This window comes from Chanodichthys erythropterus, chromosome 6, assembly GCF_024489055.1.
Source record: "Chanodichthys erythropterus isolate Z2021 chromosome 6, ASM2448905v1, whole genome shotgun sequence".
Lineage (NCBI taxonomy): Eukaryota > Metazoa > Chordata > Actinopteri > Cypriniformes > Xenocyprididae > Chanodichthys > Chanodichthys erythropterus.
This window is the reverse complement of record NC_090226.1, coordinates 10,132,412-10,204,500: the sequence shown is the minus strand read 5'-3', so window position 1 is coordinate 10,204,500 and position 72,089 is coordinate 10,132,412. Positions and strand designations below refer to the sequence as shown.

General features: G+C 36.3%; 3 protein-coding genes and 1 long non-coding RNA gene across 9 annotated transcripts in view; 2 read left to right on the top strand and 2 right to left on the bottom strand.

Moving 5' to 3' along the window:
- Positions 1-4,424, bottom strand: part of cybb (cytochrome b-245, beta polypeptide (chronic granulomatous disease)) — a 13,538-nt gene extending 9,114 nt beyond the window's left edge. The window contains exons 1-5 of one of the 3 annotated variants that reach the window (XM_067388016.1): positions 4,274-4,424; positions 3,984-4,076; positions 3,153-3,263; positions 2,938-3,022; positions 537-685 (exon numbers count right to left, since the gene is read on the bottom strand). In XM_067388016.1, the coding sequence (XP_067244117.1) occupies positions 537-685; positions 2,938-3,022; positions 3,153-3,263; positions 3,984-4,076; positions 4,274-4,318 (483 nt within the window). In that variant the 5' untranslated portion in view covers positions 4,319-4,424. Of the gene's footprint in view, positions 1-536; positions 686-2,937; positions 3,023-3,125; positions 3,264-3,983; positions 4,077-4,273 lie in introns of those variants that run through there. The other 2 variants (XM_067388014.1, XM_067388015.1) reach the window with 2 other exon arrangements.
- Positions 4,425-7,099: 2,675 nt separating this feature from the next.
- xk (X-linked Kx blood group (McLeod syndrome)) lies at positions 7,100-17,048 on the bottom strand. The gene is made up of 3 exons (XM_067387226.1): positions 16,711-17,048; positions 13,161-13,423; positions 7,100-9,029 (listed from the first exon to the last, which is right to left on the bottom strand). The coding sequence occupies exons 1-3, from the start codon at positions 16,953-16,955 to the stop codon at positions 8,224-8,226; spliced, it is 1,314 nt and encodes a 437-aa protein (XP_067243327.1). The 5' UTR covers positions 16,956-17,048; the 3' UTR covers positions 7,100-8,223.
- A 19,004-nt stretch (positions 17,049-36,052) lies between these two features.
- On the top strand, positions 36,053-43,266 carry grpr (gastrin-releasing peptide receptor). The gene is made up of 3 exons (XM_067387225.1): positions 36,053-36,548; positions 39,904-40,255; positions 41,727-43,266. The coding sequence occupies exons 1-3, from the start codon at positions 36,148-36,150 to the stop codon at positions 42,108-42,110; spliced, it is 1,137 nt and encodes a 378-aa protein (XP_067243326.1). The 5' UTR covers positions 36,053-36,147; the 3' UTR covers positions 42,111-43,266.
- Positions 43,267-61,820: 18,554 nt separating this feature from the next.
- On the top strand, positions 61,821-68,949 carry LOC137021039 (uncharacterized). Of its 4 annotated transcripts, none has more exons than XR_010895272.1 (8): positions 61,821-62,870; positions 63,245-63,317; positions 63,452-63,603; positions 67,458-67,511; positions 67,602-67,952; positions 68,050-68,128; positions 68,339-68,391; positions 68,518-68,949. It is a non-coding gene; the product is annotated as an uncharacterized lncRNA (long non-coding RNA). The 4 variants fall into 4 exon arrangements; XR_010895271.1 differs by having other exon boundaries at positions 67,458-67,766; positions 67,895-67,952; XR_010895270.1 differs by having other exon boundaries at positions 67,458-67,952.
- Positions 68,950-72,089: the final 3,140 nt, after the last annotated feature.

Below are 72,089 nucleotides of genomic sequence, written 5' to 3'. Positions count from 1 at the left end.
TTTCACAATAAATTGATCAAAAGTGGCAGTAAAGAGTTACAAATGTTACAAAATGTTTCAATTTCAAATAAATGCTGTTTTAAAATTGTTCAAATCTGTTGTAGTTGCTCTCAGTTACAGCTATAAATACAGTAGATTTTTATAGCAGTCATAGGATGTGTGTGTTCATGGTGTTTCAACATACTATAAATGTTTTTGTTATGATAAGCCTTTCATCCTCTCATTGTTCTATTTCTGGCTATTGTCCACTGGGTCATTACAGAAACACTATGGCAACAGAATTTTAAAAAACCATGTGATCACAACATCAGCAGCAGCAGCATGATGGTTATGTGATGTAACCGTGGGTGGAAGTGGGAGGTATCCTACGGGGCTGAAGAGATATCAGTTGGAGGTTCCTTACGTAATGAAAGGGATGCTGCTTCAGAATCAGTGTTTTAATGGGACTTCTGCTAACACTGAGAATGTGTAACTCTTACACAAATGTGCGTGACTGAAATGAGTAAAACCTTGTGAAACTTGCTGGAAAGACTCACCGTCTCATTGCTTCTGATGGGGTTCAGATAAGATCTGTTGTCATTGTTGCCAATCTGAGAGAGCACATAGGGCAGGTAACTGCTGTTGATCATAAGCTGGGAATCCATGAATCTCTCAAAGTTAAACAGGTGAGCTATGATGTGGATAGCTGGGAGAATATACAAGAAATCATCAGCAAGTTAATATATCCATGAAATATCATACATGCAAGATGTACAGGCTACACTGTAATGACTTTTTTAAGTTATACATAAAACATTGGAGTATGTTTGGAGGTCAAAAGTTTGGAATAATTAAGATTTTTTGAGAATACAGTAAAAAAACAGTAATATTGTGAAATAGTATTACAATTTAAAATAACTCTTTTCTACATGACTATTTATTTGTATGTCTTTTTTATTAATATCAATGTTGAAAACATTGCTTAATATTTTTCTGGAATTCTTTCAGGGTTCTTTGATGACTAAAAAAAAAGTTCAAAAGAACAGAATTTATTTGAAATAGAAATCTGTTGTAATATTATAAATGTCGTTGCTGTCACTTGAATCAATTTAATGTGTCAATTGCTGAATATAAGTATTCATTTCTATTTTTTTTTTTTTTTAAGATCATACCCCAAACTTTTAAATGGTAGTGTATCATGGTACAAAAATATGAAGCAGCACAACTGTTTTCAACATTGATATTAATAAGAAATGTTTCTTGACAACCAAATCAGCATAATATTAGAACGATTTCTATGGGATCATGTGACACTGAAGACTGGAGTAACGATGCTGAAAATTCAGCTTTGCAATCATAGACTGTAAAAAAAAGAGTAAAGGTCATTGCACACTGAGTCCGAAATTCGCATGCGAAACTTTCGCACGTTAAAAAATAAATTCGACCTCACGTTATGTCAATCGCGTTTGCACACTGCCTCCGAAACTTTCGTCCGTCAAAAAAATATTCGGATCAGGTTCGATTTTCTGCGTTTTTCGCATCCGTGGCACGCATTTTGAGAGACGTTTTGACAATTCAGAGCCACCGTACGCGAACGCAAAAATCCAGAATGCCATCTGACAAGTTGATCCACGTTGCCTACAGCACAAAAAAAAAACAGCACTGAATGACTAACAACGTGAGGAACACAAAGAGACCGAATATAAAGACAGATTGTGCCAGTAGTAAAGCATCAAACAGAGCCACTGACATCCTGAAGTAAACTTTGAAACGCTCGGATAATCCCGCAGCTCCTTGATGAGGTGAATTCTTCTTTCTCTCTATGCAATCTCGGGATTGAACAGACTCAATATTTTCTTTCTTTTTCTAGAGGAGACAACTAATCGTGCTCACTGCTTGAAGACTTCATTTTGTATTGTTTTGCGATTTTTTTCGCAACGCATTCATTAATACGCATCGGACTCAGTGTGCAAGGTCTCGGTGCGTGACGAATTTTTAGGATTGCGAATACGAAAAAACGCATGCGAAAATTTCGAACTCAGTGTGCAAAGGCCTTAAGTTTGCAATTGACCTTTCGCCGGGAGTTTGATTGACAAGCGATCTAACCAATCAGAACGCCGCATCCGCCATTTTGTCCGACAAAGCAGCCAGTAGTTAAAAGATTAACCTCGGTGGAGTTAAACTTGAAAAATGGTGTGTATTGACGTCTTTCCGCGTTTGAAACAACATTCATTATCATGTTCATGGACTAATAGGAAGAGATGATCGTATTTTACGAGCGGTTGAGCTGACGATCTATTCTACAGCAATCTGTCACGACCATGGTCACGACAACGAAGAGCAACAAAACGGTTTTTATTGTTTGAATTTCTTAAATTACTACACGGTTTGAAAGCTGGGACATTGTTTAATATCATGAGTAACCTGCTCTGTCTTGTCTGTCGATGTGTGGTCAGTATCCTCTTTGTTCCGCGATGTATTTTTCACTGCGTGTGGAGTGACAGCGCCACGTTTGTCGGACAAAGCAACAGTAACTAAGGGGGGCGGGGCTCGGCGAAAGGCTAATTACAGGTATAAATTACATTTTAAAATATGTTGAAATAGAAAACAGTTATTTCATATTATTTCACACTATTACAGATTTTACTGTATTTTTGATAAAAAAATGCAGCATTGGTAGGCATAAGATACTTTCAAAAACATAAAATATATATATATATATATATATATATATATATATATATATATATATATATATATATATATATATATATTCCAAACTTGTGACCCCCAGTAAATTGTGAAATTTACTAGCAATTTCTGAGTGAAACTTGTTTCTACACCAAATTGTCAGTGTAGTTCAGATTTGAGGTTTATTGGCACTTTAGAAAGATTTGAAAATAGAAAAAAGATTTGAAAAAGGATTTAAACGTAGTAAAAGTGTCTTTCTTACAGTACCTGTGTGCAAGGCAATCATGTAGGCAACCAGTTTGTGGAAAGTGAGGTTTCTGTCTAGCTGACGGGCTGCAGTGCGGCTACAGCACTGTGAACACACACACACACACACACACACACACACACACATTGTTAATGAGGAGATTCAAACTTTTTCACATTTCATTATCTGAAGTGCGTAAGCCTTTCACTTTTCACTCTGTTGCTCCTCTTCTGACCTGTATGGATCCGCGTAGGAATGAGAGCAGGTTTCTGCAGACTGGCAGCAGGATCAACATGCAGTTAAAATTCAGACATGCAGCTGGAGCTCTGGCCCAGGAGAGAGCTTGCTGAGGACACAGAGAGAGAGACAGGAGAAGTTTCATTTCCTATTTTAAGCTCTGAACAACATATTCACTGATGCATTAAAATACAGTCCTTAGAGATCAAATGTAACAGCATTGTACATACAGTCAAACCAAAATTTATTCAGACACCTTCAACATTTCACACATTATCACATTTTATTCTCTATAGATAATATAATATGAGTTAGTAATAATAACTCAGAGTTAAACTGTGTCAGAAAAAATAATCTTAATTATGTCTGATAACACCAAAACATGGTCAGGTCAAAGTGTCTCAATAATTTTTGGTCCCATATTTTTATCAGTTTTACTGGTAGTCCACTGTATGAAGAGTTTTGGGGTATAATATGTCACAGTTTACTTTATTTTGCTATCCTCACTTACATAAATGAACTATAGTGTCCTGCACCCACTAGTAAAATATATATCTGGTGTTTGAATAATTTCTGGTTAGACTGTATAAACATTACAGAAGTTCTGAGTAGAATCTAACAATAAATTAGCATAGAAATTAAAGTACAATATACAAACAAGAAATTAGATTAACTGTATAATAATTTTACGGGATTATTTTAAAATTACATTCAACTACACAAATTATTATATTACAAATTATACAACATACATTTAAAAAACACTGGCTCATTAATATATTAATGAACAAAATAAATATTTAAGATGTATAAATGATTTGATACTTACCCCAAGAATGACTCTAGTATAGTAGTATCTGTCAACCAAAAATGCCATGTAAAAATGCACAAATAGAAACACATTTATGCCGAGCCACACAAGCTGAAAAACAGAACGGAGGGAGTTTAAGAAGTTTTGTAGAGTATACAACATTAACAGTAAAAGAACACAAAAAGCAAGTAATTTAAAAAAAAAAAAAATAGGAACTTTAGAATCAAAAGATAATAAAATGTAAAAAGATTTAAAAAAAAAAGTTAAATAAGAAACCAATCCTAAAAATCATAATCCCAATAGCTTACAATAACAAAAATGGATAGCCCTTCATTTGCAGCATAGTTCCCCATGATGTTGAGCTGTGTAGTAAGAGAAGATCAAGAGAAAATTTGAAGAAAGCCACAAGACGATTGGGGATTTGGTATATAAAGTACTAAACCAAGTCAGGAAATATCGTCACAATTGTGAGCCCATCAGAAACCATCAAGCAAAGTTCCTCAACCTAAAGGGGAAGGGTCAGGTGAACTCTCACTTCTCTTTCTGTTTTAATGTTCAGCCTGCAGCTTAGTCAGAACTGTTACGGTTATATGATTTAAATCATTTTCCTGCATTTGTTACAGTCTTTCAGTAAATGTTATCACATAAAATAAAAAAGTGACACCAGGCCCCCCACACAGATAGATAGATAGATAGATAGATAGATAGATAGATAGATAGATAGATAGATAGATAGATAGATAGATAGATAGATAGATAGATAGATAGATAGATAGATAGATAGATAGATAGATAGATGCAAAGAGAAGATCAATAAACTGTGTCCATTCATGGACAAAATATCATTCTCCTTTATTTTTTTTTTTTATATATATAATGGGTTTATCTGACAGCTGCACAAATCGAAAGCAGTGATGTGCTCTATACAGTGCTTATGGATGTGCTTTAAGGAAGCTTCCAGATGCAACCCTGACCACAGTCTTGTGAAATGAATTAATCCATTCAACTCCCCACAGGGGGGCAGTACAGTTAGAATACAATCATCAACTGCCCTCTATAAAAAAAAGAATGACATTTTATACTTTTTGTAGGAAAAATAAGAACAATGTGCAAAAGAGGTCCACAGAGTGCAAAATAGGAGTGTAAACAAATGAAAGGAACAATCAATTAAATTATTCTCTGCAGGATTATGAAGGTCCTGGCAACCCAAATGTCATCTTTACTATTCATGAATCCTTATATTTTGAAATCATTTTCAGCCAATTACTTGAATTTAGGCCATATGTTGTCATAAGACAGGACACTGTCATATGACCAATCAGAACTAATTCCACAGTCTTACTATTTTTGCTTTTTAAGTATGAGCATAAAATTAGGGTTAGTTCACCCAAAACTGAAAATTCTGTCATTTATTACTCACCCTCGTCTTTCCACACCCGTAAGACATTCGTTCATCTTCAGAACACAAATTAAAATATTTTTGATAAAATCCGATGGCTCAGTAAGGCTTGCATTGACAGCAAGATAATTTACACTTTCAAATACCCAAAAAGGTACTGAAGACATATTTAAAACAGTTCATGTGACTACAGTGGTTCAACCTTAATATTATAAAGAAGAAAGACAAAACGACTTTATTCAACAATATCTGATGGGTGATTTCAAAACACTGCTTCATGAAGCCTCCAAGCTTTACGAATCTTTTGTTGCGAATCAGTGGTTCGGAGTATCAAACTGCCAAGTCATGTGAACGATTGAAATTTCGAAATGTTTCAAAACACTTTTGATGTAACGAAGCCTCGTTTACTAAAATCATGTGACTTTGGCAGTTTGATACACGCTCTAATTTGTGTTCTGAAGATGATCAAAGGTCTTATGGGACATGAGGGTGAGTAATTAATGACAAAATTTTGGGGTGAGCTAACCCTTTAAGGCCCAGTTTCACAGACAGGGCTTAGATTAAGCCAGGATTAGACCTTAGTTGATTTGGGGCATTTAAGTAACTTTTATAAACGTGCCTTAAAAAAAATATTACTCATTTGCATCTTGAGAGAAAACAATGGCACTGACATATTTTAAAATATGTCAATGTAAGTTGCTTTCAGTTAAAACAGCTCTAACATGCATTTTTGTCTAGACTTAAACCTTGTCTGTGAAACCGGGGGTAGAAGTACTAATAATGAACCTGAGAGGTTGTCAAGAAAGCAATGCCCATAAAGGGTTAGTTCACCCAAAAATGAAAATTATGTCATTAATGACTCACCCTCATGTCGTTCCAAACCCGTAAGACCTCTGTTCATCTTCGGAACACAGTTTAAGATATTTTAGATTTAGTCCGAGAGCTTTCTGTCCCTCCATTGAAAATGTATGTACGGTAGACTGTCCATGTCCAGAAAGGTAATAAAAACATCATCAAAGTAGTCCATGTGACATCAGTGGGTTAGTTAGAAGTTTTTGAAGCATCGAAAATACATTTTGGTCCAAAGATAACAACAACTACGACTTTATTCAGCATTGTATTCTCTTCCGGGTCTGTTGTCAATCCGGGTTCACGACTCCGCAGTGACGCTGCTGACGTGTGATCCAGTGCACCTGAGTTTCGTTTACAGTCTGAGGGAGACTCACGCTGTATTCAAGCTATTCTACATTGTTTGTATTTTGGTATTGCTATATTTTAAAAAAAGGTGCGTAAGTGTGCATGTCACGGATGTCCTAATCGCCAAAAACAACAACGTAAAAGTGCATTACCAACGCCGACAGATGAAACGATTCAATGCAATCAATTCAATGGAATCAGTTCAATGGAATCAGTTCAATGGAATCAATTCAATGGAATCAGTTCAAAAGAAAGGATTCCGGAAGAGAATACAATGCTGAATAAAGTCGTAGCTTTTGTTATTTTTGGACCAAAATGTATTTTTGATGCTTCAACAAATTCTAACTAACCCACTGATGTCACATGGACTACTTTGATGATGTTTTTATTACCTTTCTGGACATGGACAGTACACCATACAAACATTTTCAATGGAGGGACAGAAAGCTCTCGGACTAAATCTAAAATATCTTAAACTGTGTTCCGAAGATGAACGGAGGTCTTACGGGTTTGGAACGACATGAGGGTGAGTAATTAATGACATCATTTTCATTTTTGGGTGAACTTACCCTTTAAGGTGATGGAAAAAAATCAACGAAAGTTTATAACTATAAATACAATCTTTTAAATAAATCTGCTTTAAATATTGCAGACATTGACAGAGCATAGAAGCTATAACATTAATCAAACCAACACCGAACAGGGGACAGAGTGCTCCCACATCACATGACAAAAGCAGCAGTTTCATCTTATTAAGGAATTTCACATGCACTTCAGTGGACCATGCTGGCTCATAAGCTTTGTAAACCAAACAAGAAAAAGTATCTGAAAGTTCAAAAAACATTGCCTCTTACATTCCACCATAACGGGTAAAAGGCAGAAATCCAACATATTAATTTCATTTCTCCCTTTTGCTCCTTAAAGGGCACTTCATGACAGTGTTTTAAATGGATAGCTCATGAACAAACACAAATTCTGTCATGATTTATTCACCCTCATGTTCCAAACCTGCATGTTTTTTCTGTCATCATTTACTCACCCTTATGTCATTCCAATCCCATAAAACTGGTTAATCACCGAAAGGTTTCTGTCCCTCCATTGAGTCCAGATAACCAAAACTTAAAACATCCAAAAAGGTCATAAATGCACCGTAAAAAGAATCCATATAAATCAAAAAGTTTAATCGAAGTCTTGTGAAGAGATACGATCGCTTTATATGACGACCACATTTAAATTTGGGCTTTTATTTACATCTACACAGTAAAACATATGATAAATACAGAAGCTAGTGCATGCATCACATGATTCAAACGCTCATGAGAACCAATGAGATTTGTTCTAGCTTCTTACCATATGTGATACGCTCTATGTATGCGTTTATCTGTGAGCAAAAGCCTAAATCATATAAAGCGATCATATCTCTTCACAAGACTTAAACCGATCGATTCAAATAGATTAGCTTTACGACCTTTTTGGATCTTCTATGTTTTGGTTACTTGGACTTTCAATGGAGGGACAGAAACCTCTCAGATTTCTTTATAAATATCTTACTTTATGTTTCGGAGATTAACCAATATCTTATGGGTTTGGAACACCATAATGGAGTAAATGATGTCAGAATTTTCATTTTTGGATGAACTATCCCTTTAAGTTGTGCTTTGCTCATACAATGCCACATAAACTCTGCCCGATGTCCCCTTTGGTAACACAAGGTGGATCATCTCCAATGTCTTTCCCTGCTGGTTTGGTCCTTATGGAGCCTGGCTGGGGAAGAGTCCCACGTAGCAGGCAGAGAGATCCACAGCACTCCCCAAAACCCTGGGCTGGACTGGATGAGAACAGTTGCCTGCAAGGGTGGCAGAACTGGTAAAAGAGCAACATAAAAAACACAGCGGTGGCGTAACCCAACAACAGCAGTATTTCTAACACGGGAGCATCCACCCATTGGTAAAATTCAGTCCGGTAGACGTACCACATCAAAGTCAGCCCAGTGTTCTCGACAAAACGGAGGGAATAATACACTGCCACCCGCCTCCACGCCTGACCCTTATCGATCAGGTCGGGGTCGTCCAGTCTGAGCTGAACAGCGGACCAGCAGAACACGTTGATTCCAGCATACAGGAATGTCAGCATACAAAGGACGATGGTGGTCCCCACACGCGTCAACGTCTTCTCGATGTTCTCCGGGAACGGGGAACGGCTGCTCCAGAAGAGAACCCACGGGCGAAGAAAGAACAGGACGAAGTTGACTGACACCACCGGAAGCACCCACACCTTCAACACTGAGCTGAAGAGGACCAGCACGGTCACACGAGTGGCGATCTCGAACCCTCGCCACAGGAACACGCACATGTACGCCAACGGACGCACGGACACTTCGTAATCATCGTAGCGTATCTTTATGGCGAGAATATTGCAGCGCAGGGCTCCGTATACAATTGAGAGAAGGGAAATGACCATCAGTGTGCCTGGTGGGGAGAGAGAAGAGTGAAACATAATCATGTTACATCCAGTACAAACATACTTTGTGGTTAAAGCAATCGAATAAGCTCTTGTGTCAGATGTGTCAGATGGATATGGAATAAACCACTCTACTATGTATGGAAGTCTAAACCTGCATTATATATAATATAAATATTTTACCTGAAATAAAATAAAACAAAATAAAATAAAATAAAATAAAAAAATAAATAAAAATAAAATAAATCCTCAATGCCATGTTGCTCAAAGAAAAATAAAAATAATAAAAGACTATAAATAAATAAATATATAAATATTAAACTAAACACATATGGGAATAAATAAATATAAAAGAATTAATGCATAAATAAATATTTAAAAAAAGAAATTAAAAACACATTCAAAAATAATAAATAAAAGAAGAAAAAAAAAAGAAAAAATGTATTGTATTTGTTTTAATTGTATTTCTCATATTGTTATATTTATTCATTTTTAATTTTGGCATGTTGGGGCCCCATACGGCAACTGCAGAGCACAATATGTTGCCATTCAGTGACATAATTTACTATGTTGTTTACTATTATTGTTAAGTAATAAAAGGAGAGCAGAATCAGAGACCCTGAAGGCCTAAATCTACCAACGGTGCAAACATATGGCCTCTTTCAGCCCTCCATCTGATCTAAAGTCAGTCACTGTTTCATTACTCTATGCCTCAGGGGTAATGGGGTCAGACTGATTCACTGTCCATTATGATCTTCCATCTGCAATACTGCATTCAAGGACAGACTGCAAGGCTGCCAACACATTCCTCATGCAGAGCGGATGACAACATATCTGGAGGGCAGAGTCGGGTCTATAAATCTTAACATTTAGTGTACAGTGACAGCTGCCAACAGTATAAAGTCGGGGCCAACAATCCAGAAGAGACTATTTTCTTGCTTTCTAATAAAACACACATTTTACATTTTCATTAATTATATTACCAGCATAATATTATAAGCATTTTATACCAAAACTTTGTTTTAAAATGTTAAAATCCTATAACTTTTAAATTAAAAAATTTTAAATTAATTCATCTGTTGTACATTTTATAAATTATTTCTGTCTGTCCAGGCCTGCACGTACTGTTTGAAAACACGCTATCTATTTTAGCTGATATTCTCAGAAACAAAGTGTGCATCCTTGTGATAACAAGAGGAAATAGATAAGTACACCCGCCCAAGTCATTTCAGAGACATTTGTTGAAACTCAAGCATGTGTGCTGAATGTATCACTGAGGGGAGCTTGTTAAATTTAGACGGGTGACGTGGGGAACAGTTCAACCTTCAGCAGAGAGGACTTATAGAGATATTATTCTATGGAGGAAACTGTGTACAGACCGTACTTGTTGGGCGGAAACATGACATAAAAACCAATTGCTCTCTCTGACATTTAACACTTTACAGATGTGGTGGAAATGACAAAACTCATTAACAGTGAAACTCATAAGATCATAAACTTGTAATGCTCCTCTTTGGGAGCTGTACTTCACAAGCCCAGATAACAGGACAAACACAAAGCAGAAATAAGTCTTAGTCATGCTCTAGAAACCCCCTAAGATGATTTAAGAAGTCATTCTCATTCTGGAAATGTATTAGTCAAACATTTTGTTTTTAAAAAGTCAGCATGAAACGGTAGTTGTCATCGTCTTCTTTTTCCTATCGTGACATATAGCCTATTTGAGTGAAACGGCTTCTCGAGTGAGAAAGAATGTAGGGCGGGAATTGATTTTGTCCATTGGGAATTGATTGGATGGTTGTGATTTGCTATTGCTGTGATCTCATGTGATTGTCCTGCCCTTGTGCCAGTAAACAGTAAACTTGGCAACCTCTCCACTCGGTACAGCTGCTCCCTTTACACAAGAGTATTTGTGATCATGAATACGAAAGTGAAACTGAGCATGCATTCATAAGCGCCCCCAACCACCCCCACTGATTTCACGGTGACTTCAAGAGTCATTGGCATTGGTATGTAGTACAGTAAGTGATAATGTCAGCTGCTCATTATTGCAAAATAACCCTAAGAGAGCTTTCATGATCTTGTATCACCCTGAAGGAAAAATGATTGTATGACTGTGCATTATCCCACTTATTACATAGCTACTTACCAAATAAATAATTAAATAAGCATCAAATATTGATTTGAATGGAAATAGTTTCATTAGCTTACTTAGAAAGCGCAGAGAGGGTGAACATGAGCACAGCTTTGAAGGACATGGGCTCAGGGCCGGTGTCACAAGGGGGCAAAAGGGCGCATTGCCCCCTCAGATCTGATTTTGTTCCCCCTTAGTTTTAATTTGACCCCCTTAATTTAACCCTTTGATGAGTACGATCACGCCGGTGTGATTAGTACGTTCAGTGCGACACTGCTAAATTCAAACATGCTTTCAAGCTTTGTCTTTTTTCATATATCACAACTATTCAGTGTTTTCAAGCGCATAATGTTTATTTAAGGTTTCAGACACATTTAAATAGCCATTTAAATGAATTTTATTATATACAGTACAGACCAAAAGTTTGGAACCACTAAGATTTTTAATGTTTTTAAAAGAAGTTTTGTCTGCTCACCAAGGCTACATTTATTTAATTAAAAATACAGTAAAAACAGTTATATTGTGAAATATTATTACAATTTAAAATAACTCTTTTCTATTTGAATATATTTCACAAAGTAATTTATTCCTGTGATGGCAAAGCTGAATTTTCAGCGTCATTACTCCAGTCTTCAGTGTCACATGATCCTTCAGAAATCATTCTAATATGCTGATCTATGCTGAATTGTACATTTAATGTGTACAATTGTACAAAATATTTGTGTACAATATTTTTTTTCAGGATTATTTGATGAATAGAAAGTTCAAAAGAACAGTGTTTATCTGAAATCTAATCTTTTGTAACATTATAAATGTCTTTACTGCCACTTTTGATTGATTTAATGCATCCTTGCTGAATAAAAGTATTAATTTCTTTCATTTCTTTTAAAAAAAATAAAAATAAAAATTCTTACTGACCCCAAACTTTTGAACGGTAGTGTATAATGCTACAGAAGCTTTGTATTTCAGATAAATGCTGTTCTTTTGAACTTTCTATTCATCAAGGAATCCTGAAAAAAAAGTACACAACTGTTTTCAACATTGAAAATAATCATAAATGTTTCTTGAGCAGCAGATCAGCATATTAGAATGATTTCTGAAGGATCATGTGACACTGAAGACTGGAGTAACGATGCTGAAAATTCAGCTTTGCATCACAGGAATAAATTACTTTGTCAAATATATATAAATAGTACACAGTTATTTTAAATTGTAATAATATTTCACAATATTACTGTTTTTTACTGTATTTTTAATTAAATAAATGTAGCCTTGGTGAGCAGACGAAACTTATTTTAAAAACATTAAAAATCTTAGTGGTTCCAAACTTTTGGACTGTACTGTATATATAAAAAAATTAAATTCAAATTCCATACACCAATGTCTATGGAAGCTGCAATAATAAGCCTTTCTATTGTAATTTGACTAATTAATTGTATTCATATCAGAGACACGTGTATGAAATAATAAAGTTGATTCTATTCTTCTCCCAGTTCACTGGCTACTTACTTTTATGTATTTTGGGAAAAATGGATGAATTTACGTGATGTAAATCCAACAGATCCTCTGAATTGCAAAATCATTGCACATTATATAACTAACAGGACTAACATAATCATTACAAAGATGTTTAAATGACAAAACATATTCACTTTCACATATTTGACAATCAGAATTTATATAATTCATCATATAGTTAACATATGATGTTAACCCCTCAAGAAATATGAACATGCATGGGCTTCTCGCATAAGCAGTCAGTCACCATGGGCAAGTAATTATTCAGAAATATCTGACCGCTGAATCCCACGATAGGCCAGTCAGAATCAAGTATTGCGTATTTTAAAACCAATTACACTATTGCAATAAGCTTTCAGTTTCTCTAAAAGCCTATATTAACCCAGTCTGTCTCCAGCAGCACTCTATTTTAGGTGTGTTGGAATGTACTTGATACACTGTTTAGTGTGTGTGTGTGTGTGTGTGTGTGTGTGTGTGTGTGTGTTCTCACCTCTACCGATGGACACCCCTCTCTGCAGCACACAGATGTAGAGCTGCAGTGTGAGCTGGGGTGCAGAGCCCAGGAAGGCCTGTATGACCGAGGTCCTGGCGAAAGCGGCTCTGTGTGTGACTAACTTTCCCTCCGCCTGTCCCACTTCTTGCTCCACCTCCTCAGTCTGCCCTTCCCGAGGAATTTGCTTCTTACGGGTGATGGTGACATACGGCTCCTCCACCTTTCCAGCGCTGCCATAGATACAGAAGGCATCCAGGCACCTAATGGAATAAAATTTTGTTTTACTGTTTAGAAAATAACATATTGCCTTTGGTTATATTTTATTAAAAAAATAAAATGTAATAGTTCTATAGCTTTTCAAATTATAAGTTATAGAAAATAAATAATAAAATAAAACCAAATAAAATCAAAAGTGATATACCTTTTTAAATTACAGTTGAAATAAACAACATACACTGCCTTTGGTTAATAAAATAGTTCTAGAACTTTTTAAATTATAGTTGAAAAGAAACAACATATATTGCCTTTGGTTATTTTTATTTTTAAAATAAAATAAACAAAAACAAAAATGACCAAAAACCTGATCAGCACTAGTTTACCTTAATAATTGGAAGTGTTATTCAATTAAACATTGCAACCAAGAAAAGATACCATTTTTATATCAAGGGGTCACTGGGTTGGAATTGGATCCAATTCCAAATTATATCCATCCGCATGTCACAATAGACCATGCCACTGCTCAGAGAATTGCACCCAATGAAAGCTCACCAGCTTAGTTGTATCTTACCCGAGGACAGCTTTTATAAGGCCTCAGTGAGCGATCTGTCCATCTCATTCATTTAAAATGCAGAGGCTAGGTCTCACAGGACAGGTAGTAGGTGCCAAACCTTGGGTGAGCATTTCCTATCCCAAACCTTGAAAACAGCCTTGCCATTTTACAGTAATAGGGTGTAGGAAACCTTGATGATAATGTGATGGATGAGAGAGTGTTAAGAGAAGGCCAAGAGAGCTTTCACAGGCCATTCACACAAATTCATTGAAATAAATAACTGAATTATACATGAATCACACAGGGCTAAAAACAGTGCTGAGCTTTATCTGAATGAGCTGGCCCAGGTTGAGTTTCCTAAACTGTACTATTAGAGAAGGCAATATCAATTCTTCAATTATGCACATGGTCAATGCAACAACACGGACTGATAGAGATGGAACAGTTTACTGTGAGGCCTGGACTGGAATGGAAGCTGTCAATAACACCAATAACTATACTAACAGATAATCTGAGGACACAAATTGTTTATAACTGCGCCTTTTAAAAAGGACTGTAATTATGTGGCAGGAGCAGCTCCTAATTATCATTTACAGAGGGGCCCTTTCACAAAAAGGGTGCCTTTTGTGTGCCCCATTATATGTGTAAACAATGACTTTAACAATGAAAATCAGACACCAACTTATATAATGTGCTATTGTAGGCATTTTAGCACATCAACAAAACCTATTAAATATATTTATGTATTTTTTTATTTATTAAACTTGTTGCATTAGCAAACATGTACATTTTGATTAATTTTTTAATGGTTTAAAAATGTTTTTTAATGGTTTTAAAAGAAGTCTCTAATGCTCATTTTAAAATGTAATTTATTACTGTGACGGCAAAGCTGAATTTTCAGCAGCCATTACTTCAGCCTTCAGTTATCATTCTAATATGCTGATTTGATGCTCAAAAACATTTGTTATTATTATCAGTGTTGAAAACAGTTGTGTACAATTTCTTTTCAGGATCTTTGATGAATAGAAAGTTCGAACAGCATTTATCTGTAATAGAAAGCCTTTGTAACATTACCACCGTTCAAAAGTTTGGGCTCAGTAAGTTTTTTTTTTTGTTTTTTGTTTTTTTTTTTGTAAGAAATTAAAGAAAGTAATACTTTTATTCAGCAAGCATGCATTAAATTGATCAATAGTGACAGTAAAGACATGTATAATGTTACAAAGATTATATAAATGCTGTTCTTTTGAATTTTCTATTTATCAAAGAATCCTAGTAAAAAATTGTACACAAAACTGTTTTTAACATTGATAATATGAAAATTCAGCTTTGCCAACACAGGAATAAATTACATATGCACACACACACTATATATACATATATATATATATATATATATATATATATATATATATACACACACTGTTAAATCGCTGTAGATTTAGCAGCACATTACTGTAGAAACCTACAGTACACGTATACCGTATTATTAATTACAGCAGAAGCAAAGTAGAAAGTAGAAAAGTAGAAAATGCAGTAAACATACAGCACAGTACTGTTTTGTAGAATTACAGTACTGTTCTTGTGTACTGTAAATTAAATTACAGTACAATTACTGTAAATCAAAATAAAGTAACTTGCTGGCAACCGTCCTGCCAGTACTGTAGTGTAAAAATACAAGAAAATCGTTAACAGTGTATGTATTCTGTATGTGTGTGTACCTGTTATTCACTACGTTATATGGACCCTTGTTTCCCCCACAAGGATAGTAAAAATGTTGACCTTATGGGGACGTTTTTTTCGGTTCACATGAGGAAAACAGCTCATAAATCATACTAAATGAATTTTTTTGAAAATCTAAAAATACAGAAAGCTGTCTGTGATGGGTACGTTTAGGGGTAGATTCATGTAGGGGGATGGAATATACAGTTTATACAGTATAAAAATCATTACGTCTGAAGTCCCTACAAAACATGGAAACCAGTGTGTCTGTGTTATATCCCAGCTAACAATTTTTGGTTCGCAGAATGTTACAAGAATAAGAACCTAAAGAGAACATCAACAGAATGTTAGGAATTGGTTCACAAAACAACAACAACAAAAACTAAAATTAAATTACAGGAATCTTATGCTATGTTATGTTTCATGAATCCCCAAAAGATACTATGACATCATCCATTTATGATGTGAAGTACCTCTTATTTTACAGTACTGTTACCTTTGTATAGTAATTAATTAATAATTAATTAAACTGGATATTTGTAGAAATATCAGCATTAAATTCTGCTTGTAATAAATATTTTCCCATAGAGACTTGAGGAAAAAAAGCTGATAATGAAATGTAAACTAATAACCCTGCAGTCCTGACAAAAAAAAAAAAAAAAAGGCTATTGGCCAAATATACATTGCTTTTTTAATTTTTTTTCTATAATGTTAACACCTTTGAAAAATAATTTAAAAATGAAAAGGTACTCATTTTATGGAAAGACCCGGGGACATGAATCCTTGCACCATGAAACCTTTGACATGACTGCGCACTGTGGACTATAAATCAAACGACAAATATTCATAATATTTATGAATAGGTAAAGCACATGTTCATCTTGCGCGTGAGGAAAAAAACACCTTTGTTAGGCCTATGTGTATTCGCACAATGGACATTGTTTGTATCTTATTCTTAATCCATTATGTTGATGGGTAATTCCCTTCCACAGAGCCAAGGCTTGTAAAAAGAAACGCAGCCAAATACTGTACATTAGCTAAAGGAGAGTCGCTGCTTACCTTATTATTGGTCCTAGTTGTAATATATGAAGCAGCAGTACTAGAGGTCTGTCTCTGCTCAGGTCTCTGTGAATAAAGATCAGTGTGAGCTGCACCAGCACGGATGGCACAAGCGTGAAGAGAAGCGTGAAACACTGCCAAATCTGATCACCAGCGGAGCGATAAGTGCTGCTCAGATACAGAGCAGCCGTCGTCTCGGCCGTAAACAAAGAGACCGACACAAGGACAGAGCTGGGTAGTCTCATCCTCACTCAGCCATGTTGCTTTTCTGCTCTCTGTTCTCTTGAGCCTGCATTGTAAAGTTCCAGTGGACGCATCAACCACCAGCCGCAGATTCACAGCTGATCACCGCGGCGAATAGTTCTATTACAATTCTAACCGGTAGAGGGCGCAGTGAGCTCAATATTTACGGCTGTCAGCAAGTCTTCATGCGGTCACGTTCTACCTGATCACCAGCGGCATCATCGACGAACTGGGTTGAGCCCATTTAGTGTCATTTTATAACGCTAAGATAGCTACAAGTGTAAATAATTCAAACCAGAGTTATATTTCCATATGATGATGGATTAATGCCACTTTATGGCACATAAGAAAAAAGTCATGCTTTTGTAAATAATATTTTACATAATATTGTGTACTGATATTTTTATAATTTTGTAAATAATAGGCCTAATTATGAAATGAAAGTCAAAATTATGATAAAAAGTCCAAATTATAACATAGTAAAGCAACTTAAAATGACTTAAAAGTCAGACATTAACAAGCTCAAGTTCTGACTTTAAAAGTCATCATTTCAACATTAATCTCATCATTTTAATTTTCTTACTCTTATAAAAAGTCATTAAAGGTGGTACAGAGGATGTTTTCGTCGACTGAGTTTTTGAAATGAGCACATGCGGAAGAACAATCGCCCTCCTTCACAGCCAGTGCCCAAGGAAGTCGACCGGAAGTTGAAGTCGGCCGCGTGCCGCCATCTTGTAGCAGAACTTCACTTGCGTTAGCATCCAATTGACTCCTATTCATTTTGGCGTCACTTTGACAGCGAATAACTTTACATCTGAGGCGTTTAAAGACTCCATTTGTCCATAATTTATTTCTAAACATACACGACAATGTATAAAGGGTTTCATTACCTTCTATGTTACATTATGGCCCCGTAGAAACAGTTTTTGTAAAAATAGGCTAACAATTGCGTCATAACCACTCGACTCTCTGTCGCACAGTAGAGAAATTACCGTACAGACAGGAGGAGAAGCTCGCAGGCAATAGTATGCATTAACTTAATATGGCGTACTGGCGTTACATTTTAAAATACTATACAAAATAATTAATCAGAATACTTACTCCTGCTCACTCACACCAAAGAACTCCCCGCTCAAGCTCTCCGTCTCTGCAAGATTAACGATGACAGTTTGCACGCACAGCTACTAGAAGATTTACATCTGTCAGACAGGTTGCGGACGTCATCAAGCTTAGTGTGAGTCTGCGCGTCAGAAACGGAAGTGCTAAAAAATGCTAAAAATGGGCTTCACTTGTCTCAATTGAGTTCCAATGGGGTCGCTGTGTCCATTTCTTTTACTGTCTATGTTCACAGCTCATTTCAAGTGAACGCCTCCCAAAACTCGTGCACGAGTGTGGCGACCAGGGCGGGCGAGAGCCGTGAGGGAACGGCGCGAGGCCGGTGTGCCTCCCAGGTGATGCTTGTTATCACTTGCGTCACCGGCCTCGCGCCGTTCCCTCACGGCTCTCGCCCGCCCTGGTCGCCACAACGAGTGTTTGTTTACCACCGGCATTCGCTGTGTTATTAAGCCGGGCACACATTTTACGACTAGCTAAAACATTCTGGCTGTGCTCAACATACAGCGATAGTTTCCTGCTCCTGAAGCAGATTTATATACTTTCACATGGAATTTGAACACCGACTGTTATCGCCGACTGAACGCAACTGGCTCTGACTGGACGCGTTTGAGCGCGATCAGTCATAAGTATCAATTTAAATTACATTCATAATCTGCAGTTGTTACTCCTGTCTCCTGACAAAAACATTGCATGCGGTGCATGTAGAGTGTGGAAAGTTACTAGAGCGCGAAGCTGCGCGTCTCTCAGAAGGAACGTCATGGCAGTGATTGACAAGCCAGAGGGCCAATCGTTTACGCGATGATCGCGAAAACGATTGGCTGATGTTTTTAAGGCCCTACCTCGAGCACAGATGATGTATATTAATAATATTCCTTTCAGTGCACCTAATAAATAGTCTTTTAGTACTTAGTAAAGACAGTTTCAAGTAATATTGCAAAAATGTATAAAACAAAACATCCTCTTTACCACCTTTAAAATGTGATAGTTAAAATATTTGTCACAAAGGACAAATTTACTAAGTATTTAAAGTCCCCCTGAAATCGAAACGTAAGTATTTTAGCTTTTTGTATGAATATGTTAGCCTTAATGATATGAATAAGCTGGTGTGTTCCAAAACAATGACAAAATTTGCATTTAGGAGATAAAAGCAAAGCCACTGGAAGGCAAGCCTGCAACCTTTAGCCAAAAAAGCGCAACTCTATAATACTAACTCTCCGCCTCTGGCGGTACGCAGGGAAGAAGACCAGAGGCTGTTTTTTGAATGGATGTCAATGGATGAAAGGCTTCACTATACTGATTAAACAGCTTTTGTGTGGAAATAGCTAATCATTTAATTAATCGACAGCCTGTTCGCTAAACTTCAGCATGTTTTACACTAAACAATACTTTCATCGGGAAATGAAAGCTCTAGCGTAAGTTCTGCCAGGAAGACTCAATGTTACGTCACCAATTAGTTTAGAGCTAACCAATCATTATTTTGCACTTAGTATATAAGATTGCTGACACATGTATGAGTCCGCAGATGCTGATGCTAACCTTCACCTCCATCCTCCCCACCACCACCAGGATGGTCCCTGTCCATACCTCCCAGGGGGTCGGCTACGCCCCTGCCTTCATCTTCAGGCAGGAAATGCAGAGTCCGCAACCCTTTAGGATCTGAGCTATAGATGGGGCCTACGCCAAAGAACTTTTACAACATTTTGCTTGCTGATTGTTCATAAATATGCTTGTTACGTTATCTTACCTCTCCGAGTCTTTCTGGTAGAAGTATATGTAGACTTTAGCTTGATAAAAAAAAACTAGGGAATGTTGCGACTGATGTCACTGCCATTGCCCGATGAATCACGGATTTTCATGATGTCACATCGCACTTCAGCTTCTAGTCAAATCTTTTGTCCAATCAAATGCTCTCTAAAATCTGAAGTCGCGCCCTCTCCTGCACTATCAACAGACGTTGAGGCTGCGACTGAAATCGGCCATTTGCTCACACATTTACTAGTTTCTACATGGTGAATAGCACATAGTGCACTATAGAGAATAGGGAATGATTCAGACAGTGTAAATATGCTTTCCAATGACGTGAATTAAGTCTGTTTCCGCGTTAGTATAACGTGAACCGCTGCAGCGCGATCACAGTCTGCTCTGGCCCAGAGACACGAGAGCACAGAGCATCCGCGAGTCGGCTCAGACCACAAAAGATATTGGATCCATTTATATTCTGCACAGAGTGCTGTATTTTAAAGTGATATAGAGGAGATTAGGAGGATAAACGGTTAGATATTAAAAGGAAACAGAGGTTTTACTGAATTTAACGGCTCTGGCCGAGCTGTGATATAAACGAAACACTATTGGCTATTGTAAAAAAGGGGCGGGGTTGTTCGATATATCGCCCTGTCTTCCTGTTTCAGTTGAAATTCCAAACGGGATATATTGCCCTCCTAAGGGCACTGGCCACTTCAAAGCTTCGGAATGAAGAATTTCAAAGGGTACAACTGATGGAGGCTCGGAGTTCGATTTTACCTATAAATGTATGTATAGTATTTTTCTATACTACTGCAATATTTATAGTAAGATTTGGTACATTATTATGGTCAAAATGACATTGTACTTCAACAAAAATACTGTATCAAATTTGCACCCAGATGTGACCAAACAAATGTTGCATACAATATTCCACCCATTCTGACTCATCCTTTCTGTGCAGGTGTGCAGAAACACAAGAACCAACTGTTCTCGTGGACATGGTTATGTGAGCTTTGAACACAGGTATGATTTAGAAACTGCCCGACTAGGACCAAGACATTATTAAGGCCCTAGCAATGGGTGGAAAAAAAGCATCTCTCATGGGGAAGAAGACTCAGAAATTCTGTGAAAACTGTTTTCACAACAGTTTTGAGCTGCCCAGAAGCCTTGTTTGGCATCGGCCTGCTAGCTCTAGCATGCAGCATGTGTAGGATATGAGAAGGCCGAGACCTGTGGGAATGGAGTGAGGTGAGCCATAAGCCTCACAAGTCTTAAAGCCACGCCCACGCCAAGCCGTGTTCATTAAAGAAGGGCGCTCTCACTGCGAGAGCGCGAGTCTCACCTCGCTGCATTCTCGGCCGCGCCCATGCCAAGCCACGTTCATCAAAGACAGACGCCAGCCTAGTGGTGCTGGAGCACCACTTGTGCCATAATCTCACTAAGATTAAGCTTTGCAGAGTGCTACATCGCAGCTATGCCAGCTTCTCCAGTTGCTCCAAGACGGCTCAGTCAACTCATAACCCAAGCCAGCCTCAGCGTCCCATCCTGCCTTAGCCGAAAGCGGAGACTGAAGTCAAACGGGACCCCGTGCAGACGAAGCAGTCCTGATGCCTCAGGATGGAGGAGGAAAGGGTCCCATGTGACCACTCCAGCTCTGGTTGAAAGCCCTTGTCCCACCCGAAACACTCTCAAGGTGACCCATATCTGCGTCAAAGCCTTGGTCCCCTGGAAATCACTCCGCTTTTACCAGGACGGGGCAATGCTGGCCGTGGTTTTCAGGAGTAAAGTGGTTATACAGACACCTCCAAGATGGGCTGGGACGCCCTGCCTTTGGCTCATTGGTATGATTAAATTCATGAAATGAATTTAAATGATTGCTTTTGTTGTTTGACCCAGGTATACATTTATTCAAATAAATAAGCTACCTAAGATAGGACTAGCAGTGAAATTTTTAATACCACAGCAAAAATACTATATATAATGACTATTTTTAACCATACGTTATATAAAGATGATTCTCAACTATATTATTAAAAAAAGATAACAGAATGATTGGATATAGGCCTTCTATTTTACTTGCAATACTACTTGTATGCAATATGTGTGTAAAATGGGAAGTCCCATTCTGTAAATTGTATCTATACATTATATCTAATTTGCAGATTAAAGGTACAATTTGTGATATATTTTTCCGCTAGAGGTCGCTAGAAGCCTATTCAAAACAAAAAAGCGTAGTTTGATGACGCCAAGTTTTAGAGCGGAAACTTGGGACATGTGGTCTCCATCTCAATGGATGGTGCAAAAGAATAGGGATTGGAGTCTGGAAGAACTCATGTTCGTGGATGCGATTATTAACGTTACTGTAGTATGAAGCAGAGCAGGACCGAGTGTTGCGGGAGCTGAATGAGGAGCTGGAGCGATCGATCAACACACGCCTCACGAGCAGCGGGACTTTTATTATGACACAGTCGCCGGCGCCGCTTTCGCTTTTCCGGTCATGAGTTTACGGGAGCTGTCCTTGTCGACAGAACCAGCGGCAGATGGTAAACAGTAATTATGTTACATAAATAAGTAACACAATCCACCATAAAACGTGCAAGAAGTAAATAAGGAACTGCTTGAAGCAAGCTAGTGGTTTGCTGGACGCTAGACACTACTTCCGCATTTGTCCACGGCACTGTTGTCATGTGGTTTCTACGTCAGTAAAGGCGGTAACAAAGGTAACTGACGTCATTGACAGGCGACTGCACTGCCCTGTGTCACTGTTTAGAACAGTGCCCAAGGAAGTCGACCGGAAGTTGAAGTCGGCCGGGTGCCGCCATCTTGTAGCAGAACTTCACTTGCGTTAGCATCCCCATTGACTCCCATTCATTTTGGCGTCACTTTGACAGTGAATAACTTTACATCGGAGGCGTTTAAAGACTCCATTTGCCCATTATTTATTTCCAAAGATACACGACAATGTATAAAGGGCTCCATTACCTTCTATGTTACATTATGGCCCCGTAGAAACAGTTTTTGTAAAAATAAGCTAACGATTGCGTCATAACCACCTGACTCTCTGTCGCACAGTAGAGAAATAACCGCACAGACAGGAAGAGAAGCTCGCAGGCAATCGGGGATATTATCTTAATATGGCGTACTGGCGTTACATTTTAAAATACTATACAAAATAATTAATCAGAATACTTACTCCTGCTCACTCACGCCAAAGAACTCGCCGCTCAAGCTCGCCGTCTCTGCAAGATTAACGATGGCAGTTTGCACGCACAGCTACTAGAAGATTTACATCTGTCAGACAGGTTGCGGACGTCATCAAGCTTAGTGTGAGTCTGTGCGTCAGAAAGGGAAGTGCTAAAAATCGCTAAAAATGGGCTTCACTTGACTCAATTGAGTTCCAATGGGGTCGCTGTGTCCATTTCTTTTACTGTCTATGGTTTAGAATGGGAATTTTCTCATGATTAACAAGTAGTTGAAAACATTAGAGATATTGTTTGTAATCAGCTGGACAAAATATATAACACTAGCCTAGTTGTTTTTGGATATTTTACTGCAAAAATTCTACATATTGTACCTTTAATGTGTTCTTGGGGCAACATGTAATGAAAAAGAAGTGTAATGACATATTACATGAGTAATGACATACTTGACAACATTTCCATAAGAATATCTAATTTTTCATAGGAATATTGATATGTACCTGTAAATTAAATCCCTATTCACCTGTTGTGTATTCTCAAAATGTCTTATAAATTTGCTTCTGCAGATGACATGTATGAAATCAATGCCCTTTTTTGTAACAGAAAGTCATATTCTTATTTGAAACCCCATAACCTTGAACCTTTTCTTAAGATGTTTTTTTACAACAAACAATATGAAAATTAGTCAGATTAAAATGGTAATTACAAATTATTATATTTAGTATAAATTACAATATATCATATTTCCATAAGATTGGTAAATTTGATCATTCAGTCAAGTCAAGACCAAGAAGAGGGAGTTGTCATGTTTGTAATACTGGAAAAACTGGAAGATGCCGTTAGAGAAAGGCTACTCTCTGAGAAAATTGAACATTTGAACTTTCTCTTGCAAAATTAGCATCCCCATCTGAGACTCAATCACACTGAGATCACACCTTCCATGCTGATGGCTGTGCAACAGAGTTGGAGCGGACCTCCTGTCGGACAGCAACTCTATGAACCATGTGACTAGTAAGTAAAACCTCAAACACATACACTACTGTTCAAAAGTTTGAGGTTGGTACAATTTTTTTATGTTTTTGAAAGAAGTCTCTTAAGACAAAAAATGTTTCGAAAAATGTGCAAAGCAAAGCAACAGAAAAACTGTAATAGCACTCCTGCACATTGCAACTTTAGTCATGCATAAGCTGTTATGAATAACAATCACCAATAGAGGGCGCTTTAGACACTGATTAAAGCACTGCCGGATAAAACGGTGGTAATTGTGTGCTCTCAGATTAATCATAAAAAAATATGCTTTGGACTTGTGCTTTGGACTGCACTTGTAGCATAAATGGCAGTCAACGGACACCCTGCTATAGTACATACAATACATGCTTATCCCTAGAACAATGACTTGCCCAGTTGAGCTGACCCCTCCAGCAGGGCTGAGTGCTTTGTGTTCTTAGAGCCCAGGGATGGAATCAACCTCCTCCCCATCTTCAGGTGCAGACTCATGACTCAACCCTTCCAAAAAATACTTTCATTATTCCATGTTAATGCATTTGTACCAATTTGATTGTAAAAAAAAAAAAAAAAAAAAAACCCTAATTGTGTGTATCCGGTTTTGTACAGAAAGCACTTCTTTTCCTAGAAAATAACCTTTTTGAATAATATGCTTAACTTCTGTTGAAGCACCTTTTTGCAAGTCACCCTGAATAAGAGTTCATTAGACCAAATTAAAGTTAAAATTAAATTAAAGCCAAAAGTAATGAAAGTGTATAACAAATGAACCATTACACTTTTTAGTACTATCAAGTTTTTAACATGTGTTTATGGAAGCCTTAAAGTAAAGGGGGAAAAAACATTATTTTTTAAGTGCATTAAAACAGGCACCAATTACATGCTGGTGAAAGTGTTTATTATTATAGGCCCTACATGTTTCATTCATTATTTTATACAGTAAGTGCCCTTTTCTGCCTGAGCCACTAGGCTGGGAAAATTAATTTCTGAAAATCCTGAAACCATTCAGTGATAAGAATAAGAGCGATGTTAACGGTTCCCAGTGTTTGCCCACTTAATGCTTTAGATATAGATTCCCATAGTCTTATCGATTTACCAGGCTCTGTTTGTGTGTGTTTTGTGGGCCAATCTATAAAATGCGATGTAACAGAATCCCATTTCTGTGTAATTTGACAGTTTTTTCAGGAACTGATTTCGGCAATGATTACGGACCCCCATTTCACTCTGCTCCATTATTCCTCCGGGCTCTCCGAACGGGATTAGTATTGGCGCTGGCTCAAGAGAATGTAAGATAAGTTGGATATGATCTCATAGACCATCAAACATACACACACAGCTTCATAAGTGAGAGAGGAAGCAAGCGAAAGGTTAGAGAGGTGGGAGAATGACAGATAGATAGATTTTCATTCAAAAGCCAGACACAAACAATGCCATTTTTAATCTGTCAATGATGCATCAGTTGTCAGGCAGAAATTCTGCATTTAAATGGTCTCAATTGAGAAAATGATTTCCGAATGTGTTAAAAATGCACAGAAACTAGTGGAAATTGGGTATTTATCTACTGTCTTGATTTTAAGGAAGTGAATAACAAATGTATCAAACTTGAATAACCCTAATAAAAATCTCAACGTGAATTTCCTTCTGGTGGGCTCAGGCGATGCATTATCTTGACCAGCGTATAATAAAACCCAGTGGTATTCCTGAATTGTCTACAGAAGGACTAAAGAGAACAAAATGCTGTCAGACTTAATCAGTGTGTGATTTTCCACTGAGATCAGGCCCTGTCAACGGAACAGGATGGAAAGGAAGTCCTCTTTCATAGCTGTTAGATGTGACAGTGAACAGAGTGGTCTGCATCATTACATTTATGTGATTGGAAACCCCATAGAGTTCAGCTGTGCCACTCGGTCTCGTATGGGTTCATTGTCATTTGTGTCTCAATTCCTTTTCATTTCATTATTTACTTCTTTGGAGTCAGATAAAGGTATGTTGTATGCAAAGGGAGTGTTTAGGAATGAAAATGACGTTTTATTAACAAAGTTCGGGAGGAGCACATTAAGATAATTTACCTAATTAACACAAGAGGAGCGCATTCAGTTAATCAACCCAATTAATGATAAGAGGTATATATACAGCAGACTTACATCTGTCTGTTGACAGTTGATCAGCATGCCTTCACCGCCCCATCTCCTCACTTCTAGTCCTAACTATTCTTATCACATCCGGGGGGAGTACTCTGGGACCCCCAGACAGCATGCCAAATACGCAAAACCTTTACTCTATCTAATTATATGTAAGTGTGAACTCATGAATATAGGTTCATCAAAGAAAAGAGGAAATGACGCTGTGTGAATGTGTTTCAAGGATGTCTTTAATGGCCTACCTGGAGAAAGCTTTCAAGAGCCTTCCAGAAAAGAATCAGGTAGTACAAGTTTACAGTAATGAAATGTTTGCAGTTGATTTGTTGCTTGGAGGGAAAAACATTTAGTTTGAATATACAGTTAACATTAGTCAATGGATGGTCAATGGAGGCTTTTTAGAACTGCACACACATTTTTCAAGGTTTCCAGGCAATATCTGACCATGAATTACTCTCATTTGGCACTGATAAAGAGGACAGATGGAAAATAAATATTAAGGCAAATGCTTATCAGTACCATTTCAAGAACAACCTGCAAAATGAAGCTTATTTGCCACATTACAGGCAAATCAGTCTTTTATCCAAATACTGTCTGTCTGTCTGTCTATCTATCTATCTCTATACTCTTAAGTATATAAAATGCATATAAAGTAGTTCATTTAAACAATGAGCTAAGTACTAGTAGTCGCTGTGCAAGTAAACCTCACTCCTCTTATCTCAAGAGATGCTCTAGCGACTGATGCCAGAGGTTGCAGCCTTTAGCCTCCTTGTCAGAACATCCGAATCCCACGCCGGAAACCCAAGTTTGAGGACCGTGCAGAGCGGGGCAAGTAGGACCTGGGTGAGGGGTTACATTGGTGCCGTGACCCGGATGGGAGTGAGGTTTGGGGGGTTAGTGTGACGGAGGCCAGCTAGTAGTCGCTGTGTGAGTAAACCTCACTCCTCTGATCTCAAGAGATGCTCTAACGATTGATGCTAGAGGTTGCAGTCTTTAGCCTCCTCGTTAGCACATCCAACTCCCACGCCAGACACCCAGGTTTGAGGCCCGCGCAGAGCGGGGTGAGTAGGACCTAGGTGAGGGGTTACACTAACATAATGAAAAGAATGAATCTTTGAAAAAATATGGTTATCCTTTGAATTTGGATAGTTAAAAAGTTTTCTTTGAAATTTACTTTTAATTTTTGCTCATAAGCTTTTGTTCACTGATTTGTTCACCCACCTCACACTGAGCCATCAATCAAAGGAAAGAATGTTAACTTTCCTAGAATATTAGTGCCATTCTTGATCTTGCCCTCCTGGTTGCATAATTCACAAATTCATTCTCTCCTTAATCTTTGAACGTGAGTCAGACCAAAATGAGGTACTCTGAGTACTTGTGCGATCTGTTCGGCAGCTTCCATGGGAAAATGGTTGTGAGGTTTCTATGGTTTCCTTCCCATGTAAGTGTTCATGTGTGTGTATGAGAGCGATTAATTTATGAGGACATGTTTGATCTGTGCTCTACCATCAATGCAAAGATGGCATTTACTAACAAACATAATGAAAATCTCATAGAGAAACATGCAGCCTAACCCCATAGTAGGACCCCCTCAGAGCCACTAATGATTTCACACAGACCAGTGTGATCACACAGACCTTGACACATGACTAAAACTACATGTTCTAAATTTACCTGCAGTTCATTATTGATCAGGTTCTTCTTTTTGTTCTTAAAAAAAACATCTTAAATTAGGATTTTCAACAGAGGAGGTTTTTAACCTTCAGAAATGTTGATTGTCATCTTTAGCATGAAAAACTGAAAATGTTATCAGCTTTTTTATTCTTTACTCATTATTATGAGGTTTGTAAAATTGCAACTCCACCAATCTTTGGGTGTCTACAATTTGAAACCCTGATTTTTATGATTTTGTAGCAACAAACAAAGAATAAAAATCGAAATTAAATAGACCTATACAATTAGTAATATTTCATAAAACTAAAAAAAAGAATTTTTAAATGTAATTTATTCCTGTGATGGCAAAGCTAAATTTTCAGCATCATTACTCCATTCTTCATTGTCACATGATCCTTCAGAAATCATGCTGATTTGGTGCTCAAGAAACATTTCTTATTATCAATGTTAAAATTGCTTGTGTTCATATGTTTGTGGAAAGTTTTCAGGATTCTTTGATGAATAGAAGAGTTTGATAATGCAATACAGAATAATAAAAAATAAAAAAAACTTGCACACAGCTGAATGGTTGCAGGTGGTAGGAACAGGAAATATTAGAAATATTGTAAAGGGAGATTAAAAAATTCTGCTCAAGGTCATAGCTTAGAAGACGTTTATTGAAGCAGAAACCTTTCGATCATGCAGCCATCATCAGGAATGTGCTCAGTTTATTGATAAAACACGGCAGTAGGATTCTGATAAGAAGCAAAGGTCTCAACTGAACCTTTTCATCGCCATTCTTACTGAAAAGGTTACAGCAGTTTGCTGCAAGTCTGATGACCTTTGACATGAGTTTTCTTTGCTTGTTTTTCATGATTAGTCTTTTCTTCCTTCCAGAATTCATTACTACTTGGTAACAAGTTGTTGATTAATTCTTAACACGTGAAAAAAAATATCTTATTTATCCATTGTTCGTGACGAAGAAAAGAAAGCAATTTTCTTGTCATTCTTTGAGATATGTATTCTTAAGGAATGCCTGAAATGCTATTATGGATTCATAGACAGGTAATCACAGTTGGGCTCTTTGTCTGTTTGCTTATGGAATATAATAAAGAATGACATTTAATCAACATATCCGGGGTTTGGCTGGGACTCAATAAGCAGCATTTTTTTTTTCAAATCCTGTCTGCGGATTGGAAGGAGTGGTGTGTCCAAGATAATGTCCTAGAGATGAGACATTCAGCTGATGTGACATTTAGGAAAATCAATAAAATTGCCACAGTGAAGTGGAATTGTATTATCGAAGAGAAACAAAGACATTATTTTAAAGAACAGCCAATTGAGAAGCGATTCAGAGCAGACTGTAAAAAAGAATCAATATTGTATCAAAAGTCTAATCATAGCTTTTCTTTTCATTGTAGAAAATGTTATATTTTACACACAAAACTAGCACTTTATAACTTTAGAAGTCTTACTAATTTAACATTCATTTTGATTCCACTGTAAGTTATTTAAGATTTACTTTTATAATTAGAAATAAAAAATCCATGTCCCAAAAAGTTATAAACAGAATGTGCATAAATATCTTTCATAGTCATTTTTCACACAGTGGGTCAAATCAAATATTATAATTAATTTTTCTGCCATGTCCTATTCCTCCATTCATGTCTTTATTTTATTTTAATAATGGATTTCTGATTCAAACCTAGTAGTATCTCATATGACTTAAATGTAATATTTTATTATAATAAAATCCTGGGAAAAAAAAATTTGGGACCTCCATCCTCTCATTCATTACGGATCATTTGGAAAGTTAAATATGGCAGTGGTCAGTATTAATCAGTGTTAATCAATAAGGCTGTGTTCCAATACACATGATCCCTATGAAGTGTTCATTGCTCCCTAAACACTGAGCAGGGGACATCTGTTTGGGTATGACATATACTTATTCTTTAAATAATTTTGTTTATGCTTTTTGAGGATAAGGTCATGCCACATAATTTGTTCTAAAAAATAGACATATGAGTTTGCATGAAAATATCATATGGAGTTTGATTTGGTGCACTGCTTTTGACGTAAACAATAAAAGATATATGCCTGTTTATTTTATCCTAACTACAAATGAACGTGGTTAGTGGCATATTATTTGCATCGTTTCCTGCTGTCCACTATACCAGAACAGATCTACAACCCTTTTTTTGCCCTCAGTTGTCACTTCCTTTTGCATATCAAGGCTGAAGGTATATTAAACATTTTTGCAAGTCCCAAAATTCATTAAAGGTGCCCTAGAATGAAAAATTGAATTTATCTTGGCATAGTTAAATAACAAGAGTTCAGTACATGGAAAACATATTTGCATATGCCAGCTCATGTTCAAGGCATTACACAAGGGCAGCCAGTATTAATGTCTGGATCTGTGCACAGCTGAATCATCAGACAAGGTAAGCAAGCAAGAACAATACAGATGGAGCAATAATAACTGACATGATCCATGATATCATGATATTTTTAGTGATATTTGTAAACTGTCTTTCTAAATGTTTCGTTAGCATGTTGCTAATGTACTTTTAAATGTGGTTAAAGTTACCATTGTTTATTACTGTATTCACGGAGACAAGAGCCGTCGCTATTTTCATTATTAAACACTTGCAGTCTGTATAATTCATAAACACAACTTCATTCTTTATAAATCTCTCCAACAGTGTAGCATTAGCCGTTAGCCACGGAGCACAGCCTCAAACTCATTCAGAATCAAATGTAAACATTCAAATAAATACAATACTCACATAATCCGACGCATGCATGACGAACACTTTGTAAAGATCCATTTTGAGGGTTATATTAGCTGTGTGAACTTTGTTTATGCTGGTTAAGGCAGTCAAGAGCTCGGGGGCGGGGGAGCGTGAGCATTTAAAGGGGCCGCATTTCTAATTATGCCCCAAAATAGGCAGTTAAAAAAATTAATTTAAAAAATCTATGGGGTATTTTGAGCTGAAACTTCACAGACACATTCAGGGGACACCTTAGAATTATATTACATCTTGTAAAAAAACGTTCGATGGCACCTTTAATTGATTTTTGTGGTTGTCACAAAATAGTACACACACTTGACATAATAGGATATTGAGAGTGGTCAGCAGGACTGTGATAAACAGTGACAAATAGGCACTTCTGATTTCATTGGCAGTTATAGAGCTGTTGCTATATAAGTCTTGCCATCAATACCACAGATTTCTGTACTTATGTTACCAGTGAACCTCAACATAAGAAGAGCAAATTGTCAGCATCACATCACCCAACCTTATCAGAACCTTCGAAAACAAAACAAACACACACTCAAGAACCTCTTTTTTTTATTGAAGTGCTCATGGAGTGGGTTTTGCTATCTTATCAGAGGAGGAGAGCAGACGTAGTGGGGAACAGCATATGGCATTCTGATTGTATGTTTCAGACTGAAACTGAGGACCATTTCACTGGCGAATTAAAAGGAAGGTGTGGGAGGTCTGGGAAGTGGGGAGCCTGGTAGATGGATTTTAGCAATACCTTTTGTGTGCTATCCCCTTGTCACACAAAAAGCCTTGTGTGTCATCCCCTTTCTTAATATAATGAAAGATTATCTCGCCAACACAATGAGGGCTCAGTCTGTGCCCTATGTTCATTCACACTTGGTGAAGATAAGCTAGGACATATCTGTTATCACTAGACATACTTCATCCTTTATCCTAGACACACACATTCGCTATAGTTACCTCATAATGTTGATGAAAGTTGTGCATAAGGCATTGATTATGGCATTAGTTCATGGAAGTGGTTGCCAACTTTTTTAGAGTAGAGTACCCTGAGGCATTAACATCCTTCTGTGTACCCTGTCTCATTTAAAATATAAAAATATGAAATATAAAAAATGAAATCATTCAGTCACTGAGGCATTCAAATTGTCTGATTCATTCATGAACGAAACACCACTCTTTTGAGTTGTTCAAAACTATTTCGTTTGTGAAATGGAGCAAAAACAGTCAAAATTGACATTATCATTTAAAATTTTGAATTTATATCAACTTATTGTTTATTGAACTGTTGTATTAAAATGATCTGTTGAATTAAAATTAAAATGTTAAAATTACATTTGCAATGGTGCTGATATTTGGGAAAACAGCACTTTTGCTTGTGTGATATTGCTTAATTTTATCATGATATCAGACAAAATCTCAGGGAAAATTCATATCTTGAATTTTGCATGCATTTTATTAATTTGGTGACATTTTCTACCCCGTATGACGATATTTTAAGAAAGAAAAAAAAGTCAGACTCGCTTTTAGGTGATTGGCTGGCTTTATATAGATATTGTAATAGTGGTTTAATTTGGCAGCAGTGGCAAACAATGCGAAGCAAAGGGTAAAAACTAACCTTATCTGGCTGTCACCAATATATATATATCTATATATCTATATATATATATATATATATATATATATATACATATATATATATATATATATATATATATTAGCTTCTAGGGGCCACAAGACTTAAGTCATCCACCATAATAGAACTGTCAAAGCCGGTCCGTGAACATTTGAGAATGAGTTGACTGTGCGTCTACAACGTTAGTTAGACACAAATATGATTATCTATATCTCAATAAACTTCATCAGATGATGCTGACACAACCAATGTTGGGAGTAACTTGAGTTACGTAATCAGATTACTTTTTCAAGTTACTAGTAAATTAACACATGACTAGTTCAATTTACAACAAAATTTAATTTTAACAAAAGTTAATTTTTCAAATAAGTAACGCAAGTTACTTTTTAACATGTATTGACTGACAGCTCTCTTGACCCAGAGGTGTTGTGTGCGCTGTGTGAACATGATGGTTATTGTAGTTCTAGACTAAATGTGAACATGCATTTACTCATCTCACTGGCACTAAAAAAAATTAAGTATTCCTCAAAATGAATAAAAACAGTGACATTACACAAATATACTTTACATAAAATTATGTATTTAATCTCACTTTATTAACCAGTGTCTTTGCTGTTGACCTTCAATGATCTAATTCATCCATACAAATAAGCAAAAATTACTTTAGATTTAGAAATAAGAGTGTTGAACTTCCTTCTCCTGTATCCTGTTCTTCTTTAATCCAGAATGGCAGCACAGCTGAAAGGTTTGTTTGAGCTGCGCCCTCTACTGTACAGGTGTAAATACAGGCCTGAGGCTTATTCATTTCACTTTTGGTGTGAAAGGGCCTTAACATTTGCTAAAATTACAACTGTTTTTGTTGTTACTAAAAAACAAACAAGCAAGCCCAGCCCAGGTGAGAAAAAGTAACATGGAAGTAATGTAACCCATTACTTTTCATAAAAAGTAACTAACACAATTAGTTACTTTTTTAGGGAGTAACGCAATATTGTAATGCATTACTTTTAAAAGTAACTTTCCCCAACATTTGACACGACATTAAAAAGTTGCCATAGTTTAAAAACCCGTAATATTGAGCTAATACATATACAAAACACAAACCAACAGATTCTCACCTGAAAGAAATGGGATAACCTTTGGCAGTTTCACAACCAGAAACTGCGCAATGTTGTGGCATCATTGATTCTGTGAGTGACGTCATGTTGACCGTTCCACATGTCTGGAGTGGTCGAATGTGGCATCTATGTATACATATCTGGTCACCAATGCTACGCCACTCGATTTGCGTAGTGGCTATGATGAGGGATTTAGAAGAGGGGGAGGGGGAGGGGCTTGTGCTGTCTTGCAGAATTAAATCTTAATGCAGTTTTCAGGCACACAATTAATTGAGAATTAATGCCATGGGCCAAATTTAAATAACAAAACCAACTTATGACTTAGAAAAGGGCACGTATCTAGTCAGACACCAAAAGGGCAGATGCTTGGGGACCACTTGCGGTCTGTCTGTGCACATGTCTGTCCTCAGGGGTATGCGTACCCCAGTTTGGGGACCACTGGTTTATGGGAAGGAGATGTTAAGGGTTTCCCCACTAGATGTTTCTTCATGCAGCTCTGCAGTACTTGAAGTCTCTTTCCGTGAACAGCTACTCCTTGTGTTGATACCTGGTGTCTCTTGTGTGTTATGGAGTGGTTGTTTAATAAATGCACACCGACATTCATGATATGGATTCGGTGTAATTCAGTTCACATAATCAATTCTGTGGTAGTTCAAATAATCAACACATTACATATTTGAAAGTTAAATTTGATCATGTAGAACCATCTTTTTGTATATTTTCATCTAATGAATTGAAACCATGGCATGTTGTGCTCTGCGTATCAGCTTTTCTTTTTTGTCATCAACCTGTTCTGGATGAACACTTATATCTGCACACCATTAATTTGCACTACATTTAAAGTCTGTTGCTGTGGAGACCATATTTCTTTGGTCCCTCTGTGGTATATCTGTACTTTCAGACCATATTCACACTTGGGTAGATGGATACCAGCACGCTTCACAGCATTGCACAAACCTGGAGCTATTCATGTTTACATCAGATTTCAGAGTGCAGGTTTGCTTTTATGCCCAGCTGCATGGGGGGAAAAATAATCTAAATATAATACCATTTATAAATATAGCTGCAAGCAGCAATTACGGGGCCAAGCACAAAAACGGCACAAGAAGCCAACCAACATGGCTGGGAGCATCAGACCAACAGCAGCAGTGAGCAATTAGAGACCTATTAAGATCATTTTAGGCAAAAGAGCTGAAAAATGATAAAAAATGAGGATTTTACTGGTTTATCACTTTGGACCAATAAGTGGCGCTGTGACCAAATTAATGTGGTATGGTCAGAGTGAGTTGACAATGACACTTGCAAAGTTTGGTGTCAATATATCAAAGCATTGCAGAGATACAGCTTCAAGAGTAATTTTTGCATCATGCCTCAAATTCATTGCTCCGGTATATGCGAAAACAGTTTGACTTTCGACTTGAAATCCATAACTTTTTGTCAACTTTGGTGAAAATTGGAGCAAAAGTCTAGGAGGAGTTTGAAGGAGGAGTTTGAAGAAGTATGTTTTTAAAATTTATGATTTGTGGACAAACCCATCAGAAGTTATAAGCAAAAATAGCCATTTTTCATATCTCCGCACCAGTAGGTGGCGCTGCACCGAAACAATGCATGGTGCCTCAGGTCATGCTTGTAATGACATGTACCAAGTTTGGTCTGAATATGATAAAGTGTTGTAGAGATACAGCCTTACTTCTATTTTCGCAAGCACTGGTCTGGTCTGAAGATGATCTGATTCAATTTTCGTGAAAATCGGAGTAACAGCCTAGGAGGAGTTCGAAAAATTAGTTTTTTCAGAAAATTCAAAATGGCAGAAAAGTCATAAACGTCATAGGGTGCAATCGATTCGTCTTGAGCCAAGGAATCAGAGGAAAAAAGAATTTCTAGCCCTTATGGTTCTAAAGTTATTAACATAAACATAAGTGCAAATTTGGACAGCTGGTGGCGCCAGAGGGATTGAGTTAGAGACTCCAATTTTGCTATGGACATAGATCAGACTATCCTCTAACTGTGTACCAAATTTCATAACTTTCCCGCAAACGGTTCTATGGGCTGTCATAGACTTCAAGAGCGGAAGAAGAAGAAGAAGAAGAAGAAGAAGAAGAAGAAGAAAAATAAAATTGAAAAAAAGAACGCCAACGGTTACAATAGGTGCCTCCGTGCCTTCGATGCTTGGCCCCTAATTACCAGAATTGACAGGAGATATAGCTAAGTATATAAGTAATGGACTTGCACTTTATTTTACAGTATGTGCACTTATGTGTAATTACAATATACTTACCTAAAAAAGTACTAATATATGGTAACTACATGGGTTAAGGGGTTAGTTATTGTAATTACTATAATAAGTGCATACATGTATGTACATGGTGAACAGGACTGTATTCAGTGTAATTAATTTCACAATAATAATAATAATAATAATAATAGGTGAAATAGTAATAATAATAATAGGTGAAAATAGAAACTGTTCACACGCTATATATCAAACGATATGTGAGCTATATGCTAACTGGATGCCATGAATGTTCATCTTTTAAGAGCTAAAGCTCACATATCGTTTTCTACTGCCTGGGTAGGCAGCTCAAGTTTAGAGAGGCTTTATGGCTTAATAAAATGTAGTTTTCCAACACATGAGAGCGCAGGCGCATCAATTTGGCATAAAGGAGCCAAACCTCACATGGACTCTCCATTTGCGCACAGGATGTGCTGGAGAGGAATATCACCGGACCAACAGTATAAACCGTAGTCATAGCAATATGTGGAGACTTGAATTTCAAAATGCGTACGAAGTGATTTGATAACATGTCTGACGCAACATTAACTCCGACACTCGATGTAAAGTTTCTGGGCGACTCACCGGAGCGCAACAACACCAGCACCGCTCCGGAACATCCACACTTGCATTCAGGCATCATTATCGCCACCGTTTACGCGCTCCTCATTACTGCTGGACTTATTGGTAATGTGACGCTCATTAGAACGTTTTGCATCGTGAAATCCATGCGCAATGTCCCCAATCTGTTCATGTCGAGTCTCGCTCTCGGAGACGTGTTGCTGCTGGTCACCTGCGCGCCCGTGGATGCCAGCAAGTTTCTGGCGGATGAGTGGCTCTTTGGGCGGATGGGCTGTAAACTCATCCCGTTCATCCAACTGACGTCGGTCGGAGTGTCGGTGTTCACGCTCACAGCGCTGGCAGCGGACAGGTAAAGAGATCTATATTAGCCTCTGTTCAGAAAGCAAAACAATACCATTTCAGTTTAAACGTCTTTTTAATATAATAGAAATCACCGCAATGTGTTAATGAAGCAAGGTCCTCGAAATAATTAGAAAATATTAATTATTACCCCATTAACATGTAAAATGACACCAAAATGACTGATTAAGCTGAGTTCAGCAAAAGTTGGAAATCAGGTAAAATGGGACATTAAGTTTCATGATTGATTGCCTTTTAAATATCAGGAAGTGATTAGAATGTGAAAAACATTAATAATTACCTCCAGACTAGTCTTTAATCATTATGTATCGAGCATGAGAATGGGCATGTTCTTCTTATGCATAAGCCTCTATAAAAATAAAAAAAAATACTATTGTGGTTTTTAAATAGTTATTAAATGGTCAGTCACATAAAATGTAAGTACTGTTGCAAAAGTCATATTTAATTATTTGTGAGTGTCTGTTTTAAGTACAGGTCCAAGGTGATTACTAGTAAGTGTGGATGAGACTGACCTGGCAAACCTTGTTCAAGTTGGTTAGATTGATAGGCTAGTAACTAACCACCTGATATTCCATATGACATGCTTTTTCGAGTAGGGGCATAGATTCATTATACTGTCAGTTTTAATAGAAGAAAAATGTAATGCAACAGGTATTCTATAAACTTAAAATCACTATGCCACTTTTGCTGACGATCTGTTGCACTTGTCAGAACAGTTCAGGTGAAAAGCAGTGCGTCATTTTTCAAATCATGTCATTTTTTTTAAATGTATTTTTTATGTTTAGGAGGTTGCAGCCTCAAAAAAAAAAAAAAAAAAAAATCTGATAAGCTACAAAAAGCCAGCCTTTTGTGTAATTCACATTGTAAAAGAGAGTGTATAATTTCAAGGATACCCTGACTTTAGCAGTTCAGATCAGAACTGATTGTGTTCTGTTCTATTCTATTCTATTCTATTCTATTCTATTCTATTCTATTCTATTCTATTCTATTCTATTCTATTCTGATGATGTATATAAACATCTGTTTTTGTATCCCACAAGGCTCCAATTTTATGCCTTCTTGGTCTGTCTGTACTCTTGAGGAAGTGTGTGACTTGGTGTGTGATAAAAGCAGGTGAAGGGAAATGAAAAATAACATGTCTAATGATGGAGAAAAATGAACTGTTGATGCTAGAGCACTCAAGAGTAACGACTGGATCAACTGAGGGTCGAATTGCTCTCGGGTTAAATGAGAAACAGTTGATGGTGTGCTGATGTGATTCAATTTTAATCAATATTAAGATTGATTATTGTTCATTAAGAATTTCTAAAGCCATTAACAGAAAATAAGGTGCTTAGTATATAAGTCAGAGATTTATTAGTCAGTTTTTCTTTGCCATTGTCACCTTTGACGGGTTCGTTTGTGAGGCTCTATTCTTTGTGAAGCTGCTTCGCTTTGGTATATTGTGAAATGCAATTCAATTTCATTTACAATTTGATCTCCCTCTGATATAAAGAAAATGACCAAGCAGGAAGACTGTTCCATGATCTATGTGGTGGGAGTCTGATTAGCACCGGAGGCTTGATTTCATATTTAGGTGAACAGCAATGAGCAACAGATGGCAGATGGAAATCATAGGTGGGAGGATCTTTTCCTGTGGTCTGGATAGACCTACAGGGCTTCAAATCAGTCATAGACTGATAGGCTATTCTCACTTTTGATAACTTTTTTATTACATCAATCCACAATCCAGCTGTCTGACATTTCCTAATATGCAACAGTGCCCATCCACTTTTATTCCACACAAGATTTTTAAAATAACTATTTGTTAGAGTTATAAGCTGTGATCCAAACCAACAAGCTAAGTGAATCACAACATTACAAACTTTGATTTTTGTAATGTTCTGAAAATATTTGAAAATATATATATTTTTTTGTACAAAGGCCTTAATAAAAATAAATGACAAAGATATGACATCAAATGTATATAAGGTTTTAATTATATTTTGCTACATATAAAGGTCAAAAGGTTATTCGGTTGAACTGTTCAAAGGCCAATACAGCCATTTCATTTGTGATTAAAATATCTTAAAATGTAATTACTGTGTATATTTTTTATTCTGGCATGATTTAATAACATCATATATCAACAAAATGGTGCTAAAAGTATGTGTATGTGTCATTTGGAGTAACCAATATAAAGAGACCATTTTTGGATCAAGTCATGCAATCAATATCATGTGACAGGATGTGACATCATTCAGACACCTGCAAAGGACCACATGGTTGTGAAGCAAAGTAACTAACTCACTTTTAACTATTTGAAAAAAATTTTGGTAGCAAATTTTGTCCATCTTGAAAAAAGAAAAGAATATTTTTATATATAATACATACAACTCTATATCATTTGAAGTCCTTCATGGGAGTGGGCAGGCACTAAAGTGTTCTTTTGTCACATTTGCTTGCAGCAAATCTCTGATTGGTGGAGTTTTTTTTTTTTTTTTGTAGAATCATGGGTAATGTAGTTTCTCACCAAGAAGCCAGCAGCTAAACATAATTATTTAAAAAAATAAGTTGAAATAATGTGGGCTAATGTCTTCAACAAAAGCATATATACCATTGATTAACTTTTTTCCTGAGGCACATTTTTTTTGTTCTCAGCTGATACATTAAAGGTGCCATCAAACGTTTTTTTTACAAGATGTAATATAAGTTTAAGGTGTCCCCTGAATGTGTCTGTGAAGTTTCAGCTCAAAATACCCCAAAGATGTTTTTTAATTAATTTTTTTAACTGCCTATTTTGAGGTATCATTAACTTTGCACCGATTCATGCTGCGGCCCCTTTAAATGCTCACGCTCCCTGCCCACGGAGCTTGCACTTGCCTTGAACAGCATAAAGTTCACAAAGCTAATATAACCCTCAAATGTTACGTAACAGTCGGTGTTATGTTGAGATTCGCCTGTTTTCCGGAGGTCTTTTAAACAAATGAGATTTATATAAGAAGGAGGAAACAATGGAGTTTGAGACTCACTGTATGCCATTTCCATGTACTGAACTCTTGTTATTTAACTATGCCGAGGAAAATTCAATTTGTAATTCTAGGGCACCTTTAAGAACATTGTGACATTAGGTTACATACAACTGAACTGAACTCTGAGACACAGCTGTTCATAGAGATAAAATGGCGGTTTGCAGTTGCATGAGAGTCCCCTTGATTTATCACGCCATGTTCCATCAGTTAATTAGTCACGCATTTTTGTTTGTTTTTGATTTGTGTTCGTTCTTAATTAAAATATTGTTCTTAAGGTTAGAGTCTTAATTAAAATAGCTCCTTCTGTTCCTGGTGTCTTTTTCTGTCTCTTAGATACAAGGCCATTGTCAAGCCGATGGATATCCAGGTATCTAAAGCTTCGCTAAAGGTCTGTCTGAGGGCTGCGTCGATCTGGCTGCTCTCCATGGTCCTGGCCATTCCTGAGGCGGTGTTCTCCGATCTCCACACCTTCCACATCCCAGAAACCAATGAGACTTTTAAAACATGTGCCCCATACCCTCACGCTGGAGACCTGCACCCTAAAATCCATTCCATGGCCTCCTTTCTTATTCTGTATATCATTCCTCTCTTCATTATTTCTGTGTACTACATCTTCATTGCCAGGAGTCTGATTGAGAGTGCCATTAACATGCCTGTGGAAGGAAATGCACACATTCAGAGGCAGGTAAGTACAATGGTCAAGTGCTTTAGCTGTTTAATGAGTTTGTTTGGATATATATTTAGGGTATTAGGTTAGCTAATTTGGCCTGCTGTCCACTGAGGAGGGGCTCGATGAAGCAGCTTCAACTCGAGCTCTGATATACCCCCAGTTAATAAATATAGGATATGATTACATAGGGCAAGGTATTTGCGATGAAGGTGGAGTTTAGGGAGGAATGCTGGAACAGCTGATTGGAAGATTAGATGGGCTCGCACCGCCCTAAGTTACGTTTAGGAACTTCACTAACATAGAATGTAGCTGAATAACTTGTAATTTGCATTATACCAAAATTTTTCTAAATGTATTAACAAAAGTCCAGTGATTGATATTTTCCTAGATTTCAGTAGACATTATAATCAAAAAGACATAACACTTATGCTTCAAACCTGGTATTATATTTTTTCCTTTCTTAAAAGTACTGTAATTAAATTAATTTTGTAACTTTTTCTAATTCATACAAAATATCCTAGATTTACTTTATTTAATCTTATATACCCAATTATACATGACGACACACAACACACATAAAGGCCTAGACATAACTTTTGTATTTACAACTAGAACAATGTAATTTTAAAAATATATAGTTTTGGGGGTATTTAGGATTTAGGCTTTTCCATGTTATGTATAGTTATTTCCCTATATCATAGAGTGTTTATGCTTAAGACACAAACTTTTATATTATATTATATTATATTATATTATATTATATTATATTATATTATATTATATTATATTATATTATATTATATTATATTATATTATATTATATTTTTAATTATATTGAGAAGTTGTAATATTTGTAACATTTCCATTGCTGAGTTTGAAAATGCCAGAGTTCATGCAGAGAGAGCATCTGTACTGTTACGGTGACCCTTCGTCTCTGTTTGTTGAAATCGTTTTTGAAAGGTGATTCAGTAGCTATTTTTTAAAAGCATTCTCAATACAAGATGAGACCGGACACATCTGGGGTCAGTTGCATAAACATAGCCATTATAAGACTTAAGAGACAACCGGTTTTACGTTTTGGTATTAAAGTTGATCAATCTATGTTTTTTATGTATCTGACTATAAAAAGTTATGAACAGAAAAAAATTATGATGACTAACTTGTAAGACCCTCTGCTCTGCTGTTCATTGTTATGTGAATAATACAGTCTGTAAGCATTTGAAAGGAACCTTATATGTAAGGAACCATTTATACAAAATGTACCTTTATTACAATACTGCCTTTGTTATTCTTCATCTATGAGACCACTTGGTTTCACAAGTACCTGGTTCATATATTTCACACAATTAGTCCCACCCCAAATCATGCTATTGGTTGAGCCAGTGTTGCTGTGTCAGACTGTTCAGAAAGATAAAACGGCTGTAATTGGAGAAAAAAGTTTTTTTTTATATTTTATTATATTTACTCTCTGCTTTCTGAACCCTAGATTGAGTCACGGATGCGGCTTGCCAAGACAGTGCTAGTGTTCGTGGGCCTTTTTGCCATCTGCTGGCTCCCCAACCATGTGATTTACCTCTACCGCTCCTACCACTACACAGAAGTGGACACCTCAATGGCCCATTTCATCTCCAGCGTGTGCGCACGTATCCTCGCCTTTACCAACTCTTGCGTGAATCCCTTCGCTCTCTACCTGCTCAGCAAATCCTTTAGGAAGCAGTTCAACAAGCAGCTTTGCTGCTGCTGCCCGTCCATGTCTCTGCGTTCACAAAGCACTAGGCGTAACAACACGCGACTGAGCTCACTCAAAAGCACCCAGAACCCCTCTGTGGCTAGCTTCAGCCTTGTCAATGGCAACGCTGTCTGCCATTAGAGCTAAACAGGCATATTTAACTTCAGAAATATAAATTAAATATAAAAAATACATAATATATACAATCATCTTTGCTTGTCTGTAATAAATATGCTTAAATTGAGAGGTACGGGCGCCTGCAGGATTTCATGTTCCATGATTTTTGTTGCAAAAATCACTAAAAAAATTAAATTCAAGTTTTAATTTTTTTGAATATGTATAGCATTCATGTAACTATTATGCACTTCTATATAACTTAAGTTGAGACGCTTCAGATCAAACTATCAGTGAGAGCAATAACTGTATGTTCATATAGGAAAACAACCTCAAAATCATCACAGGTGAACACGAAAACACTTTCGGTGTGAATAAATGCTGTTTCACTCTGGACATGCAAGCAGAGCAGAAGCAGCACAGAAGGTGTTTGTATGTAGAGCAGAAGCAGCATGAGTCAATTGATTGTGCTTTCATGCTGGCAGTGTTTGTCGCGTGCAGCTGAACCACGGCTCGTGTACTGCAAATACAGAGTAAGTATCATCTATTATGTCACCTTTTTGAGATGTTCTCCTCCGACCACTGTCTGCAACATGCTTTGATTTATGATGTGCAGCATACTCTGCTCTGATGCAGTTGTGTTCCCCTTGCAAATGCTGAAAAAATGATAAAAGTAATCATAAGGTTAATCTATACCTCTAGTTTTGATCATTTAAACAAGTTTTTGAAGTTTGGGCAAAAAAAAAACAAACAAAAAAAAAACAGGTGTATTTTGACCAACAACAAGGCACTGTGGCTTTAATTCAGTGTAAGCAGCGCAACAAAAATAGACTTGTGTCGAAACGATCTCCGCACTGCTGCTTTACACAACAGCGATGTACCAAAAAATGTAAAAGTTTTTTCTTTTGCGTTTTTCGTGTACAGATTACAACGTTGTCAAAACGATCCCCATTCACACAAGTCTGCCAAAATGACTAAAAACGCTGTATTATGCCAGGCCAGTAGTTGGCGATGTCACTTTGTAAAGAAACACAATGTGCCTATAAATTAAACACATAATACACATGCGCATGACGTCACCATTTTGACAAATTTGTGTTTTAGTAGTTTACACAGAGACAATAACGATATTGTTTTCAAAAACTTGTACTTTGAATCCCATTTTCAAATCTTTGCATTTTCAGGCCCCCAAAATGCCGTTGTCATGTCAATGAGTGGCAAAAATGCAAAAAAAAAAAAGTTTTTAGTTTATTATATTTCTCATTTGTATGTTTTCGTATGATCTGCTTATGCCTTACTGGTGGTTAAGGAGGTACATACTTTTTTTTCCCTTAAACCTGTTAGTTTCTGTATGAATCACATTGTAAAAAAATCATACGAAAAAGTTAAAATAATAACATTTTCTAATGAGATCAGGTTGGAATATCCAGTTCATCCAGCTCTCTCTGTTCTCTGTTCTTAAAGGGTTAGTTCACTTTAAAATGAAAATTACCCCAAGATTTAGTCATCCTCAAGCCATCCTTTTCTTCATTCTGATGAACACAATCAGAGTTATATTAATAAATATCCTGACGCGTCCAAGCTTTATAATGGCAGTGAACAGGGGCAACGAGTTTGAACCTCATGAAAGCGCATCCATCCATCATAAACATACTCCACACGGCTTCTGTATTCAACTTATGAAAAAAGTGTAATGCCTCTTGCAGTTCAAAACTATGTCCTATGACTTCCATATTCAAGGTGCCCAAGAACATGTTTTCAAAAGATGCAATATAAGTCTTAGGTGTCCCCTGAATGTGTCTGTGAAGTTTCAGCTCAAAATTTTTTATTAATTTTTTTAACTGCTTATTTTGGGGCATCATTATAAATGCGCCGATTTATGCAGCGCGGCCCCTTTAAATCTTGTGCTCTCCTGCTTGCCTTAAACAGCATAAACAAAGTTCACACAGCTAATATAACCCTCAAAATGGATCTTTACAAAGTGTTCGTCATGCAGCATGTCTAATCGCGTAAGTATGGTATTTATTTGGATGTTTACTTTTGATTCTGAATGAGTTTGAGGCTGTGATCCGTGGCTAACGGCTAATGCTACACTGTTGGAGAGATTTATAAAGAATGAAGTTGTGTTTATGAATTATACAGACTGCAAGTGTTTAAAAATGAACATAACGACAGTCTTGTCTCTGTGAATACATTAAGAAACGATGGTAACATTTAACAGTACATTCGCAACATGCTAACAAAACATTTAGAAAGACAATTTACAAATATCACTAAAAATATCATGTAATCATGGATCATGTCAGTTATTATTGCTCCATCTGCCATTTTTCGCTATTGTTCTTGCTTGCTTACCTAGTCTGATGATTCGGCTGTGTGCACAGATCCAGACGTTAATACTGGCTGCCCTTGTCTAATGCCTTTCATAATGTTGGGAACATGGGCTGGCATATGCAAATATTGGGGGCGTACACCCCGACTGTTACGTAACAGTCGGTGTTATGTTGAGATTCGCCTGTTCTTCAGAGGTCTTTTAAACAAATGAGATTTATATAAGAAGGAGGAAACAATGGAATTTGAGACTCACTGTATGTCTTTTCCATGTACTGAACTCTTGTTATTTGACTATGCCAAGATAAATTCAATTTTTGAATCTAGGTCACCTTTCAACTTATGAAAAAATCGTAACTGACGCAAGGCCTTTATTAACCCCCTGGTACGGTGGCCGAGAGAGCTCAACGCGCTGCAAATGAGAAAACATCTTCATCAGTTTGACAACACATGCGCTGCAAACTCCACAACACTTACAAATAGTGAAACGCGCTGCAAATAAATAAAACATCTTCATCAGTTTGACAACACATGCGCTGCAAACTCCACAACACTTACAAAAAGAAAAACGCGCTGCAAATAAAGAAAACATCTTCATCAGTTTGACAACACACGCGCTGCAAACTCCACATGTTTTCTTTATTTGCAGCGCGTTTCACTATTTGTAAGTGTTGTGGAGTTTGCAGCGCATGTGTGTTGTCAAACTGATGAAGATGTTTTCTTTATTTGCAGCGCGTTTTTCTTTTTGTAAGTGTTGTGGAGTTTGCAGCGCATATGTGTTGTCAAACTGATGAAGATGTTTTCTTTATTTGCAGCGCGTTTCACTATTTGTAAGTGTTGTGGAGTTTGCAGCGCATGTGTTGTCAAACTGATGAAGATGTTTTCTTTATTTGCAGCGCGTTTTTCTTTTTGTAAGTGTTGTGGAGTTTGCAGCGCATGTGTTGTCAAACTGATGAAGATGTTTTCTTTATTTGCAGCGCGTTTTTCTTTTTGTAAGTGTTGTGGAGTTTGCAGCGCGTGTGTTGTCAAACTGATGAAGATGTTTTCTTTATTTGCAGCGCGTTTTTCTTTTTGTAAGTGTTGTGGAGTTTGCAGCGCGTGTGTTGTCAAACTGATGAAGATGTTTTCTTTATTTGCAGCGCGTTTCACTATTTGTAAGTGTTGTGGAGTTTGCAGCGCATGTGTTGTCAAACTGATGAAGATGTTTTCTTTATTTGCAGCGCGTTTTTCTTTTTGTAAGTGTTGTGGAGTTTGCAGCGCGTGTGTGTTGTCAAACTGATGAAGATGTTTTCTTTATTTGCAGCGCGTTTGTCTATTTGTAAGTGTTGTTGAGTTTGCAGCGCGTGTGTTGTCAAACTGATGAAGATGTTTTCTTTATTTGCAGCGCGTTTTTCTTTTTGTAAGTGTTGTGGAGTTTGCAGCGCATGTGTGTTGTCAAACTGATGAAGATGTTTTCTTTATTTGCAGCGCGTTTGTCTATTTGTAAGTGTTGTGGAGTTTGCAGCGCATGTGTTGTCAAACTGATGAAGATGTTTTCTTTATTTGCAGCGCGTTTTTCTTTTTGTAAGTGTTGTGGAGTTTGCAGCGCATGTGTTGTCAAACTGATGAAGATGTTTTCTTTATTTGCAGCGCGTTTCACTATTTGTAAGTGTTGTGGAGTTTGCAGCGCATGTGTTGTCAAACTGATGAAGATGTTTTCTTTATTTGCAGCGCGTTGAGCTCTCTCGGCCACCGTACCCTGGAGCCATGTGGTGTACATTTATGATGGACACATTTGACCATTTCACTGAAAAGAGACCGACTTGAATGATAAATTCACAAATGATTGACATCGCTGGTTCTGTCGACAGAAATATGTGACACACATAATAACTGCTGAAATATTAGCAGAGAAAAGTTTCTCTGAGTCAAATCATTTGCACAGTTCATACAACCATACACCTGCAGGCGCCGAGAGAGGCAAACCCATTTTAATGTGAAGAAATTAAGAAATTTTATGTCATTTTATTTGCAATATCTGGGTATATGTATATAGATATTTTTCATGGTGACTTGCAGTTCTAATGTGGTAAATGGGACTGTGATTATTCTAAATATTTGCAATGGATAAATATTTTTCATGGAGATTTTTGGTTTTAAGTTTACAGAGGTAACTATCAAATGTGAACAAAAATAGTCAGTGTCTTTGTCTGCTTTACAAGTAAAAGTCATTTTAATGGAGCTGTATTGATCATTGACTGATGCTTTTGCTGTATTATTTAGTTAGTATTGTGTACAAAGTGAATCCTGGGAGGAATATTTGGGGTTGCTGAAGGATACATGCTTTTGTGGTGCCTTTACGGAGTGATTCTTTGTATTTTCAAGATAGAGAAACTATTTCCTTTTAATGCACTTTTGTGATTCAGTCCTTCATAATGCTTTTTTGATTGTATTATTTGAAAAGCATACTGTAGTAGCAAACTTTTATTATGCCTTTTATTTTGTAAATGGTCATAGATTCCAGTACTTTATGGCTACAAGATGAAAAGAGAACTTTTTGACCTGTAATGTGGATGTTAATGTGGATGCAATCATGTTGTTGTTGTTGTTGTTGATGATGATGTCGACTTGTGATTTTGTTTCACATGAAGAAACTCAAGTGTATTTGACTTTGTGAATAAAATGGTGCATATTACATATGATTGTCCCTTTTTGAAAGTTTAGTGTGTACAAACAATACAATAATCTACAAGCAATCTGGATAAAAAAAGACTACATCAAAAAAAAAAAAAAAAAAAAAGAAAAGAAAAAAGCAGTCAGCTACTAGAAATGGAGAGCTAAAACTGTTGGGGGAAAAAGGACATGATGAAGGAGAAATATGTTGTTTTTCCTTCCAGAGTGGTGTAGTTACAACGTCAACCAACAGGGGCAAACTGAACCATGTTTAACCTTGACCTCTTGGATGAGATGGGCAATCAGTGAATGATTTATTAATCTGATTGATGTGAAGGATAAAAGCAATGACATTTAAATGTATCATGCTGAATGCACAAATATGAGCTTTCGTTAAACCATATGAGATAAAAACTTATTTGGAGGTCCCCAGTGTTTGTCCATTTCAGATATTTAATGCTCAGACAGCTGATGCTATAAACAACAATGTGTTTTCTTCTTCTTCTTCTTTTCTTCTTTAATTTGCAAGTCAGTATAGCAGGGAAGAAATCATTTATTTTCTCACCAAGTTCATATTTGGATATAAAATAGAGAACATATCAGAGATAAACTCCCTCCTTAGAGACATTTAACAGAGCCTTATCTGTCCCTTAGGGATATTTGAGGAGATTAGATTAAGTAAAAATAGATGTATGGGAGCAAAAAGTGGTGTTGATGTCAGTCAGGCATTTTAAGAATGGTTGTACTGGAAAATATCAGTTGTTTTCCCACTGTTTCTTCCTTTGCTGTCATATAATCAACCTGTTATTAATTTTTTTTTTTCATTTGGCAACAATTAAAGACAATCTTTTTTCCTTCACTCAATAAATTATGACTAAGTTAACTAAAACTAAAGCCATAAAAAAATAAAAAAAATAAAAATTGGTACTTGAAATAAAATGTTAACTGAAATAAAAACTTTAAAAAATTAACTACAGTAAAAAAAATTATAATAAAAACTTAAAATAACTAAAACTGAAATAAAAATGAATAAAAGCTCCTTTGTAAAAAACAAAAAAACATTAAAACTAATAAAAATGACAAAAAAATAATTAAAATGAAAACTATAAATATAAAAACAAATTTAAAATATTAATAAAAAATTTTATCTCTATAGTAAAATTACTGTACACTACTGTAAATATATAATTGTAAATATATAATAACAATATAAACAGAAATATAGACTAATCTATCAATGCAACAGAGCAAATTATTTTCATACGAAGAGAAAATACATGAGTTATGAATGAATGGATAATACGCATCTTTCCTGCACCCTAACTTTTTCTGCCGAGCTCTGTTCATCTTTGACTTTATGTTGATTGTTATTAATGTTTCCTCATTTTAATGGTGGAATGTGTTTCTGCAGCACCAAACAGAATTTCAAAAATAATAATTTTCAAACAGATTTCTTGACCACTCCCCCTACATGTCATTAGTTGGGCAGACAGATTGTCCCACCCCCAAACTCATTCTATTGGTTGAGCCAGTGTCAGTGTATCAAGCTAAAAGGCTTAATTAACTTTTTTAGTGAAGTAAAGTCAGTTTATACCGCAAGTGAGTGTTTATTGTGATTTATAGTGATAATGTGAGTTGTGATCAGCAGGAATTATGATAATTAAACCAGAGTGGCTGTATTTATTCAGAATGGAGTAAGTGAACAAGTGAAATTGCAGTCATACCTAAAAGCACTTTGTGTTTTCGAATAACTTGGCATTTAACATTTTCCCTGATGTGGGTTTTGACTTGTCAGTTTGCATCAGTAAGTGCTTTGCTTATGTGCTTATGTGGGGTGGGGGGGATGGGAGGTTGCACATGCTTTTAGAGTGAATTTGCACCTTCAAGTCCTTAATTTGCACTAAAGGTCAAAAATGACGAGGTTGGATTTATTGTCAAGTGGTAAAGGGCTGACTTGGAATCATATTGATCTGGCATGTGTCCCACACTGCTGCAGATGCCAGGTCAAATCAAGTAACAGCATGTTTTAACATGTATAATGAAACATTTGATCTTGTATTACAATGTTACATGATGTCACAGATGGCCACTTTGCACTAAGCTAACGTTGTGGTGCTATACTGAGCTCACTGAATCACATGTGCTCATTTTACAAGTCCAAAGACTTGAATACTACATACATATTTAAACATATCTTTTAACTATATGCTTTAATATTGATAGATAGATAGATAGATAGATAGATAGATAGATAGATAGATAGATAGATAGATAGATAGATAGATAGATAGATAGATAGATAGATAGATAGATAGATAGATAGATAGATAGATAGATAGATAGATAGATAGATTATGCTCTCTTATGCATTTATGATTATTTATTATTTAATATGACTGAATCAAATTGACTACACTGACTGGAATGCTAAATGTGGGTCTATTTTTGTTCTGTAATGGACAATATCTTTCCATCACTCTCCTCTGAGTGTGTGCAAAGGGCTGTGCGCTTCCTGTAAATACCTCATCATCATCAATATCAGGGCATCGTGGGAAATTTATCAAAGCAGTTTGGCAGGCACTGCATCAACAACATATGGGACTGGATGGCACAACATTTGCTGTACATGTATGACTCTATATAACAAAATATCTACAGATATTAGGAGTTTCAGAAAATACAAATACAAATGAGAGCTATCTGTGTTGTGTCGTGTTTTACGAGGCTTCAGATCATTCCCTTAACTATTCTGTTGCTTTGGTAATCTGTCAGTTTCTTAGATAAAACCTTGCAAAAACAAGCTATAGCCTTTGATCTTTTATCAGATCTTTTTTACAAGCTTCTGTGATGCTATCACTTTAATTAGGTAAAACCACTGAAAACATTTCCTGAGCTAACATGCCAGATTTGTGGACTGTACATAAAGTTTTGTTTCAGAAACAAAATGTGCCTGTAAAGAGCCATGTCATACAGAAAGAAAAATAATAATTTAAAAAAAAAACCTTTATAAGCTAAGAATGACTAAGAAACAGGGAAAACAAAAACTTTGGTCTTGGCAAAATAGATCTGCTAAGCTGCCTCTGTTGATTATTGCTGTTGCTTCTATATTGTGAATATAGTCAAAGCTAAATGACACACAATAATGTACTGTCATTGTGTGAATAATAATCTAGTAATCCATAAAAAGGGATTAAATCACGTAATCTGATTATAAGCAGTTTAAAACACAATATAATGTAATTACAAGAACTAAATTTTTGGAATCTGATTACGTAATACAGATTACATATAATAAATTACTACCCAGCAATGCCCGTAGCAGATCTATACCATAGACCAGTGGTTCCCAAACTTTTTAGAGTTCAGTACCCCCTGAAGGCATTACCATGCTTCCGCGTACCCCCTCTTTCCACTTCGACTGCAGTCACACCTTTACTATTAAAGGGACAATATTTGCCCCCTAAATTGATTTTCCAGTGCATTTTTTACCTTTATGAATAACTTTATAAAATAAATAATGTTTTAAATAAAAATGTTCAATAGAGAAATATGCAATGAAGGTAAAACTAAGTAAAACTTTTAAATATTAAACTAAAACCGCCAGTAGGTGGCAGCAAGTCACTTTTTTTATGAGTGAGTCATCGAGTCATTCATTCAGTAACGAAAAAAGTGGCTGTGAATGAATCACTGAATCGACTCTCACAATTCGTTCAAAGCCGCAGAATTGTTCGCGAAACACAGACGTGTGTTGTAGTTCTGCTGTGGTTTTCGTTATTATTTCATTGCAAAATAGAGTAAATACAGTAAATACTGACATTACTGTGTTTAAAATGTACGTTTTGTTTTTTGACCTGTTGTATAATAATGTCACGTTTGCAGTCATGTGGATATTTGGGAACAATTGCATTCTTGCTCGTTATCATCATTAAATACAACTCACACAAGGTATGTTTTTGTACCGGAGAAAGTCTTAAATCGAAATGAATGCATTATCTGTGTCTATATTTGTTCTTCATGCAAGTAAGTGCTAAATCCCCACTTTTACAAAGGTGTCGAGAACGGCAGTAATTTAGCACGATTTAAGGCAGCAGATTCGGCACGCAATCTATCATATGCATGTTACTTGTGTGGATACGGTTATTTTTGGCCGCAAATAATTTTTTAAATTTACTGGATTTACGACATTTTGGCAGTTAGAAATACATGCTCTATTTTAATATTATTTTAATGTAGAATTAAATGAACTACTCAGCATTTTATTCGCGTACCCCCTTTTGTCACCTCAGTTTGGGAACCACTGCCATAGACTGTAAAAAAGATGGATGACGCACCTTTAATCAAAAGTGAAGCCTCTAATTTCTCATTATGGCGCTGACATTTTGCCAATGATTCTGATTACGCAACCACGGAGCCCAAATCTGCGCAGAAGTGAGCATGAAGTGGAGCCGCGGTATCAAGGCCCCGCCCACACTGCTGCAGAATTGGTTAGTTTACAGCACAACAACTCATTATGTCGGTGTGAAATAAACAGTTATGGAAATGTAGAAATTAAAGTTAAAGCGCCAATGTCTTTCCGAAGATCCCAAAAAAGTCAGTTGGTGCCTCAGTGACTACTTCACTCAGAGAAGCTTTCAACCTCAGCTGTCAATCATGACGTCACACCATCAAATAGCATCAAATAACTAACTAAAACCAAACTTATTTTAAAAACGAACACTTGAATTTATATCAGTGTGATAAAAACCCTAAAATGACAAATCATCTTTGGAAAAAAATTATTTGAAGTGTAATTTAATTGTTTTGTTTGTCTCACATCCCATTCGATTACATGGAGAGGGCGGGGTTTATGACCAATTGGCTGAGAACGATATGATTGCAAACAGACCTATCTAGAGTTTCGTGACAGAAATCATCATCATCTAGAGTTTCATGACAGAAATTTGTATTTATAATGCTACAAATGACAAAATTTGATCTACCTGTTTAAAGTGATTTGCAAGGAATGCAATTTAGTAACTGCAAAAAGACCCTGTACTGCCTTTTCCACTTCATCAGGCAGAACAACCATTTTCACAAACAAACTCTGCAAATAATAACAAAGGTTTCACAAAAACCAAATTACCTCATTAGAATGATTTCTTAATGATCACTAATTAAACATACACATGATTATTTTGATTTCATAGTGTTGCTGCTCATCAGTCTGGTAAATTACTGCAATATCCAAACAATGATACATTACTGTAGTGAGGAGGAGTTTATTATAAATGGAAAATGTTTAAAACAGTTGCTAATTGTCATGGGACTGGGCATCCCAACAAAGTCATACAAAGTAAGAATCCTCAGAGAAATCTACATCCAATTGGCTTGGCTATAAGTGGCCTTAACTACTATGTACTTACATTTAAATTAATGATTTGATACAATGCACTTATTGTGTACATACATGTTTTTACATTGTACTTATATTTGAAAATCACCTGCATGTAATTACATTTGTAATTAATTTCTGTAATTACATTTATAATTACACTGTTGACCCATCCCTTACACCTTAACCCACCCTTAAACCTACCCATACCACCAAAGCTTTCCCTAACCTTACCCATATCCCAATTCAATAGCAGAAAAAGTGTTTTGCAATTCAATATGAACCCAATAAGTACATTGTACTTATTTTTTGATGTAAGTACATAGTAGTTAAGGCCACTTAATATAAAGTGAGATCAAATTACTTCTTATTTTCCCAACAAAACTGTTCTCAAATCATGTGAAGTAATGTACACTAAATTATAAATGAATCTTGAAAGGTGATATCCCTTTTGACATTTTCTTTCTCTTAGATTTGACTATGCTTGACCTGCATAAAAATCATTTATATGCGGGACAGTGACATCAGAAAAACAAAAACCTATCTTTGAAAAGGTCTGTGAAATGGATTAAATGTAGTGTCAGGATGAAGCAGCTGGAAAATAGTGCCCAGTACAGAGCCTCAGAGGACTGAACGCTTGCCAGTGAATTTGATTCTTAAATTGTTCTTTCCTCTCTGAATGACTGGCAAGCTCTGAAGTACATGGTTGTTATGTCTTGACACCACATCATCTGAAATAAAATGCTTGACTGGGCCTTCTGCTGTTGTCAAAAATGAAAGAAAACTGATTGAAAAAAAAAAAAAAATGAAATCAACAAGAAATTGTTCACTGCTTTGTGTGAAGGCTATTGAGTGATATATATATATATATATATATATATATATATATATATATATATATACAGATCAGAGTAAGTGTTTTAAATTTTCATTTTTGGGTGAACTATCTCTTTATTAAGAAAAAACAAGTACAGAATCATATAAAGTGAAATGCATCAAACCAATATCTGTAAACCAATAATCCAGTCGACCATGTGGCAGTCCATAAAATAACCCAGTAATCAGACAACTTTTAAATAGTAACCATTACATGTACCTCATGTGCAGATTGTTGTGAACAGACTTAAAAGGCCACTAACTTTTCATGGATGTTGGCTATGTGCATTTCTTAAAAAGCACACCATTTAAAATCTGTTCCTCTGTATGCATCTGTGGATTCTGAGAAAGATCCCTGCAATTACACTCTTTCTACATGAAAATTGTAGGTACATTTCAAAACCCTGTTCCTATTAAAACCCCCCTACAAGAAAAACACTATTTTTCGATGCATTTTGTCATGCTTTGCTCTTATATAACATTATACAGAAATAGCACTTAATGACTGTGCACACACATAAAAGTCCTCTGCTGTCCACCTACGTGCATCAGGAGCAGAGTGTTATATAGTCAACAAAAAACCCTTTAATTGACACCATATATAATTTCCTTGTTGCTTTAATTGTAATTATGCATGTGAATAATTAAAAAAAAAAAAACGAATCACACCCAATTATGCAAACATTTCAACAAGACTACTGTTTTTGTTTAACATTAACAACAATTAGGCCTACAGAACGTCATGAATGCAATAATAGCTTTAATGTCAATAAACAATGATCTCATAATAATACATGTCTAATTTGTTTGAATGACAATGAGTCAGGTCACTTTATTTAGGCTACGTCAAATCTTATTTTAAGCTTTAATTATCATTCTAAGAGTGGAGTGGAGAGATAACAACCGGTTTATTTTTATCTGCAATTTTTCTAGAACATACAATGCTAGCCATTGAAAGTATTAGGCCTCATTCTAAATAAGAAATAAAAATACAAGTCATATTGATTTTGTAATCTTTGATTAATTTATCAACCAGTTAGATCACTTTGTGATGGTCCTACATCGGGTCTCACACTATGCTGCTGTCATATGTCGTTATTACTGTAATTTTGAGATGATAACCTGTGACTCTGAATTATGGGTATCTATGGCAAAACAAATCTGCAGCGGTCAGGTGGTAATGTTATTGGTGGAATCAGGTTCGAGGATGTGAATGCTTTTTAAGGCCTTGACACACCAAGCCGAAATAGCCACGACAAAAGATAACTGTGTTGTCGCCTCTCGTCAGCTGTATCTTGGTCAAAAAGCTGCATTCAAACATGTGCATTCTGGACCTGTGAGTAAGGAAATAGGTGAACTGTCTATATCAACAGGTAACGGTAGTCTACATTCAACACTCATAAAGGGAAACTCGAAATTAGCACTGCAGATAGGCTATACAAACCTTAAAGAAAGTAGTGCTTGCTTACCATTTTGAATATCAATCATGTTGATTACTTTCTTCATTCCAGTCATCTTATGTTGTTTAGACAATATATGCATATTGGAATGCTCAGGGGTGCATTTCCCGAAAGTGTCATTAGTCAACTATGGTCGTAAGTCCCATTGAACTCTATTGGTAGAGATGGATCTTGCGACCATAGTTCACTTTGGGAAATGCACCCCAAGTAATTTGATGTAAAATTAGAACAGCCTTCTGTTTGCTTTCATCACTTTTGCTGTTATTCTCGTGCACTGACTCGTTTGCTAAACTGAAGAGCCAATCAGAGTGATCTCTCTAAAAGACAGACCTGACGCTAATTCAAAATGCTGAATCGTTGGCTTGATGTGTCGTGGCCCTTACAAGTCAGAATTTCATTATTACAGTAATTCCGACATGGTGTGAACGCACTTTAAAATGCGGAAGAGAGCACATCCGATAATGCGAACATGCGAAACGCCCTCTGTCAGACGCTCCCTTTAGCCTCATTCAGACTGTGAGTCCAAAATGTGCTTATCCATTTGAAATCCGTTGTGATTTAGCAAGTGTGCACAGCAAATGCATAAAATGAGTTTTTTACAAATCCGTTTCGAGCTACATTCATATGTGGTTTGAGATACTATTTTTGGAAATCTGTTTCTGTCTGACTCTTCTGATCGGATTTTGCTTGGTTTATGTGACTTTTTCACATCATGTAAAACATAAATGCAGGCGTTGTTATAGGAAACATGCTGAAGGTCGCTGCGGAAACAAGGTTGTGTTGTTCCAAAGTGTCGGACATGTGAAGGCAATCAAAGTCCCTTTAAGACAAGTCATTTCACTCGGCGGCCATCTTTGAAACGCCTCTCGGGCATCCTGGGCATCATGCAGCTCCTATCTCTTTGAATGGGGAAACATCAGATTCTCCAAAACTGTTCGTCAACCTTACGATTAAATTTGATATTTGAAATCACCAATGAAATCTAACAACAACCGGCTCATAAATTTAGTTTCTAAACGCTCGAATCATGACAAAAAACTTTTTTTTTTTTTTCAGGCTGGATCAAGCTAATGCGCATATGCAGACCTAAATGCGCGTCTCTTTGGAGGAGAGCGTCTGACTGTTTCTATAGAAACCGGTGATTCTAACGGCCGCTGAAGTGACGCAATGACTTTACCAGTCGGCGATTGGCTCTTGGCTTTAGAAGGCGGGACTTATTCCGCCATATTGCGCGTTACACTTTCTCCCATTCAAAACAATACGAGTGACATGTCTTGTGTTATTCTATAGTCTTTGAGGCAATGTATGGTAATCCATACTCTGAATTTGTCCTCTGCATTTAACCCATCCAGTTAGAGAGCACACATTAGTAGTAGTGAGTATTTAACACACACACACACACACACACAACCATGGATACACACACCTGGAGCAGTGGGTAGCCATTTTTGCTATTGTCCCAGGGAGCAATTGGACCCGCACCCCTAGTTACTGTTGCTTTGTCACGCCACATGCAGAAAAAAATACACCGTGGAGCAAAGAGGACACTGACAACATGTCGACAGACAAGACAGAGCAGGTTACTTATGATATTAAACAAAATCCCAGCTTTCAAGTTGTGTAATTTGTTGAGAAATTCGAACAATAAAAATCATTTTGTGGCTCTTTAATGTGTCGTGACAGATTGCTGTAGCGCCTCAGCTCAAGCGGCTCATGAACCGATCATCTCTTCTTACTAGTTAATTTATAGCATCAAATAAACATGAATGAATGAGAAGAAATGTTGTTTCAAACTCGGAAAGATGTCAGTACACACCATTTTTCAAGTTCAAGTCCACCGACTCCTGACTGCTTTGTTGGACAAAATGGCGGATTCTGCGTTATGATTGGTTAGATCGCTTGTCAATCAAACTCCTGGCGACAGGTCAATTGGGGCAGTTGTCAATGCAGATATTCCAGGGAAAAAAGACATGGGACATACAAACTGATCTGAACTGGCTACATTCACAATGTCACTCCAAATCCTATTATTTGTGTATCCAAATGGATTCTGGGATATATAATGATTGACTGTCCACATTTAGATCAGATTCCAATTGGATATACAAATAACTGGATTTGGTGTGAACATAGCCTTTGTAGACACCAGGGTGAACACTGCGCAAATAACATTAGCATAGAAACGCCAGCCAAGAAAACTGGAAAAAAAAAACAAAGGCTCAGGAAGTGGAAAAAAAAATGGATGCTGCTTTTTAATTACATTAATTATTTTTAAGTGTTAAACCGCCAGTATAATCACAAAAATTAAGATGTCATTTTTCACAGCCTTAAATGTTAATCTTTTTGCAAAGAAAGCCAAAGATCCTTGGAAACAGTTAATAGTTCAAAGGCATATGTGAAACAGGCTTGTATGTTGTTTATATGGAAACTTCAATGATTCATTTGGGTGAGTGGATAGATAACAACCGGTTTATTTTTATCTACAATTTTTCTAGAACATACAGTGCTAGCCATTGAAAGTATTAGGCCTATTATGGTAGGTTGTTGTCATGAAATCATAAGGATAATAATAAAGAATTGCATGTGAACAGCATGATATTATATGAGACAAGGTTTTTTTTTTTTTTTTTTTTTTTGATAAAGAACAAAAGTTTAAACTGTTTAGTTCAGAGGTATTATCAGCAAACCTTCTTGCTCTGGAAATATTTCAAACATGCACACTAAAATGAAAGTTTACGAAAGCAGATATAATCCACCTTATCTTTGCTCCTATATTGCATAAACACTGGAAAGTTCAGATGTAATGAAATTTTTTTCCACTCAAGCCAAAAGCACAACAGAAGCAACAACAAAATTAAAGCTTCAGCATTTGCTTGTGTACTTTATACATCTCCTTTTCGAGAATGTATATATCAAAGGCAGAGAATCAGATGAAAGCCATGAGGAAAAACATATTTTTTGTGTAGTTTTTGGATTTAATCTATTAAAAAACTAGTGTGCTGAATGTTAAAGTACACTGACATAAGCATTCACGATAAGGCAATTCAAGACATTTTTTTAAAAATAAAAGTACTTTTTTTGTTTTTTATACTTGATGAATACACATTACATGTCTCCATGTTCATATGAGCTTTACTGGACTGTACATTTTTGAACTCCCCTTTGGGGCTAGTAAGAAAATTATATCAGAGCCAGACAGAAATATCTAAACAAGATCAGAGCTTATTATAAGTCATAATCTTATAGCTTAGAGAGTACACAGAGTTCAGACAGGTTCAGTTAACTGATATTTCAGTATGATGTAGGAACGCAGACATAAACAGCCATGAGACACTCTCATTTTCCATATTTGTGTGCCTTGCACTTTTTCTGTGCCCTGGAACCCTTTCATGTAGCTACGAGGTCATATGCCGCCCATTCGCACACCGACAAGCAGTGTTTAGTTGTGACAGGCTGACCTGAATAAGTGTCTGTGGCTCTTCTATGAATATGCTGGAGAGTGTTGTGTGGATATGCTGGAGCTTCAAAACTGTAAGATGAAACTGAATCTCTACGGGAAGCATGATCTCAAAGACCGTCAAAAAAAAAGGAGGTCAGTCTGCTGTCAAAACTGTTTTATACTGAACAGTTACAGGTTTCTATAGGCTGTTGTATCCTAAAATTGTGTTCTGAAATTCAGTACACTTTTCAAATAAGTAGCAAATAGCCAAAATTAATCAGTTCTCTTGACAGTTTAAACATAAGTGGTTGTGATTTGGATTGCTTTTGGGCTTTTATTTTTTGGTTTTGATTAAAAACAAAACCAAAAAAAAAAAGACAAACAATAGTGTTTACTGCAGCAGTTCTGCAACCAACTGAATCAATCCAGTTATAACAAATAAACCTGATTATATGAATTTAAATTAGGAAACTATCAAAAAAACAAGATTATCATCAGTTAAATTAGCTTAATTTTTCCCATTGTCGTCTAATTTTCTTCTTTTGAAATAATGCTCAAACTAAAAAGTTAATTTGCGGTTATTTACCAAATGTCTACGAAAAGGTCAGTAGCTTGAAAGAGACATTTATTTTAAAATTGTATCATTTCCCTTTATTTTAAGAATTCATTCTTGTACTATAATCATGCTGGAACTTTCTGAACTTTCAGAATGAACTCGATGAAAATTTTCCCTGATAATTTCAGTCTGACCTTCAGAGTTTGTGCGGCTTATTACAGCATGCATTATTTTATGAATCTGCTTATGAATGATGGTGCAGTTAAAAACTCACTAGAAGAGATGAAGAGAGTATCCTTAAGGCACAGCGACAAGAAATTGTCAGAAAGGGGGTGGAAAATGGTGATAAACAAAATTATGCACAATACTTAACTAATTGTATGAGAAGACCTTAGGGATCATTTAAATAATAAAAACGTTTGATATGACCCCTTTGAAGTGCCTTTCATGTGAAGAGAGCTCATCCAGATACTCTTAAATCAGAGGTTCTCAACTCTGGTCCACTTTCTTTTGCTCCAACCCTAATCAAACACACCCTCGCATCCTAGGTCGTGAATCAATATATCGTGTACATGCATTCATGCACTGGTAGAAGCACTACCCTGGCTTACTACACATTTGGACAATGATAGCTCTATTTCTACGTCCTCATTGTACAATATCACCACTGGTATATATGAACAACAGCAGAACTGTGTTTTCAAAAGTACAGACTTCGATACCAAGTTGGTACTGAAAGTTTAAAAATTTGACAATTTGAGCGCTGTTAAGTGGATTCATAAACACCTCTGATTGGCCATTGTGTTCACGTGGTCATCAGATATGTCTGTGATTGGCTACACTGATCAATGTAAGTTATGTATCTGTGTAAGCACTCAGTGAAGAGCATCATTGATGTCTAGTTACAACATTTTTTGAATTTTTGATCATTGTAGCCAATCACAGACATATCTGATGAGCATGTGAACACAATGGCCAATCAGAGATGTTTACAAATCTACTTAAAATTTGAGTTCCGACTTAGTAGTCAGTACTTTTGACAACACTATTTCTGACATTGTTTTTAATGTTATTTAAACTACATTATGATAAATACTTTGCTTGTACATATACGTGCAGCATTTCAGGCGTAAATAAATTATAAATGTTAGATTATATTCATTACCTGTCTAGCGATGTACGTTTATGCTGAAATATACTTAAATAATGGTTTGTATTTTAAAAACATCTATTGCGTGTCATTATTTGTGGTGAGTTGGCTCACATGATTTATGTTTCGCTCTTCAGAACTTCTGTTAAGGGAACATAGTGAGCATGGTTTTCATGGTGCATTGTGGGACTTTTTAGGAAGGAACATTTCAGAAAGATTTTGCGATAGAGACAGCCCTTGAAATGGCCGACTTCCTGATAGGTGCCCTGACTACTAAACTAGGGAGCTGATTGAGATGCACCCAAGGTCTTCAGGATTCCTAGAAAGTTATCAGGTGAGCTGGAGATTTTGATCAAGGTTGGAGCATCAATTTACACCAAAAGAGTAACCTCTGATGCAACACAGGATGTAGGAGGAGCGTAAGCTTAGACGCCTTTCGTGTCAGCTGGGCAACAAACTCAAGCACCTCTTCTCTTATATCGAAATCTTCCAACATTTCTCTTTAAAAATTCTCATTTTTGACTTACAACCAGTGTTTTGTTTTGCTCTATCCTTTGCATTTCCGCTTTCGTCAATACCTCATGCGTCATGTCAGGGATTACTCTTTCGCCTTAAATCGTATGGCCTCCTCCTAGTTAATATAGTTTATAAAGTTTTAAATATGGATATTACACACCATTTTCCAAGTTCAAATCCACCGAGGTTAATCTTCTAACTCCTGACTGCTTTGTCGGACAAAATGGCGGATTTGGCATTAAATCGCTTGTCAATCAAACTCCCGGCGAAGGGTCAATTCACTACCATTATTAAGCTTGGAAGAGCCAGGATATATTTTAATATAACTCTGATTGTTTTCATCTGAAAGAAGATTATATATTATATCTAGGATGGCTTGAAGGTGAGTAAATCGACAGTTTTCATTTTTGGGTGAACTATCCCTTTAAAAGGCATATTGATGGATGTTTTTAAGTGGCATATGAACAGAATGATTTACATCCCTTAAAAGAAGAGATGAATAGAACAAGTGGCTGAGTGCAGGATTTTTCTTATGTTTAGGGCTGGACTGTGCATTTGCCGCAAAGTGATCTGAAAAGGTCAAGATATCTTGGACAACTCCCGGGCATTTAAAACTCCAGGGGGCAACAACTGTGTGACCTTCAACAGTAATGGACAGAGAGCATGTGGGCAAGTCGCAACCTGGAGGAAGAGGATGTCAAGGATGATCTTGAGGAGATTAATAGGTTTCTGAGTGAAAATGTCAGGAGTGACAGGTTGTCTTTATGTGGAAAGTTTTCAGTGCAAAAATACTGGGGGTTTTGTTCACCCACTTATGACAACCACACATGTCACAGCCCTCTATTAGAAAAAAATTATATATATATGACTCTCAAGCAAGTTACTGAGTCAAAAAATGATAATAATTATTGTAATAGCCACCATATTATTTTGTTTATCGCTAAAAAAAGCCGAAAGCCATCTGCACAGCAACATACAAATCGGCGAGTCGTTTTGTGAATCGGTTCACTTAAATCAAGCATTTGAATGACACAATTCACTAAAACAAATTGGATATTTCAGTGCTTCATTTGCATGATTCTGATTAATATTTTCGGAGAATGTGTTAATATTCGTTGGCATCAGTATGAAGCTGCTGTTGCAATGCGCATAACCTGGTATTGCTGAGTTCAACATGTTCCTGGGTCAACATTTTTGTTGATCCTGGAACAACATTCAAATCAACCATTCAGATTTGAGGGGTACGTTTACAGATTTTGTCAAGTTTAGGCTTAAAATCATGAATTGGTCCTTCTACATCAGTGTTATTCATCTATCATTTCCCTCTGATTTATGGGATAACTTATGGGTAGGGTTAGGTTTAGGGGTACACTCTTAGAAGAGGTCGAACCTTTGGAGTTCAATAAAGAACTTTACAGTGCAAATATGAACTTCTAACTATCAAAAAGGTTCAAAGTTGAACTTACAGGTAAAATGGTTATTTGGAAGTTCTTTTTAGAACCTTTGTTGTGGTAACAGGGTTCATATTAGAACCTGTGTGTAGTTAAGGTTCGTTTATGAACCTTTTCTAATATGATTGGAGTGTACAGTCGATACAGTGTTTCATCTGTACCCCGGACCTCCCCGCACATTTCTATAAATTGCATCATAACATTGAAAGACACCATGTTTTTTGTCCATTTTTAAAGCATAAACTAAGAAGACCAAGAATAAAAATTCAGTTTTACATTCATAAATGGACAAGAAGCTGTTCAATGTTAAATGGAGAGGTGACGTGAAATTCTTAGCCCTAAAAATAGACTGTGTTCAATATCTTCCGCTTAGACAACCGTATAAATATTCCCCAATTGAAAAGGACACTATGCAGTTTTAGAGCAAAAATCATGAGTAAAGTGTGATGCACAGGCAATTTATTTTATGTTTCATCTCTCCTTCTGTTCCAACTTTATCTACTTTGTTATTAGCTCATGTTTTAGAAAACATTTCATAATTGTATTGTGTAAGGTTTCATCAGGAAGATTATTTTTTTCTTTATTTAGTTTATTATTATTATCATCATTACTACTACTACTACTACTACTATTGCTTTTACTACAGCTGTTGTTAATCATTTATGTGCTGAGATTGCTTGTGCCTAAATGTTTTTACAAAATAAGAATACTGACAAATAACTAGCAATTCAAAAGTACATTATTTTCACTCAAAGTAAACGAGATTATTAATATTGTTTCGTTTTTAAGCATGAATAAGCAAATCCTTGAAAATGCTTTAAATGTTTTCTGTATCTGGGCTTTGGTACGCAACGCAATGCACTGAATCTCCACAAGTCTCTCTCGCGCAATGATGTCAGTGGTCACGTGGAAAAAACCGTTACAAATTTTGAAGCGGCAGCAGCGGGACCGAGTGGGACTGAGCGGAACGACACAAAAATCTGAGGTAAGACAACATAACGTCTCAAATAAACTATTAACTTTTTGAAAAGCTATGAAACACCTATTTAATGTCATAATAACTTTAAGGTGTGTGATAATGAATAAATGACGACGGGCCTAAGCATCGTGTTAATGCGGCCACAATATTGTCAATTTAACGGCCTGGAGAAATAATTCCGGGTGTACCACTTACTACACCTTTTCCACATGTACTATTTCAAGATATTTTGCCGTTTTTTATCCTTACTGTGTGTGCGCGTGTGTTTGCGCACACACACAGAGAGAGAGAGAGAGAATTTAGTAAAAAATGAAAAGTTTATTTTTATTCATATTTTATAACGCATTGTTTTCTAAATTGCAATATTTCTCTGCATATAGAGGCAAGAATGAGCTCAGAGCTGATTCACTGGAAAATCCATGTGGCTGACTGGTTGATGGCAACAGTTTCCAGGTGATCATCCCTACATTTCAAGGTTTATCTCACAAAAATGCACACTCTGTTTAACTTCCCTATTGCAGCAAAACAGACATTTTCACAGTTAAGCAGATATGACATTCTACTATTGAATCCTGTTGTTTTAACAGACAATGGAATTGATGCAGACACTTGAATGAACCTAACTGAAAACTATGATACCTAAAATATTCCCTAAATTGAAGGATCAAGTTAAATTCATAAGATTAGAAGAAAACCTAAAGACTGAGATGCCTACCAAGACCACAAACACCATTCATGTGTAAGTTTATTACATCTACTCTTAAAGTTTTAAAAAAGTATGTGGACACCTCTATTAATTATTATTAACATTTTTTAATTACTTAATAGGTTGTACTGAAGAATTCAGTGACTAGCATTTTCTCACATGTATGTATTTAGTTGACACTGTTATCCAAAACAACTTACATTGCTTTAAACTTATATTGCATTCCCGTTTTTGGAATGGGATGCCCATCAACTTGTATAGGTGTGATGGTTAGGTTTCCACATACTTTTAGCTAAACTATATTGCTATCATTACAAATTACTGAGCTGTTAGTAGTACCATTATAACATGCACCTCTCTGCAGTTTTTTGTTTCTGTAGGACTTGATTTGGTATTTCACATGGATCAATCTCAACACAACGTATTGCTCAAACAGGGTGACCAGAAATTTATCAGCTACCCCACTAGCAATACAAAAAACTTAAGGAGAGTGGAGATTTTTTTCTTTATAAAATGTATTTATTACTTTTTTTTTATCACAAAGCAAATGGAGTTAAAAAATAATCTGTTTGATCAGATGTGCACATATATATGTTAATTCCCACAGTGAAGTACAGGTAAGTGCATAATTTTAAAGAAAGATGGAGGGTAAAATTGCCTCTCTTTAATTTCAGGTAAAGCAAGCAAACAATACAACAAGGTTAGTTTAGCCCTGGTTACCAAAAACCAGTCTTAAGTGACAAGACTGGAAGAGTGTATTTAAGAACGTGTCAAAGAGCCCTGCATTATAACATAGCCCAGCCTTTTATAGTATTTTAAATAATATTATTTTTAAAGGAGTCATGGTGTCACGGACAGAAGGAGACAACGTAATACAGTTCACAAAGGTTTATTATTGCAGGTGGCAGAGATGGGGGAGAATAAACAGGTTAGTAGATTGAATGATGACAGGTTGAATGAAATCAGCTGGATGATAACAGTCTCTTTGTATTTGTAGATGATGGTGAGCGGATTGGTCTGGACTGAAGACAAAGGATGATGAAGGTGAGGGATCTCAATTATGAGACGAACAGGTAAGGAACCAGGTAAGTGACACATGGCATGAGATGCTTAAAAACTAATTCAAGAAAGATCACATTTGGCTGGTATTGAAAGACTAAATTAAATTCGTAGCAGGTTTAGCAAAGTAAGGAAATGGGTTATTTTACCAAGGGTCCAAGGACTTGTGACACTAAAAATATGGCAAGTATTGTAGATGTAAGTATGCCAAATGAAATAACACCTTTTCACTTACATAGCTAATATATATAAACTGAAGGGCTCTTTGACATGTTCTTACATACACTCTTCCAGTCTTGTCTCTTAAGAACTGTGCCCGGTTGCATAAAGCACCTTAAAGGGTTAGTTCATTTATTACTGACCCTCATGCCGTTCTACACCTGTAACACCTTCATTAATCTTCGAAATGCAAATTAAGATATTTTAGTTGAAATCCGATGGCTTCATAGCCAGCAATGACATTTCCTCTCTCAAGATCCATTAATGTACTAAAAACACATTTAAATCAGTTCATGTGAGTACAGTGGTTCAATATTAATATTATAAAGTGACGAGAATATTTTTGGTGTGCCAAAAAAAACTAAATAACAACTTATTTAGTGATGGCCAAATTCAAAACACTGCTGCAGGAAGCTGGTGTAGTATTTTTGGCACAGAAATACAGTACTCCGTCATTCGTCCAACTCGTGTTTTGAAACTTTGGCCATGTTTAGCATGAGAATCCAACCCTTAACAGTGTAAATAAGTCAGAATATAGCATTATACCCCCCTTTAAGCTTCAGAGCGTTATGAATCAGCGTGTCGAATCATGATTCGGATTGCGCGTCAAACCACCAAACTGCTGAAATCATGTGACTTTGGCGCTCCGAACTGCTGATTCGACACACTCATCATCACTATTTAAGTCCTTATTTTGTTTTTCTGGCACACCAGAAATATTCTCGTGGCTTTATAATATTAATATTGAACCACTGTACTCACATGAACTGATTTAAATATGTTTTTAGTACATTAATGGATCTTGAGAGAGGAAGTGTCATTGCTGGCTATGCAGGCCTCACTGAGCCATCGGATTTCAACAAAATATCTTAAATTAGTCCACTTTCAAATAAAATTTTCCTGATAATTTACTCACCCCCATGTCATCCAAGATGTTCATGTCTTTCTTTCAGTCGAAAAGAAATTAAGGTTTTTGATGAAAACATTCCAGGATTTTTCTCCTTATAGTGGACTTAGGTGGACCCCAAACGGTTGTGGGTCAAAATTAATTAGTTTCAGTGCAGCTTCAAAGAGCTTTAAATGATACCAGATGAGGGAATAAGGGTCTTATCTAGCAAAAAGATTGGTCATTTTCTAAAAAATCAAATGTATATGCTTTTTTATAAACAAATGATCTCCTTCAAGTGGTTCCGGCAGCCGCACTTCCGTATTCTTCAAAAAGCTTATAAGCTGTATGTCTATGACGCCTTTCCCTATTCTACTTACGGAAAAACGGAACTGGTGCTGCATTCGTTCCATAAGTTGAATAGGGAAGGCGAAGGACGTATAGGGTATGCTGTTTGAAGAATACGGAAGTGGCAGAACCACTTGAAGGAGATCATTTGTTTATATAAAAGCATATACATTTTAAAAACAAATTAGAAAATGACCGATCGTTTCGCTAGATAAGACCCTTATTCCTCATCTGGTATCATTTAAAGCTCTTTGAAGCTGCACTGAAACTGTAATTTTGACCTTCAACCATTTGGGGTCCAGTGAAGTCCACTATAAGGAGAATAATCCTGGAATGTTTTCATCAAAAACCTTCATGTCTTTTCAACTGAAGAAAGAAATACATGAACATCTTGGATGACATGGAGGAGAGTAAATTATCAGGAAAATTTAAATGGAAAGTGAACTAATACTGTAAGGTGTGATTTCTCCTTAACTAAGGGAATGACTTAAGGGTGTTGTATAATACCTGTTTTCTTAGGTAAAAGAAACCGTTAAGTGTTTCACGACAGCAATCCAGGTTTTGCCATTATAAAATTCTGCTGTTGCCATGGACACGTTATTTGTTAATACTAAAATTGGGATTTCTGCCGTCATTCACTCACACTCATGTCATTGCAAACCCATAAGACATTCATTCATCTTTGGATAACAAATAAAGATATTTTTAATATTCTCTCATCATTTATGTCCATTCATTGAAAGACTGAATAAGGCTGTTTTGGAAGCTTGAATGTGCGCGCAAACACAAGAACCAATGAGATTTGTTCTTGCACGTGATGCACACATTTCCGCATCCGTTGACCATAAGAGATATAAATACGTATGTAATTCCATCAATGTTTATGTGAATAAACACCTAAATTACAATTTGTTCATCATATAAAGCAGTCGATCGTGTCTTGTTAGAATACTTGGATTGAACCTGCTCACTCCTTGTAACACTTGGGGAAAAAGGTGAAGTTTTCCAAACCTTATGTTATACTTAGGGAAATGACAGTTAAGGGGCTTTATGCAACACATCGTTTTTAAAAGGATTACTTAAGGGATATTCTTAGGGTTTATGATGTTTCTCTAAAGAAACCCTTAAGTAACACTTAAGGGTGTTGCAGAAAATAACCGTTAAGTTTAAGGGAAACATAAGGGCGATCTTATGGGAAAATTACACTTAAGGTGCTTTATGCAACCGGGCACTGGTATTTTGTAACAATGGCTGAGCACACCTTGTTGAATTGTTCGCTTGTTGGAGACCTGGAAATATAGAGAACTGTTTTTACTCTCCACCATTCTCTAAAATTACACACTTGCTTAATAATATATTTCTTTTGTTTTTTTAGATGGACAATCTGTCTGACCAAGATGTGTATCAAAAGAGGTCAAGGGCAGTTGGGGTAAGTGTCCCAGACAGAATCAACTTAAGTTTTTTAAGAATAGCAGACATATTTTTGTGGGTAGATTTATTCAGGAGAAGATGATTACAGCATTGGGATCCACTTGGATAAAATGAAAACCAAATGCTTGGAGATCACCAAATCCTTTTAGAGGACTAAATGACACGGACAAAGAGTGAGAGGACAGACTATATGAAACATCACTCCACAAAGGAAATATTATCATTATATCCAGCCCTTAATGTCCCCTCAGTTGTGAGTAAAATTGTGTTTCAAATTGTGACTTAAAAGCAAATAATAATGGAAATTATGTATCATTTAATACGTTTATATTGAATACATACATGTTATACTGAATATAACATTATTCTCTTCTTGTTTAGGAACCACGTACACCCAACCCTGTGCTGTATATACTGTAAATGGTGCCTTGTGTAACAGGTATACAAAGTATACTAGTAAATATTGTTATAATTCACACAAAATTGTTCATATACGTTTTATGATACCTGATCTAAAGGTGCGCTTCTCCTTTAAGTGATGCGAGGTCACAGTATGACCTAATTTCCTGTCCTGTCTCCTCCTCTTCCCTTTTGAAATGTGATTCGATGGAAGAGGTAGGTTTCTTTTGTCATCCTGTTAATTTTATTTAATCCTAATGTTAATTATATCTTTTATATCTTTATTTCAACCCAATATGTATATGTAAAGTACTGTTTTATCTATCATTGGGATTATTTTTGATATTTTACATTCTTTGAGATATATTTCTGTCTTTATGTGAGACCAGCACATGGTAATGGAGGCGCACCATATTTGTTTTATAGAGTGTTATAAGGGCCACTCGATCTGAGGCTGCTTATTTGTCTCTGTTAAACAGGTATGTTTTCTATATTATTTTCCTTATGTTCATGTTTTCTTCCGCCCTTTTGAAATGTGATTCGATGGAAGAGAGTGTTATAAGGGCCACTCAGTCTGAGGCTGCTTATTTTTCTCTTTTACTCAGTAAAAAGATCCAGTGAATCGACTGCTTGCTGTCCCGTGTCTGTTTCTGCATCCACACAACGTAACAACGCAGACCAAGTTTTAATACCCGGTGTCGCTGGCCGCACATCACGCTGGGCATAAGCGAGCCGCACGGGTTACACTTGGATGCAGTCTGTTTTAGAAATAATGATGCAAGGGGAGAAGGTCTGTGAAGTAGACGATATGACCAGGTCATATGACCATGTTATTCTAATGACAATGTACTTCATCTTCAACCTTGAATATGCTTCAAAGCCGAGAAACACTCTAACATTATTTGAAAAATAAAAATGTCCTGTTTAATGTCCTGTTTAAACATTATCTTAAAAATTATATATAAATGAAAAATTTAATAATATAAAAATGATAGATATTCAGCTACATTCTGTTAAAAGTTGATGGAAATGTATAGATTAATGAATGAATTAATTTATTTATTTGATTGTTTATTTATTTATTTATTTGAATTATAAAAAACAATATTCCTTTTTTTCTCTGTCCATTGGTGCCTGTGCTCACATTTTATATTTATGTATTAAACATTTTATAGACAATCATTGTGTTCTGTATTCAGTGTTTTGAAATGGGATTAAGATATAGTTATACAAGTTATATATAAGACATATAGTTAATGTATAATTTATATTATATTTTAATAATTATTATTAATATATGTTATTGCTATCTAAAAGGAAAAGGTTCAAAATGGAACCTTAATGGGGCTTTAATGCACCTTTAAGTGAAGGTTCCAATTAGAACCTTTTTAAAAAGGTTCAAAAATGAACCTTTAAGGTTCCCCCACAGTTGCAATCGCCAGGAACCTCAAAAGGTTCATTTTTGAACCTTTTCTTCTTAGAGTGTAGGAATAGGGTTAAGACTAGAACGTTGTTCCAGGATCAACAAAATATGTTTACCCAGGAACGCATCTAACTCAGCAATATCAGGACGTGCGTTGCAGTGCAATTTGGCAGAAAAATAGCATTTTATTGGCTTGTCATGACAAATCCCTACTCATTGGGGGGAAAAAAATACTGATAATTACTGGAAAACAAGCTGTTGAGAACAGCTGATTGTGCTTCTGTCGAGCCACTGTCCTTTATGTGTGAGCCAACATGACAATTTAATTTCACTGGAGTCAGCTTTGACATCTGTTTGTTATACTGGTAGATAGTTATCAAACAGGGTAACACATCAGACTATGAGTCATGGTGCTCTTACAAATGTTATGTACTAATAATGATTTATTCACATTTGCCCCCAAGCTGCTTAGACCTACCATTAATGTCAGTGCTATGGTACTACTATGCGTTAATGGAAGTGTTTCCATGGAAATGGAAGAATACATCAAGCAAAACCAGCATGAACACTATAGATCTATTTGTTCGAGAAAATACAGTCTCTTACATCATGAAAGATCACCAAGGAAAATGATTTTTGTGTGTATACCATAAGTGTAAACAAAAGCTGATCTGGAAAAGAAATTTACAGGAAATTTCATCTGACTTTCCAAGAAACCTACAGAGTATACAGGAAGCCTATATTTCTATAGAAGCAGACCTTTAAAAAAACCTTTCCACCATTATTGTACAATAAGAAAGATTCAGCTACACACAGTGTTCAGTGACTATTTAATAGCAGTTTTCTATTGTGACAACGTCCTGCTATGTGTTAGTTGATTTTAAAAGTAGTGTGTTACAATATTGTGTTATCACTTAAAAAAGTAACTAATTACTGTATATTACTAAGTTACTTTTTACAGAAGGTAATGCAGTATGTTACTTTTATTACTTTTAAAATCTTGCTGATGCTCTCTTCCAGGCCTTGCAGGCATTTTTTTTTTCAAGTGTTTCACAGAGTAATGCATTCAACAACATACCCTACTCATTTTCTTTTAAAAACACATTTAGAATATTACCTGAATAAAAATATTAATATTATAAAGTGACAAGAAGGAATTATAGAGTGGTGGTCATGGAAGCTTCCGAGCATAATGAATCAGCATGTCAAATCAGCGGTTCGTAGCGCCAAAGTCACGTGATTTAAGCAGTTTGGTCTAAATCATGATTCGATACGCTGATTCATAACGCTCCAAAGCCTCCTGAAGCAGTGTTTTGAAATTGGCCATCACTATATTAGTCTTTATTTAGTTTTTTTTGGCACACCAAAAATATTCTCGTCGCTTTATAATATTAATATTGAACCACTGTATTCACATTAACTGATTTAAATATGCTTTGAGTACATTAATGGATCTTGAGAGAGGAAATGTCATTGCTGGCTATGGAGCCATCAGATTTCAACAAAAATATCTTAATTTGTATTCCGAAGATTAACAAAGGTTTTACGGGTGTGGAACGGCATGAGGGTGTGTAATAAATTACATTATTTTCATTTTTGGGTGAACTAACCCTTTAAAGCTGCAGTCTGTAAGTTTTGCTTCTTTGTCGCCATCTCTGTTTGAAACCTGCAATTGCAGTTGTGTGCAGAATTATCATCGCCACGACGACTCAGCGCGGAATAATCTAATGTTTGCTGTCAGTCACAGCATCGGTGTGGATACTGTACTTTGGAATCACAGATTGTAGTCTTGAAGTATGACCAAAGTAAGAATTTTCACCAGAAAATGTCATCTGAACAAATAAGTAACATGTCTGCAACTAAAAAAAAAAAAAAAAAATCATTACAATTACGCTGTCAATGGTGGTTAAATCAAACAATTGCTTAGCTCAAATCACATCAAACCATGCAAATTATTATTATAGTTATATTTTGTTCTCAAATTGTTAATGTTAACAACATCAGCATTGCATGTGTATTTAGTGTGTATTAGCGTTACCTGTAGATTTCAATTTCTGTACAGTCTAATCTCCAATGTTAATTTGTCGTACCATACAATCAAAATTATATGTTTAATTATTGCAGCTGCTGTGAGAAAAGGCTATAACCTACACAGCAAAACCAGCGGATTGGACCGGACCGTATCCGCGAACGGACCCGTATCGGCGTCTACTTGCGCGCAGTGACAGATCCGCAATAAAGGCGGATCGCAGACCCACCGCGGCTCTGCGCTGCATCTGCTCCGCATCCGCAATTAAAACCTTACCTCCGCAGCGGGTACGTTTGGGATCCGACATGGGTCCGCTCAGGATCCGCAGATTGACAGTAGAATTTACCGTGCCAAAACGAATGTGACAGTCACACGGGTTTGGCGACTTGAATGCGGATCCGCCTAGGAGTCTCCTGCTGTGTGGGAAATGCGATATAGCCTACTAGCTGGGACTCATTCTTTATGTAAACAGACATGACACAATGACACAAAGACAAACGGCGACATGCTCGAATTTCCCGTGAAAACCCACCAGTACCACCCGAATTATAAAACATTATTACAAACTTACCGTTGTGAATCGGGCTAAGGTAAGGAGATCTATCGATAGTTTTGATCACTGGCTGGTTATGTATTTGATCAATAATTGATAATTTTTAACCAAAAATAAGTTACGGACAGAAGCTTTAACATTACAGGTTATATTACCTACAGTACAACCTTTT

Excerpts from the sequence above, each read along its gene's own strand:
- xk (XM_067387226.1), bottom strand. The coding sequence starts at position 16,955 with ATGAGACTACCCAGCTCTGTCCTTGTGTCGGTCTCTTTGTTTACGGCC. Across the intron at positions 13,424-16,710 it reads CAACTAGGACCAATAATAAG|GTGCCTGGATGCCTTCTGTA; the intron begins GTAAGCAGCGAC and ends TTATTCCATTAG. Across the intron at positions 9,030-13,160 it reads AGGGGTGTCCATCGGTAGAG|GCACACTGATGGTCATTTCC; the intron begins GTGAGAACACAC and ends TCTCCCCACCAG.
- grpr (XM_067387225.1), top strand. The coding sequence starts at position 36,148 with ATGTCTGACGCAACATTAACTCCGACACTCGATGTAAAGTTTCTGGGC. Across the intron at positions 36,549-39,903 it reads ACAGCGCTGGCAGCGGACAG|ATACAAGGCCATTGTCAAGC; the intron begins GTAAAGAGATCT and ends TCTGTCTCTTAG. Across the intron at positions 40,256-41,726 it reads ATGCACACATTCAGAGGCAG|ATTGAGTCACGGATGCGGCT; the intron begins GTAAGTACAATG and ends TCTGAACCCTAG.